Genomic DNA, 72,089 nt, shown 5'->3' with positions numbered 1-72,089 from the left:
CAACACTCCCGGTATCAGGGATAGGGCACTGTGTGCAGGAAGATCACAACACTTCCAGTATGAGGGATAGGGTACTGCATGCAGGAAGATCACAACACTCCCGGTATCAGGGTTAGGGCACTGTGTGCAGGAAGATCACAACACTCCCAGTATCAGGGATATGGCCTGGGGATCAAGGCCGGGGAGTCCAGGTTAATGTGTTTTGCAATTAATTCTATTATGGGAGAGGCATCCGAGTCGAGGAGTCCTGGAAGGGCGTAAACTAAGAGGATTTGGAGTTGGGTTGTTTTGAAGAGGTCTATCTCCAGCTTTGAATCCGATTTTACTGGGAGTTGGGAGACTCTCAGTTCTTTTTTGGTCCCTAGAAGTAGGCCCCCTCCTCTTTTCTTTAGTCGCGGGAGGGAAAAGAAGTCATACATCTGGGTAGGGAGTTGATTTATTAGGGCTATATCTGTTGGTTTAAGCCAAGTTTCCGTTATGGCGCAGATGTCCGGTTTGGCGTCCAGAAGATAGTCATTGAGGATCAGAGTTTTCTTAGTGATGCATTGTGCGTTGAAAAGAGTTAGGGAGAATAAAGAGAGACCTAGGAGTTGGGTGAATGGGGTGATCAGGATCGGGATGAGGGTTTTGGTAGAGCGTGAATGGTATTGCATTGTTGCTTTATCTGAGTTGTGGAAGCTGCGATGAAGAATAGGGATTGGGAGTCCAGGTAGCATAGTGGTCTAGTTGTGCGATAGAGGATGGGATGAATACTGTGTGGCGCTGGATGAATGCTGGATGAGACTGGAAGAATGCTGGAAGAGGCTGGATGAGACTGGATAAAAGCTGGATGAGAATGGAAGAAGGCTGGATGAGACTGGATAAAAGCTGGATGAGTGGAAGGATGCTGGATGAGACTGGATAAAAGCTGGATGAGACTGGAAGGATGCTGGATGAGACTGGAAGAATGCTGGAAGAGGCTGGATGAGACTGGATAAAAGCTGGATGAGACTGGAAGAATGCTGGATGAGACTGGAAGGATGCTGGATGAGACTGGATAAAAGCTGGATGAGACTGGAAGAATGCTGGATGAGACTGGAAGGATGCTGGATGAGACTGGAGGTGGCAATAGGTATGATGGCTGTGACTCACGTGTATCAGAGCTGCGGCAAGGCAGACTATTGGGAAAGGGCCTTAGTCCTGATTCCTTGGGCTCACAAAGGGGGCGCACTAAGGGGCAGGCCCCTTAGGTTGCGCTCCTTCGGGCGCGCGACGCCTGGCTCGCGACGCCGGTGGTAGGCGCGGTAATTTAAAGCCCTTCACTGATCCCTCTGATAGGTCTAGAGCCTTTCAGGGGTGTGGTCGACTCACCGCGCTGGATTGGCAGCTTTTTTGAACTTTTTTTCTGCTTGCTTTCTTTCCTTCTTTCTATCCTCTTGTTTCTTGCTTTGCTTGCGTCTCGTTGCTGCAGTCCGCCTCCTCTGCACGGCTCGCTGTTGTATGAGTGGGCTCCGGCCCCGATTGGGCCACGTGAGCCCCGGCTGAGGAGGAGAAGGACGGCGACTGCTGCCGGATCGGGCGGGCGTGAAGAGGATTAATCATATTATATTAATTATATATTAATATTATATTAATCATAATAGTAAAATCATACTAATAAAATAATTTCAAAACAGCTGATGAATAGAATATCCAATAATTAAAGACTCATGCAAATTTTGAAAGCTTTACCAAACACTAATAAAATATTTCAAACAGCAGACACATCACATACTACCCAATAATTAAAATGGTAGTCAATCAAGAAAAATGAACTTAAAAGCCACCTTTCCTTACTCTCTCCAGCAGTTCTCCTACTCCTTTCCCTTGCAGGCCACACCAGAAGCAGCAGTAGCTGCTGAAGCTGTCCTCATGGTCCTCTTTCTTAGGGACCACAACCAGTCTCTTCTGTCTCTCACACACACACACCAGCCAAACCTTCAGGACCAGTTTCTGTCTCTTGCACACCAATCATCTCCCCAACCAGTCTCTCTCTCTCTCTCACACACACACACACACACACATCAGTCATCTCCCTGATCAGTCTTTCTCACACAAACACACGTCACCTCTCTGGCCAGTCTCTCTCATCACACAATGCTCTCGCTTTCTCTTACTTACACACAGGCTTTCAATCACACACATGCTCTCTCTATTTCACTTACCCACAACTTTCAATCACACACATGTTCTATCTCACTTATAAACAGGCTCAATCACACACATGCCCTCTCTCACAGCCACAAGCCAGCCAAAAACATGCTCCATCTCTCTCTCGCACACACCCATTGACACACACAAGCACCCTCCCTGACTCACATATACACCACACACACATACAGAAGCACCCTCCCTACCTCACATACATGAAGCACCTTCCCTGTCTCACATACAGAAGCACCATTCCTTTCTCACATACACACTACATACACACACACACAGAAGCACCATTCCTTTCTCACATACAAACCACATACACACACACCCAGAAGCACCATTCCTTTCTCACATACACATACACAGAAGCACCCTTCCGATCTCAAATACATATACACACAAAGGCCCCCAGCTGAACAGCTTGTCTCCGGCGGCGGCTAGCAGCGCCAATCTTCTTTTCTTCGGCCTTGCCAGCCTGCTCTCCACGGCGGCTGGCTGCGCCAGTCTTCATTTCTCCGGCGGTGGCTGGCAGCACCGATCTTCTTTTCTTCGGCCCTGCCGGCCTGCTCTCCAGCGGTGGCTGGTTGTGCCGGTCTTCATTTCTCCGGCGGTGGCTGGCTGCGCCCATCTTCTTTTCTTCGGCCCCGCCGGCCTGGTCTCGGGCGGTGGCTGGCTGCGCCAATCTTATTTTCTTCAGCCCCGCCGGCCTGGTCTCGGGCGGCGGCTGGCTGCACCAGTCTTCATTTCTTTGGCGGCAGCTGGCTGCGCCAATCTTCTTTTCCTCAGCCCCGCCGGAGGCTGGCGGCAGCTGGCTGCACCTGTCTTCATTTCTTCGGCCTGGTGCCCTCAAATGTGAGCAGGAGCAGAGGAGGCCATGTGATCAGCTAGTCCGGCCCACCGGGGGAAGCCTGATCCCCCGATAGGCCAATCCGCCCCTGGTGGATACTCTCACATGGCCTTTTATTTCAAACGGGCACTAAAACACCGCGAACCAAAAGAATGAAACTAATGATATGTTGCATTTGTGCGTTTCGTGGATCCACAAATGCAATGAAAAGGGACCTATTAGTTGTGGATTGCGCATTTGTTGGAAACAGATGCACATTAGAGATGTGAATCGTGTCCTCGATCGTCTTAACGATCGATTTCGGCTGGGAGGGGGAGGGAATCGTATTGTTGCCGTTTGGGGGGGTAAAATATCGTGAAAAATCGTGAAAAATCGTAAAAAATCGAAAAAAACGTAAAATCGCAAAACCGGCACATTAAAACCCCCTAAAACCCACCCCGACCCTTTAAATTAAATCCCCCACCCTCCCGAACCCCCCCCCAAATGACTTAAATAACCTGCGGGTCCAGCGGCGGTCCAGAACGGCAGCGGTCCGGAACGGGCTCCTGCTACTGAATCTTGTTGTCTTCGGCCGGCGCCATTTTCCAAAATGGCGCCGAAAAATGGCGGCGGCCATAGACGAACACGATTGGACGGCAGGAGGTCCTTCTGGACCCCCGCTGGACTTTTGGCAAGTCTTGTGGGGGTCAGGAGGCCCCCCCCAAGCTGGCCAAAAGTTCCTGGAGGTCCAGCGGGGGTCAGGGAGCGATTTCCCGCCGCGAATCGTTTTCGTACGGAAAATGGCGCCGGCAGGAGATCGACTGCAGGAGGTCGTTCAGCGAGGGTTCCGGCGCCTCGCTGAACGACCTCCTGCAGTCGATCTCCTGCCGGCGCCATTTTCCGTACGAAAACGATTCGCGGCGGGAAATCGCTCCCTGACCCCCGCTGGACCTCCAGGAACTTTTGGCCAGCTTGGGGGGGGCCTCCTGACCCCCACAAGACTTGCCAAAAGTCCAGCGGGGGTCCGGAAGGACCTCCTGCCGTCCAATCGTGTTCGTCTATGGCCGCTGCCATTTTTCGGCGCCATTTTGGAAAATGGCGCCGGCCGAAGACAACAAGATTCAGTAGCAGGAGCCCGTTCCGGATCGCTGCCGTTCCGGACCGCCGCTGGACCCGCAGGTTATTTAAGTCATTTGGGGGGGGTTCGGGAGGGTGGGGGATTTAATTTAAAGGGTCGGGGGTGGGTTTTAGGGGGTTTTAGTGTGCCGGCTCACGATTCTAACGATTTATAACGATAAATCGTTAGAATCTCTATTGTATTGTGTTCCATAACAGTTTAAGACGATATTAAAATTATCGGACGATAATTTTAATCGTCCTAAAACGATTCACATCCCTAATGCACATCCCTAATGTGCATACTAACAGCTTTGTGCGTAAATGTTAAAGTAACAAAAGGGGCATTTTAAGGGTGTTCTGGGATGGGAATTGTGCAAAAGATGCTATTTTGTAAGCAGTATACATATGTACATTACCAAAGTCTGAATACTTTCACACCTGCTAATTGGCTGTCACAATTGAAATTACATGTCTGTTGTCTGTAGTTTTTGGGTGGGAGATCTGGTTTAACTGATGTGAGTTCAGGGTGAAATGATGGAGGGTCAGATGAACTGGTGAAGGTTTGGGTGAACTGGTGGTGGTATCAGTGAATGGGTGATTCCAAGTATGTGCATAAGTATATATTTTCACAAGCAGAGTACATGGAGCACTTTCTAAAACACCAGCCTCTGAGTATGTGACAGTTACTACATGCTTATGTTACCAATATTATGCATGTGAAATATGTGTCTATACTTTTATGAAATAGGTAGGGAAAGAATGCATTTCCCTGCATAACAAACGTGTGCACATTATAACATACTTGCATACTTTTGGGGCAGAGAATATTCACTATTTTATGAAGTGCCATACCTTTACATATGATGACTCACACAAGTGTATGCTGACTTATGCAGATTGTTGAAAACTGGGCTCCCTTTGAACATATTGTTGTACAGGTGATTAGTGAGACCTCATTGGAATATCGCATCTGGTTCTGGAGGCAAATACTTTCAGAAGAACACAGACAAAGTGAAATCAGTCTAGAGAATGTCTACCAAAACGGCCACGGTCTGTGCCAGAAGTCCTATGACATGAGACTTCAAGATCTAAAAATGTGCACCATAGAAGAGAAGCCTGACATGAGAATTATGACAGAGAAATTCAAATACCTGAAGGGTATTAATAATTATGCACATGGAGCAAAACTTCTTAAATGTGGTAAAAGCTCTAGAACAAGGGGAATGATATGAGGGTCTGAGAAGGCAGACTTAGTAGCAATATCAGAATTTTCTTTTTTCACAAAAAGTATGGTGAATACATTGAATGGTCTTCTAGAGTGGGTGATGGAGGCTAGAATGGTAACGGACTTCAAGAAGGTTTGGAACAAGCACAGAAGCTCCTTAGTCGAAAAAAAGTGAAGAGATAGTAGAAGAATTAATTAACAGGTGTGTTTTTGTCTTGCAGACTGCAAATAAAGTAATAACTAGCAGTCCTAGTGGAAGAACAGATGCTCAAGCAGCCGGGTCTGTTTGGCAAGCTATGGGCTCTTTGAGTTGGCTAGATATGTGTAGCTGTTTTTTTTTTTTTGGTAGGGTGCTGTCCAGAAAGGCCAAGGGGAATTGGTGGATGTTTAGATTATTGTGAGGCCTTGAAATTGGAAATGGGAAATAAAAAGAGAGTTCTTGCATTCTCAGCTACCCAGGAGAGTGGACTACAATACAAGAAGATGATGAAAACTGCCTTGGCTAAGGAGTGATATCCTACAGAAACTCCATTGGCGATATGGACAGGAATAATTGGCAGACTAGATGGACCAGGTGATGTTTTTCTGCTTTCATCTACCATTTTACTATATATTAAATGTCAAACTGAGCACATGTAATCTAAAATAAAGTTAAGTTATTTTAGATTAAATGTAATTAAAAACAAAGGTTACAATGCATCATTGATGCAAGCAGATATAGAATTTCATGGGTCTGAACAGGAGATGTGACCATATTTCCATGATGGTAGCCAACAGATGATTTTTGCTTAATACACAGCCACGGGCCCTCTCCGGGTTCTCAAGAGGAAATCTGCTGTAAGCCATCACCATTTGTTGCAAATGTTGTGGCTTTTGTAAAATTCCTCTGTGGCTCATCACAGTGTCACCACAGCTGTTCATGGACCAGCAGCTTTCTGCAGCGATTTGCCTGCTCTCCATGACAAAACATGGTGCGAGAGATCCCTCTGATGCCTAAGTTTATGGCTTTTTCAAATTTTGCTGAAAAGTCACAGGCTTACTTGCAAACTGACATTCCTAATATTTCCCAGATCCTTACAGATTAAAAAAAAAAAAAAAAACCAAACACCTTGAAAAAAAAAAAGACAGGAGACAAATGGTAGGAAATAATCAGATTCCTGGGTGACTGTGAGAATCAAATAGACCGGAGTACATGTGGGCGCAGCAGGGTGACTGTGCCCACTCCGTGCAAGTCCTGATTGTTACTGATACAATTTCTGCAAGACAAAAATCCTGGGATTCCAGGGGCACATGCTAGTGAGCGTCTTTTTGTCTGAAGCAACATTCGGAAGGGTATCATCAGTGGGCACATTTCCAGGTCCCATTCAGTTACCGGAGAACAAGCTGCAGCTGGTTTTGACGCCTGGGTGTGCCAGTTTGATGGTGTATAATCATATTTGCATAAAGATAAAAAGGAAGGTGTTATGGCACACCACGAAAGCCTATGGTTTCCTCCATGAATTAAAGGTAATTTCAGACTAATTAGGTGTAATTTGTTAAGGAATCCTTCCCAGCAATGATGACTTTGATTTCGTAATTACCGGACAGCGCTTACTGGGGCCTGTGAAAGCAGGGCACGGTGCACCTGAGGGGGGATGTGCCTCGCACCAGGCAGAGCTAATGGTGCCACAGAAGGCAGGTGGTGCTTCGGCAGATTTCAGCCACGCACTTTTAACACCTGCAGCACATTAACTGCAGAAGCACTGCTAATGAAGGCCAGGTGTCTGCTCCATATTCTAAAGGAGGAACTGGCACGATGTTTGCTGTGTTGCTGCTTGCAGAGTCCCTCGCTCTGTCTAGCCCCCCGTAGATGAGCTCTGAGGGCTGCCCTAGCTTCTTTCCATCCTTTAACTGTGGAGAGGAAACTGAATAGTAAAGGACAATTCACAAGTTATTATTTTTTTTTTTCCTCTCTGCCTACTGCAAAAACCTCCTGCTTTTGCTAACAAGCTGCCTGTAAGGACCTTCATTTGAGGGTTTGTGCAATATATTCATAAACTATCTGCAAATTACAAGACAGAATGCCCGAGCAGAGCTCTGCTGTCAGTTTCTGTTGACAGGAGAATCAAATGAACCTTTAGTGTTTGGAATACTGGAGTTTACTACTGAGGAGGAAATGGGCACAAGGACCCTGGTGCAAGGTTCCTTTTAATTAAGGTTTCCATAGTGAGTTCTAATGATCTTTCCTGGGAAAAGAACATGCTTTAAACATGTTCCATTCTGGTATTTTTTTTTTTTTTTGTAATGTGAAGTTTACAGTTGTTCCTGCAATTTACCACACTTAAAAGAAAAGTCAATAATGGCTCTGAAAATGAAACGTGAAAGAGCTGGAGGCAATATGTCCTCAGCATGAGCTGGCTTAATTGTCTGATTTCTTACCCCACAACTCCTGGAACACTAAACTACCTCCAAATTAGCCATTTTATACACTGTGGGGGGAAGGGAGGGAGAACCAGAGATAGTCAAATTGCAAATTGTGTGATTCCAAACTTATCTTCAATTAACCGGGCACAGAACATATATATATTTTTTTAATTAAGGCATTGCAGATGCTATTGATATTAATCAGCCTTTCACCAGTCAACTCTCTCCGAGGAAGAGAAAGAGAACGTGAAAACTCTGTGAGGTCAGAGCACATTGTGATATCATTGAACATTTTGAAAGCTGTCCTGCCCTTGAATAATACCTATACCTATAGCCTAGTTTTAAAAAACAAAAATCACCATGTATGTCCGTTTCCCCTGTAAATAGGTGTCACCTAAGAAAGTCTGAACCACTGAACTATTCATCCATTTTCATTCAAATTTCTGCCACAGGTAGCAAAGCACCCAATGGCCACTGGCTGAAACTTTTCATGTGTCTTTCAATGCGAAACAAAATTTCCCATTGCAAAACAGGGCAGTTTAGTTCGGGGAGATCTGAGGACACTGTGATATCTTCAAGTATTTTGAAAGCTGCTCTGCTATTATTTCATTTCATTTCATTTATTAAAAAATTTATTAGCACCACCACTAAAGACTGTTTCTACAAGCTGCAATTCCTGAGAAAGCTGAAACCTCTTCTTCATTTCAATGATTTCCGGTTGGTTCTTCAAGCCATTATACTATCAAAAATCGACTATTGCAATTCGCTTCTCTTCGGCCTCCCAATCTCATCCTTCAAACCCCTCCAAATGTTACAAAACTCTGCAGCTAGAATCCTTACAAATTCGAATAAAAGAGATCACATCACCCCCATTCTCAAACTCCTCCATTGGCTTCCAATTAAGCAAAGGATTCTTTATAAAGTGCTCACAGTAATTCACAAATCAATTCACAATATATCCCCACTTCATTTAAGCACCCAACTACGTCATCACTCTTCAGCTAGACCCATCAGAGGAGCTTACAAAGGCACTCTACATGTTCCCTCAACAAAATCCTCGCTTCAGAAACGTACCATATCTACTGCTGGCCCTATTCAATGGAACGCGCTCCCGCCAGATATCCGTCTAGAGATCTGCCACTCCACATTCAAAAAGAAACTTAAAACCTGGCTCTTTAAACAAGCTTTTACAGGACCATAAGCACTTTTTTCCTCTATAACCAGCAAGAGTTTCTCATCATAGCATTCTCCAGGATCTATACTTCTACTTGACTCTGTATCCATTCTCTTGCCGCAGGTCTCACGTGACATCTACTGTTTTGCTTTTATGTTTTTGTTGTTTTTGTTTTTATTTATACTGCTCAATGAGATTTGTTAGCCAATTTGTTTACATCACAATGTTAATTTTGATCTAGTTTACCCTTTTCCAAGTTCCACAACCTTGTTCTATGTAATGCCTCTAGGCAAAAATTTATGTTCAGTTTCAATGTAAACCGATGTGATCTGTATTTCATACAGGAACACCGGTATATAAAAATCTAAAAATAAATAAATAAATTAAGATTTTATATTCTGCACATCGATAGTTCATGGCGGAGTACAATATTACACGAGTATCCCCCAACAAGAAGCTTTTGAGATTGTGCAATCAAAATTGAATGAGGTTTCCTCCCGTATTCCGTCACCTTTTATTTCATCTTTAGCAGCTATTGCTTTAAAGAATAATTTCTTTAAATTTGGAGACGAGATTTTTTTACAACGTAAAGGAGTTGCAATGGGAGCCACTATGGCCCCTGATATTGCGAATCTCTAGATGGGCGTTTTCGAAAACAAATTTCTTGTTACAAATCCATATATTAATCAGGTGAAATTCTGGCGCCGCTATATAGACGATATATTGATTGTTTGGGAGGGTGATGAAATTGATTTTGAAGCCTTTATGTTGTGGCTTAACAGTTGTGACACACATTTGAAGTTTACACACACTTTTTCTACATCATGCATTCCGTATCTTGATATTTCGATTTCATTGCAGCCTATGGGATTTTCTTTTTCAATTTACCGTAAACCCACAGATAAAAACACCTTGCTCCGTTATGACAGTTGTCATGCGGACCACTTAAAATCCAATTTGCCCTACGGGCAATTTTTGAGACTGCGGCGATTGTGCTCTAACCTTAGTGATTACAAACTTAAAGCGAAAACTTTGATGTTAAATTTCCAGCAGAGGGGTTACCCTTTAAATTTGCTAAAAAAAAGCTTACAAACACGCCCGGTGGGTTAACCGTGATCTTCTTTTCCTTCCTTCTAATACTCAGCAGGTTTCTAACAGAATTACTTGTGTATTCCCATTTTCGTCTCAGATATATAAAGTTCAAAACATTATAAAGAAGTACTGGCATGTTGTGAGTTTACATTCAGAGCTACATGAAGTTCCTAGGTTTGCCTTTAAATGTGGCAAAAACCTTAGAGACTTTATGGTACATTCGGACTTCACTGATGAAAAATTGTGTGAGAAATTGGATGACACAAAAACTGCAGGACATTTTCCCTGCAAAAATTGTAGCGTCTGCATTCAATCTTTTTCGGGCGAGTGTTTACCTATCTTCGGTAATGGAAAGTTTAGATTTAAATCCCACACGAATTGTCAATCCAAGGGCATAATTTATGGACTTTGGTGTCCATGTCCCCTACTTTATATTGGTAAGACCACCCGTAGTTTGAAAGTACGAATGATTGAGCATAAGAGCGCCATTGTGCGCCAGCGTGTTGAGGCACCGATAGTGCAACATTGTTTGCAATTTGATCATCCCTTTGAAGTTCTGCGATTCGCGGTTATTGAAAAACTAGTGCCGAGTAACAGAGGAGGTGACTTTGACAATTTTTTATTACATAGGGAACAATCATTCGTACTTTCAAACTACGGGTGGTCTTACCAATATAAAGTAGGGGACATGGACACCAAAGTCCATAAATTATGCCCTTGGATTGATTCGGTAGTCCCCAAGGGCTTAAATCGCGAGATTGATTGGTCTGTTTTCTAGTTTGTTTGCATGATGGGAGTTGTAGTTTTGTTAACATTCAGTGTGCATTTCCGGTGACGTATGTATGTTTGGCTTGATTTAAAAGCTCGTAGTTACACTTTATGGGTATAGACGCTGTGGCGCCATTTTTTGAACGTGTTGAAAGAGACAGCTGCTTTGTCCGAGTAAGTCTTTCCTTGCTATTAGTGAGGTTCGTTTTCATAAATTGCTATGGGCATTATCTCCCCTGATGCTTGTGAGTTTGTAAACATTGATTTTATCTTGTTTTTAAAGGTTGAAGAACACTTGCTTGTGACTAAAACTTAACAGAATCCCCTGAAGAAGATTTTGTATCAATCTTTAAGTGTGACAATTTTGTTTCAAATTTCATGAGCCCTCTTGGGCCATATCAGCTCAAGCGGCTAAGTATTTGTTTCTTCAACATTTTGGATACTAGGTTTTATAGTGGTTTTGGGTAGTTTAAAATGTGGGAAATACAGTATTCTCTGAATACAACTCAAGATTTTCTTAGTGTTTCACAATAATAGTTTCTAAATTAAAAATTAAAAGTTAAAAATTTTCTTTGTTTAAATAAAATTTAGTAGTTATTTTGCAGCATGATGACAATAAATGATTACAAGTAATATACTGCTTCACTGACCGATTACAGCTTGCGGCCCATTGAGCGGCGAGAGGCTGCAGAGTGAGATCTTGAAGCAATCATTTATGATATTGTCATCTGTTGGCATATAAGTTGTTTTTGTTGCAATAATTTTCGTTATTATATTCATTATATTGGATTTGTATCCTTTTCCCTCTCTTTTGTTTGATTGTTTTTTGATTAATTGGAGAGGTGTTGCTTCTTTGTTGTGGAGTACAATATTGTACATTCCTGGTCAAAAACATGAAACGGGCAATAAAATTCAAGACAAAAAAACAATTTACAGTAATCATAAAATAATTAAACAGAAATTTAAGCAGCCCTATTTCATTGCACCATGAAAGCTAAAGTGAACAAGTAAGTTTTCGGTTCTTTCTTACAAGATTTTAAGGTGGGCGCTAGTAGTAATTGCCTTGATAAAGAATTCCATAAGCGAGGGGGCCTGCAACAGATATTGTTCTGTTTCTGATTATATCCAGTCTGACTATTTTAATTGTTGGAATTTCAAGTAGATTTTTAGTGAACATAATTGCCTGGATAGGTTGTATATTTGGAAGGTAGAGCTTAGTCAATCTGTTGAATTTTTGTAGATATTATTGTAGATGATTGTTAGAATTTTATATTGAACTCTCCAAGATACTGGTAACCAGTGTAGTACTGAAAGTACTGGTGAGATGTGGTCACATAGTTTCATTCCAGTAAGCAGTCTGGCGGGCGAATTTTGTACAATTTGAAGGGGAGGCCAAAGTGTAAAGAGTTAAGTCATTTACAGGATTTAACACGAGAGCTTGTAAAATGGATCTGAAGTCCTGAAGGTTCAGTAAAGGTTTCATGTGCCTTAGCTTAGCATATGTAATTTATAAAAGGAAGATTTAACCACTGATGAAATGTGATTTTTATAGCCTCATTGGGTAGCAATCCGCACCCGAGGATTCAGGTGCAATCGCAAGCAGTTTTCTAGATAGGAAGTGAACCATAATGGTATTATATCAGGAATGCCTATGGATTGTGTTGCGTATCCCAGCTGCGGCAGGCCTGCAACTGGCTCTACTCACTCCTGACGCCCAGGTCCCAGACCTGGCCCTTCCTCTTTGGCTGCGGTAGGCAGTTGCTTACGTGTTTGCGCTCCTGCTATGCTCCCAGGTTCCTCCGGCAGCTCCGCGGCCTCCTCCGGTCCCAATCAGGACTCCCCATGTGCATCAAGGGGAGACACCGCCACCACATAGTTCCAGTCCGTCTGCCTTAGGCACGAGCGTGCGCCTTCTCCAAATTTAAAGGGGCCAAGGCCGGAAAACCTTCCCACGGCCCTGGATGATGACGTCTCCGGGCCTTGCTACTTAAGGCAGGCTCCACCATCCTGTATTTGCCTTGGCAACAGGGTTCTACACTTCTAGTTATGTGCTTAGTTGCTGCTCATTCGTGTTCCTGTTCCTGTACCTGATCTGTTCCAGTCCTGTGTTCCTGTTCCAGACCTTGTGCTTCAGTTCCAGTTTCCTGTTCCTGACTCTCGCTTGTTCCTGATTATCCTTTGGACGGATTCTCTGGCTTGACCCTCGCTTGTTCCTACCATGCTTTGGATGTATTCTCTGGCTCTGACCCTTGCTTGTACCTGACCTTGTCTCCAGCTGCCTGTCCTGACTTCAGCTTTCACCTGACCTTGTCTCCAGCCACCTGCCCTGACTTCAGCTTGTACCTGACTTTGTCTCCAGTTACCTGTCCTGACTTCAGCTTGTACCTGACCTTGTCTCCAGCCACGTGCCCTGACTCCAGCTTGTACCTGACCTTGTCTCCAGCCGCCTGCCCTGACTTCAGCTTGTACATGATATTGTCCCCAGCTGCCTGCCCTGACTCCAGCTTGAACCTGACTTTGTCTCCAGTTGCCTGTCCTGACTTCAGCTTATACCTGACCTTGTCTCCAGCCGCCTGCCCTGACTTCAGCTTGTACCTGATATTGTCCCCAGCTGCCTGCCCTGACTCCAGCTTGTACCTTGGGAGTGAGTGCCGAGGTGGTGACCTGGATTGCAAATTGGTTGACGGACAGAAGACAATGTGTGATGGTAAATGGAACCTTCTCTGAAGAGAGAGTGGTTTTAAGTGGTGTACCGCAAGGATCGGTGTTGGGACCGGTCCTGTTCAATATCTTTGTGAGCGACATTGCGGACGGGATAGAAGGTAAGGTTTGTCTTTTTGCGGATGACACTAAGATCTGCAACAGAGTGGACACGCCGGAAGGAGTGGAGAGAATGAGACGGGATCTAAGGAAACTGGAAGAGTGGTCAAAGATATGGCAGCTGAGATTCAATGCCAAGAAGTGCAAAGTCATGCATATGGGGAGTGGAAATCCGAATGAACTGTATTCGATGGGGGGGGGGGGGGGGGGGGGGGGGGGGGGGGGGGGAAAGGCTGATGTGCATGGAGTAGGAGAGGGACCTTGGGGTGATGGTGTCTAATGATCTGAAGTCGGAGAAACAATGCGACAAGGCGATAGCTAAAGCCAGAAGAATGCTGGGCTGCATAGAGAGAGGAATATCGAGTAAGAAAAGGGAAGTGATTATTCCCTTGTACAGGTCCTTGGTGAGGCCTCACCTGGAGTACTGTGTTCAGTTCTGGAGACCATATCTTCAAAAAGACAAAGACAAGATGGAGGCGGTACAGAGAAGGGCGACCAGGAAGGTGGAGGATCTTCATCGGATGACGTACGAGGAGAGATTGAAGAATCTAAATATGTACACCATGGATGAAAGGAGGAGCAGAGGTGATATGATACAGACTTTCAGATACTTGAAAGGTGTTAATGATCAAAAGACAACGACAAACCTTTTCCGTAGGAAAAAAATCAGCAGAACCAGGGGTCACGATTTGAAGCTCCAGGAAGGAAGATTCAGAACCAATGTCAGGAAGTATTTCTTCACGGAGAGGGTGGTGGATGCCTGGAATGCCCTTCCGGAGGATGTGGTGAAGACCAGAACTGTGAAGGACTTCAAAGGGGCGTGGGATAAACACTGTGGATCCATAAAGTCAAGAGGCTGCCAATGAAGAGTGGGTGACTCGCCAGAATGATGGCTACTGCCTGGAGTCAATACCCTTATTAAATAAACATACACATGCTTACTGTGACTCCAACATCGCTCTAAGCTTCAACAGCAAGAGGAAATGTGGAAAAAAGGATTCGCACTCACAAAGAGGGGAGTAGCTGGCTTGTTACGGCGGTTACTACCCCAAATCAAATAAGCCTGATACTTCACTTTCAATGCATATACAGCATAGTTCTCTGATTCAACGGCAGGGGAGAAGAAAAACTGATACTTCACACATCCAGCAGAGCTCTCTGCTTCAACGGCAGGGGAGAAGAAAAGAGGGTTCGCACTCACAAAGCGGGGAGTAGCTGGCTTGTTACGGCGGTTACTACCCCAAACCAAATGTGCCTGATACTTCACTTTCGATGCACATCCAGCATGGCTCTCTGCTTCAACAGAATGGGAGAAGACTGATACTTCACACATATCCAGCATAGCTCCCTGCTTCAACGGCAGGGGAGAAGAAAAACAACCAATAAGGGCTGTATAACATAGTCTGGGTAAAACAAATAAGCATGGGTGTAGCTTGCTTATTGCGGCGGCTACTACCCCTAACTAATCAAGCTAGATATTTCACTTGGATGCAGCTCCATCACTGCTCTCTACATTAAAGGTGGGGGTGGAAGGGAAATAGAACCAAGAGCTAAGAGAAACAGATAAGTATGAGAGAAAAAATGTGTGAAGCTTGCTGGGCAGACTGGATGGGCCATTTGGTCTTCTTCTGCCGTCATTTCTATGTTTCTATGTTTCTATGTTTCTATGTCTCCAGTTGCCTGTCCTGACTTCAGCTTGTACCTGACCTTGTCTCCAGCCACGAGCCCTGACTCCAGCTTGTACCTGACCTTGTCTCCAGCCGCCTGCCATGACTTCAGCTTGTACCTGATATTGTCCCCAGCTGCCTGCCCTGACTCCAGCTTGAACCTGACTTTGCGCCAGCTGACTACTTGGACTTGGCCTTTCTTAGGCTTTGGCCTATTTACAAGCCCGGACTTAATGTGTCCCTGACTCCTAGACTGTTTCAGCCTGTCCAGGCTTCTGGATCCAGGCCCTGTCTTGAGCCCAGCTTCATTGGACCCTGTGTCTCTGTTACTTCCTGGCTCCCTGCCTTGAGCACTCTCCACGGGATCAACCACTCTGAGGCCTGCCTAAGACCAGCCGGCCCCGAACCCAAGGGCTCAACCTGCGGGGAACGAGGGCTGGTATTGGCAAAGCTCCAGTTGGCCTCTGCTTCCCATTCTGCTCCACCTCCCGACGGTGGGGACCCGTGGGGGCTTCCCCACAGGTAGCGTCAACTCCACCTCAAGCTAAGGGTCCACCTCCGCAACAGATTGTAATCTAGTTAGTAAAACAGAATTCCTTCTGTTTGAAATGCTTCAGATATGTCAAGTAATACCATGATATAATCTGTGTTTTGATCAAAGCCACCGAGTATAGTATCATATAATGAAAGAAAGTGTTTCATTGCTATATCATTTGACAACATTCAAATTCAACTCAAAGACAACGTTAAAGACAACGTTAAAGACCTGGGTTTCTGGCTAGATAATGAGCTAAATTTTAAAAAACACATCACAACAAAAACAAGAGAAGGCTTCTACAAAATTCAAATACTCAAACACCTAAAACCGCTGCTTCATCCCCAGGATTTCAGAACCGTTCTTCAAGCCCTCATCTTCTCCAGTTTGGACTACTGCAACTCCTTTCTGATAGGCCTTCCTAATTCAACCTTAAGACCACTGCAGTTACTCCAAAATGCAGCTGCCAGAGTCCTGTCTGGTAAAAGAAAATCCGACCATATATCCCCAGTACTCTACAACTTACAATGGCTACCAGTTAAAAAAAGAATAGAGTACAAAGTCCTCACAATCCTACACAAATCAATTCACAAAGCTGGCTACACTGCCCTGGACAATATTATACATCTACATAAATCATCACGTACAACATGATCTACATATAAAGTTCAGCTGGATGTCCCTTCATTACCACAAGCCAAACTATCCTCCACTAGAAACAGAGCCATCTCTATCGTCGGCCCAAAATTATGGAACTCACTACCTCAACACCTCAATTCACAAGAAAACTTTAAATCTTTTAAAAAAGATCTTAAAGATTGGCTACTCTCACAGTCTTACAATGGCTGCTCACCCAATGACAACTGAACATAAATCTTTTTCATATCCACCTTCACGTTCCTTTTTATGCCAGCAATCCCCTCCTTCTGACATTCGTCCTGTCTCGCAGAAACCTTTTTTCTCATTAACGGTTTCAACCGTCAACTTCAAGTGTTGCATACTCTCATATCTATTGTTCAATGTTTTTATTGACTTTTATTAAGTTAATGTTCTGATTCAATCTCTGTCACACTGTTATGAATTTAAATGTAACTGGTTTGTTATAATGTAAACCAGAGTGAAGGCTATGTCAGCTGTACCTCGGTATATAAACAAATGCTAAATAAATAAATGCTAAATAAATATCCTTTTCAAAAACCATGTTGATGGGGATCAAGTATATTATGAAATCACTAAACCCTGGATTCATCATTCTGTTACAGAAAGCCTGTGAGGGAGTCAGTTGGACCGTTAGATGATCGAGGGGTTAAAGGAGCACTTAGAGAAGATAAGGCCATCGCGGAAAAGATTAAATGATTTATTTGCTTCGGTGTTTACTGAAGAGGATGTTGGGGAGGTACCCATAATGGAGAAGGTTTTCATGGGTAATGATTCAGATGGACTGAATCAAATCACGGTGCACCTAGAAGATGTGGTAGGCCTGATTGACAAACTGAAGAGTAGTAAATCACCCAGACCGAATGGTATACACCCCAGAGTTCTGAAGGAACTAAAAAATGAAATTTCAGACCTATTAGTTAAAATTTATAACTTATCATTAAAATCATCCATTGTACCTGAAGACTGGAGGATAGCAAATGTAACCCCAATATTTAAAAAGGGCTCCAGGGGGCGATCCGGGAAACTACAGACCGGTTAGCCTGACTTCAGTGCCAGGAAAAATAGTGGAAAGTGTTCTAAACATCAAAATCACAGAACATATAGAAAGACATGTTTAATGGAATAAAGTCAGCATGGCTTTACCCAGGGCAAGTCTTGCCTCACAAATCTGCTTCACTTTTTTGAAGGAGTTAATAAACATGTGGATAAAGGTGAACCGGTAGATATAGTATACTTGGATTTTCAGAAGGCGTTTGACAAAGTTCCTCATGAGAGGCTTCTCGGAAAAGTAAAAAGTCATGGGATAGGTGGCGATGTCCTTTCATGGATTGCAAACTGGCTAAAAGACAGGAAACAGAGAGTAGGATTAAATGGACAGTGGAAGGGAGTGGACAGTGGAGTGCCTCAGGGATCTGTATTGGGACCCTTACTTTTCAATATATTTATAAATGATCTGGAAAGAAATACGACGAGTGAGATAATCAAATTTGCAGATGACACAAAATTGTTCAGAGTAGTTAAATCACAAGCAGATTGTGATAAATTGCAGGAAGACCTTGTGAGACTGGAAAATTGGGCATCCAAATGGCAGATGAAATTTAATGTGGATAAGTGCAAGGTGATGCATATAGGGAAAAATAACCCATGCTAAAATTACACAATGTTGGGTTCCATATTAGGTGCTACAACCCAAGAAAGAGATCTAAGTGTCATAGTGGATAACACATTGAAATCGTCGGTTCAGTGTGCTGCGGCAGTCAAAAAAGCAAACAGAATGTTGGGTATTATTAGAAAGGGAATGGTGAATAAAACGGAAAATGTCATAATGCCTCTGTATCGCTCCATGGTGAGACCGCACCTCGAATACTGTGTACAATTCTGGTTGCCACATCTCAAAAAAGATATAATTGCGATGGAGAAGGTACAGAGAAGGGCTACCAAAATGGTAAGGGGAATGGAACAGTTCCCCTATGAGGAAAGACTAAAGAGGTTAGGACTTTCCAGCTTGGAGAAGAGACGACTGAGGGGAGATATGATAGAGGTGTTTAAAATCATGAGAGGTCTAGAACGGGTAGATGTGAATCGGTTATTTACTCTTTCGGATAGTAGAAAGACTAGGGGGCACTCCATGAAGTTAGCATGGGGCACATTTAAAACTAATCGGAGAAAGTTCTTTTTTACTCAACGCACAATTAAACTCTGGAATTTGTTGCCAGAGGATGTGGTTAGTGCAGTTAGTATAGCTGTGTTTAGCCTTCGCTTGTTTGCTAGCTTGTTGAGTTAGCAAGGATTGGATTCGTCCGGTCTAAGCTACTCTGCCACTTCCTGCTGCCGCTGGAAGCTCTACCTTACCCTTCAGGATATTCTCTAACCTGGGAACCTGCTCTTCGGGGACCCTCTGCTTTCCTTTCAGGTGCCTTACTGGCATCCGTTACTTGCTCCTTGAGGGCCTGCTCTCCCTGCATCGTGCCTGTTACCATCTACTTCAACCTGATGGAATCGCCAACCTTACAGCTACCATCTAGTCAGTGAGTAATCTCATTCTCAGTCTATCTCACCCACAGCTTTGCCGTGCTGAGAAACCTACACTGGTATCTCCCTTTACCAACTTGGTGAGACGGGTCCCCTCTGCCGAGGGCCCCTGGACTGCTACCTCTAGATCACCTCACTACTGCCACCTCTGGTGGTATACTACAAACTGTATAATAAAAGATCTAACTCTGTGTTTGTGTGTCCCGAGTCTAGCCCAGTACTGTGGCTCCCCACGGGGCTCTTCCCCATGGGCATGGTCATCTGCCACAGTACCCAAGAATCCACTCAAACACCTCGAAACCATAACAGATTGCTAACTCCATGAATTCAGCTCAGCTCACCGCATTGCAGGCCATTCCAGGCCTGGCCCAGCAAATCTCCGAACAGCAGAATGCTCTGGAGAATTTGACTGCTGCATTTAGCCAGCTGCATGCACAGATGAACTTACTAGAGATGTGAATCGGAACCAGAATCGGATCCGATTTCAGTTCCGATTCACATCTCTAGAACTTACCAACCACCACAGGTAAAGAAGTTACACCCGCCAGAAGTGACGGTCAAGACTATTGTACCTCTATCTGTTCCAACACGCTTCTCAGGGGAAGTATAGAAATGTAGAGGATTCATCAACCAATGTTGCATGCATTTTGCCCTGCAGGGTAATCATTTTCCTACAGCAAATGCCAAGGCCACCTACATCTTTTCTTATCTGGATGGAAGAGCGTTGGCTTGGGCCTCTTCGCTGTGGGAGAGCAATGACCCTTTTCTACATGACCTTGCCGGGTTCCTTGAACTGTTCAGGTCAGTTTTTGATGACACTGCCCGACATACTAATGCAGGATCTTGAGAACATAGTCTTTCCACGGAGGATGCCAATGATTCCAATACCTGTTGTTATTCTTGGACACAATTAGCCAGGCCAGGAATGGCCTGCAAGGCATGATACTTCGCTGAGTCCATGGCCTTGGCAACCTGTTGTGCTGGAGGTGGACCCTTGGCCTGGTGCAGGATTGGTATGGCCCTCTGGTCAAACCAAGAGAGCGCCTGCCACCAGGAGGCGGAATACACAAGGAGACAGAGGCTAGCTGGAACTTCACCAATAACAGTCCGGGGTTTCCGCAGGTTGAGCCCTTGGGTACCTGGACCGCCTGGGCTTAGGTGGGCCTCCGGTGGTCACCTGGAGAGGTATTGTAGAGGTGTGCCCACCACAAGCAACAGCCAAGCAAGGGTGCGTGGCTGTTGCACAGCGAGTGATCTAGACCAGAACTGGAAGCGCCGGAGACATCGGAAAGGCCACAGTTCAGAGAGGTCCTCCAGATGAGACAGGCAGCGCCTGCAGGCCCAGCCATGAGGAAGTTGTGGTTGTTATCCAAGTACGTAGGCCTGAAGGTCATCGGGAGTTGGAAGAGAGTGTCTGAGTGACTTGCAAGGCTCAAAGCCAGAATATCAGTCCAAGAGGCGCCAGCCAAAGCGGGGGTCAATACCAGAGTCAGTCCGTGCATAGTCGTGGCAAGTGAGGGTCAGTTTCAGGCGGCAGGCAGAAGAATGGTCAGGCAGGCAGTGGTCAGTTCCAGGTGGCAGACAGAAAAATGGTCAGGCAGGCAGTGGTCAGTTCCAGGTGGCAGGCAGAAGAATGGTCAGGCAGGCAGAGGTCAGTACCAAGAAGTCAGTCCGGATAGGTACTACCTGAGAAGGAGACGGAAGCAGGAGACACTGGAACAGGAGACGCTGGAACAGGAGACACTGGAACAAGAGACACTGGAACATGAAGGCAAACTTACTACACCAACTGTGTCGACCCGATTGCCAAGGCAGGGATCAGGGGTTTGAGCTCTGCCGTATATATGGAAGGCTGATGACATCATCGTGGTGCGCATCCCGAAGGTTTCCTGCGCTGGGACCTTTAAATATTGTGAGGTCAGCCGCGTACATGCCTAGGGGCGGGGCCGAGCCTGCCAAAGACGCGGAGCCCCGACGGGAACTCCGCTGTGAGGCCTGTAGCGATGGGGACACCGAGGGAGGCCGCAGTGAGCGACATGGAAGCCGGGGATTAGCGGCAGCAGGTAAGCCTGTGCTAGTGGATGGTAATGCCAGGTGAGCAGGCCCGGTCGCGGCACCCATGCGGCTGGGACACACAACAAAAACAAGTATATATTTCACACACTTTGTCTGCTGAATTACCAAAATGAGTCAGATAGGATGCTGACATTTGAATATATGAGGGAATATATTGTAAATTGTAGGTTGACTTAAAAGAACATTGTTTTGGGGGGTTTATGTAACTATTTATAATTATTTTAAACAATAAATCAAGAAATACTTGATTACGGAAAAAAAGTGTTATTATTTGTTTTCAAAGTTATAATAAGGCTGTGGCATGGTAACTTTGTGGTCAAGGCTTCTTTGAGTACTTTTACTTATAGTGCACATGAAATCACAGCATTATCTGCTTATTTTCAGCAGTAATCACAGTAACAATCACCATTCACATACAGAATTCACCTTAGCTGCCTTCTCCTGGAGACCTGGGCCTGGTCTGCTGATCCCAGCTAGGCTCTGCTTCTTAACCTCCTCAGCTGGGTCCCGCCCACAGAGCTCTCTGCCTCTGTGGGGAATTATGTGGACCAGGCATTTAACCTGGTCCCGCACAGATTAAGGAGGGGTAGCTATGCTACTCCTTCACCAGGGTGTGGTGGGAGGTTGGAGTGGGACAGAGAAAGAAGGAACATTAATTGTTTGCTTGTTACTAGATATCTATTAGTAAATGCTGTAATATGCAGCGAGTCTTAATTTCACCATATCACTTGGAAAAAAATATTATTCTCCTTGAGATAGATGCCAGATTTCCAAAACAGCTTATCAATAACAAAAAAAAAAAAAAAGGTACTCATGAAAAATATTATTTTCTATTTTCTATAGAAAAGCTGCAGTTAGGAGCAAAGCTGCTTCTATAACTCATTGCTGATGTCCTTGGGTTAGAGCCCTATGGTTTTCAAGTTCAGTCCTGAGTTTCTGCCTTACAAAGTAATGACTCAACTGTAGTGATATAAATCATTAGTTCACACAACAGAATGTTCCTGCGATATGGTTATATAAGTACGGCTTGGTGCAGAAGAAACAGAAGTTTAAATTGGAGAGACCCAGAGCAAGTAATCCCACTTGGTTTCCTAAACCTGAAAATTTGAAAATGCTCCCAGAATCTGGAAAAACTGAGACAAATAGTTTTATGTCTGCCTCAGATTGTTGACCTCAGATGCTTTCAGGGTAAAAACTGGAAGCTCAATGGTAAAACTTTGGTTATTTTGACTGGCAGTTATTTTTACCAATGGTGTTTTGTATTCCTTGGTTTATGTGGGACAATGATGAGTCATAATCTGATCCAAACTATGCAGTCATATACATAAAGTATATACACATAACTAAGATGTACTCAGTTATTCTGAACGCTTCCTTAGTCTTACCTCATATCTAATATATACAGGAATAAAGGACAGAATGCTATTTAGTCAGGCAAATTTCTGGATAGACTAGACACTGGAGACTTTTACAATTCAGTATAGAGAATATCTCTTGCCTTGAAATGGACCCTTTACAACAGAACCATTCATTTGCAGACTATATCCTTTAAGTTAAAATAATAATAAAAAATTGAAAGAGCTTTATAATGCATTTATAAAGCTTCAGAGGTTGCCAGTAATTGAATTGCAAGGCTTTTGCTCAACATCCAGATCTGGGATACAACATTTCAGATTCACATCACCGTTCTATTCCCTTGGACCCGAATGTCTCATGAGGCACCCTATAATTCACTTATGAGAAAGCAATCTTAACACATATGAGTCATTTGTTGCATGGAGTAAATATGTACATAGCAACCATTCATCTGCAGCTGTCTGCCCTCCAAGAATCCCTCTGAGAATGTCCTTACAGTTAAAAAATAAAAGGGAACATTGTCACACTAAGACTGCATTTTCAAGTGTAGTGTATCATGTTAAAAAATATAACTCAATGAACAACTTGTAAAAATATGTGCTTAGTTTGAGCATAATGTATATGGTATCTTTCACTGCAAAGAACAACAGAATGACCTCAGAAAAAATTCATGAGATTAATGCTCATGAAAAACTCTTTAAAGTCTATGATCTTGATGATTTTATCTTCTTTATCCATTTTTTCTTACCTGCCTTTCCAAATAAAGGAGTAAATTTACTAAGCCACAATAAGCAATTAATATGCCATAAACATGTAATAAACACTGTTTATCATGTGATAATCATTTATCGTGGTAATGCCCCTGGATTTTAAAGGAGGAAGCATTACATTTGTTGACCAGGTCTGTAATTTGGGGTTTTATTTTGATTGCAGTATAGATTATACCCGTCAACTGAAATCTGTACTATTGAAGGGGTATTTCAAGTTGAAATTATTATGACATATTGGTCCTTTTTCAGACCCTACTGATTTTCCAACACTGGTGCAGTCTTTAATCATGACTATTGTGGATTATTGTAACTCCCTGTATGTTAGGATGCCTAAAACTAAATTATGTGCCTTGCGGATCTTACAAAACTCGGCTGCCAGTTTGATTATAAAGACTCCAGTTCGAGAGCATATATTGCCTATATTGAAGCAATTGCATTGGCTGCTGGTAATGCAACAATTAAAGTTTAAAGTTTTAATTCTAGTATACAAAGCCCTTCGAAATGATACCCCCAAGTATTTGTCAGAGCTTTTCCATTGTTATGTCACTTCTAGAGTTCTGTGATCTTCTGGTTCTCATTTTCTCAAAGTCCCTGATTTTAAAGAGGCAGATCTGCAGTCTATCCATATTTGGTGCATCTCTTTGGAATTTGCTTCCTGAGAAATTAAGGCGTGAACAGTATTTTAAAACATTTAGAAAGCACTTATAAATTGATCTATTTTGTGAGGCTTTTCTTTCTTAAGATTGTAATAATTTTTATGTTTCTTTTATTGCTTATGACTATGTATATATTTTGTAATTGATTCCTGTTATTTTTATTGACTGTAATTCTCTTAGCATGATTGTTTCAATAAATAAAATAAATAAATATCATATAATATTTGCAATATCGTGTGATATTTGGCCTAAAAAATGCTCCCTATTTAGATGAGATGCTTTGCATACATAATTCACAATGTTATTTATGGCGAACACACTGAGTGGTTGAACACGTCGATACGTCTTCACGTACCACAGAGAGACTTGCGATTAGCTGACAAGGGCCTTCTCTCAATCCCCACCATCAAGTCAGCTAGATTATCCCACGTAAGGGAGCGTGTTATATCCATCGCAGGAACAAAAATTTGGAACTCTCTACCTACCTCATTGAGACTCACCACTGAAAAAAAGCAATTTAAAGCTGAACTGAAGACCTGGCTGTTTAAATGCGCCTTTGCAGAGCACGAAACGATTAATCAGCAATGCTAGAAATAAGCAGTACAGCATAAGCATGCTTTTGTTTTGAACCATCTTGATGAGCTACCTTTTTATTTTATTTTATTTTATCAGTATGTCATTTAGTTTAATAGATGTTTTAACTTTAGTGTTTTATGACTGTTTATCTTATTTATTTGATTTATGCTTTATGAGTTTGTATCTTTTCTTAACAGCTAATTTATTCCTTTACTTTATGTAGTTTTTAGCTGTTACTATTTTATGAATATTGTATTTCTGACCCTGTTTTATCTTGTGTAAACCGATGTGAAGGCTTGTCCGATGTATCGGTATATAAAACTTAATAAACCATCAAACAATCAAACATTTGCATGCATATTTTCAAATGCATCCAAAACAGCTCATCTGTAAGTAATCCTTTACAAACAAAATAACACAGCTTGCTACAGTCACATTATTTCCTGAAAAGTTAGTTACCACTTTAGGGTGGTAGCTAAATTTTCCCTGGAGGCACCTGGATATTAACGCACATCCCAATGCATCTGGCCTGCCTCTTAAAGGTAAATATACAATATATAGATCCACTTTATTATTTATAACAATACAAAACTTTGAGAAATACTTTTCAATGTAATATATAATTGACAATACCAAAATGTAAATATTATATCATACCATTTATATTTATAATTTTTTTGTATATATAAATACTGGTGCCTAGAACGTTGTCCAACAAACCCCTTATATTAAAATACCCAAATGCAAATCACTCATGTTGCGCGCCCGATCTGCGCCCGGCCCACACACGGGCCTGCTCACCTCTCTGGCTCCTCTGCAGGTCACGGGTCGGCCTCCCCAGTGGCAGCTGCAAGCTCCTCCAGGCCTCGGCATCCTGCGGCGGTCGCCTGGCCGTCTACTATGCACCAGGCCTCACGCCGGAGTTCGGCATTCTCAGTGGCGTTGGCCACGCCCCTAGATGCGCGCGTGCGGACCGCCCGGCCTCTTGTAGGGCCAGGGGTGGGTCCTAGCTCTGTGGTGTGCCCTGATTGAACGTACGATATAAGGAAGTCCCTGCCTGCACTTCCTTGCCTTGGCAATCGGGTCGGCACTGTAAGTATACTAGTTTGCCTTCGCGTTCACAGTCTTGTTCCAGTCTTGTTCCAGCGTCCCACTGTTCCAGCCTTGCTCCAGTGTCCTACTGTTCCAGCCTTGACCAGCATCCTTCTGTTCCAGCGTCCTTCTGTTCCTGCATCTGTCCATCCTGTCTCCCCAGATAGTACCCTCGGACTGGCTCTCTGGTACTGACCTCGGCCTGTTCCTTGACCATTCTGTTCGCTGCCTGGATCCTGACCTCTGCCTGCCTTGTGACCTCGTCTGACCTCTGGAACCTGACCCCTGCTTTGTTGACTACTCCTCGGATTATGACCCTGGCTGCCATTGACCATGTCTCCTGATTCTGGCTTTGTCCCTTGCCTTGTCATCGCCTACGCTCTACTGGCCTTCCTTGCTTCTCCAGACCTACAGTCTAGTGACCAACCATGCTTCCTTGCTGCTCGTGGGCATGCCTCTCTACTACCTCTTTGGGAGACCCTGCGAGGCCCACCTAAGTCCAAGAGGCCTGGGTCCCTATAGGCTCCACCTGGAGGGACTGTGGGCTTCCAGTGATGAAGCTCATCCTAGCCTCTGTCTCCTCCTGTGCTCCACCCCTGGGGGCAGGTGCTTCCTGGTCCCTACCAGGGAGCTGATCTCCACTGCTGCAGGACAAGGGTCCACCTCCAAGCGCAACAGGTTGCCAAGGCTATGGACTCGGCATAGTCTCCCACCTCCAGGGTCCTACCGGGTTTGACCACCACAGTCCAAGAACATTGCAGGGCTTTGGAATCACTAGCCTCTTCGGTGAAAATGCTTCATTCCCAGCTGCGAGATACAGCTCTGGACAATCCCGTGGGTCTGTAGGCCTCTATGCTACCCAAAGCATCGTTGGCACTCCCTGCACCTCCTCGATACAACAGGGACCCACGCTCCTGTTGTGGCTTCCTCAATCAGGCTTCATGCAATTTGCCCTGCAACCCTCCTTGTTCCTGAAGGAAACCACTAAAGTGACCTTCATCCTTTCCCGCGTAGAAGGGAAGGCTCTTGCATGGGCCTCTCCATTATGGGAACGCTCTGATCCCATGCTTTCCAAGCTTTCCGAGTTTGTTGCTCTCTTCAAGCAGACCTTCAGAGACCCAGGCCATGAAGCTGTAGCCAGCCATAATCTGCTCCACCTCCATCAAGGGTCACGGACCCTCTCTGAGTATACTGTGGAATTCAGGACCCTGGCTACTGAGCTTGGGTGGCAAGAAGATTGTCTGCAAGCCATGGACTCTCCAGCACTCTCAAAGATGAAATCTCCATCCGTGAGACTCCCAAGTCTCTAGAGAACCTGATTTCCCTCACCAGCGTCCTTCTGTTCCTGCATCTGTCCATCCTGTCTCCCCAGGTAGTACCCTTAGACTGTCTCTCTGGTACTGACCTCGGCCTGCTCCTTGACCATTCTGTTCGCTGCCTGGATCCTGACCTCTGCCTGCCTTGTGACCTCGTCTGACCTCTGGAACCTGACCCCTGCTTCGTTGACTACTCCTTGGACTGATCCTTGGATTCTGACTCCAGCTGCCATTGACCACGTCTCCTGATTCTGGCTTTGTGCTTTGCCTTGTCATTGCCTACGCTGTACTGGTCTTCCTTGCTTCTCCAGACCTACAGCCTAGTAACCGACCGTGCTCCCTTGTTGCTCGTGGGCATGCCTACCTCTCCAGGAGACCCTGCGAGGTCCACCTAAGTTTAAGTGGCCCGGGTCGCTAATTGCTCCACCCGGGGGGACCGCGGGCTTCCAGTGGTGAAGCTCATCCTCGCCTCTGTCTCATCCTGTGCTCCGCCCCCTGGGGGCTGGTGCTTCCTGGTCCCTACCAAGGAGCTGTTCTCCACTGCTCTGGAAAAAGGGTCCACCTCCAAGCGCAACAACTCATACATAGACAATCATTCACACTCATACTCACATGAAATAACTGTAAAAAAACAACTAAAATGTGATCTGTTCAAAATAAAAAAAAAACATGACTCTAAATGCTGGAGCCGGTGTGGCAGAAATTATTGGAAGAATATGACTTGTGATGCTTATGCATTGAATGGATTTAGTGATTTGCTTTTTTGTGGTTTGGTGAGAATTAATATTGGTGGTAAAATGGAATTTTGAAGAAACAAATATATATGTTTCATACTTTGCAGAAGAAGTCCATTGGAACGGTTTCCCTGAGGAAGCCCGTAAGTTAAAAACAAGGTTCCTTGTTGGGATGGTTATATACATGTTGATGTTTTGAAAGGTATATCAAGACTAATTGTATTTATTGTATTTATACAGTGGTGTTTGGAAGGTGAACATTAAGTAAACCGCATAGGGACTGTCAGTGTTTTGAAGACAGGGTATCAAGATAAGAACATAAGAACATGCCATACTGGGTCAGACAAAGGGTCCATCAAGCCCAGCAACTTGTTTCCAACAGTGGCCAATCCAGGACATAAGAATCTGGCAAGTACCCAAAAACTAAGTCTAATCCATGCTACTGTTGCCAGTAATAGCAGTGGCTATTTTCTAAGTCAACTTAATTAATATCAGTTAATAGACTTCTTTTCGAAGAACTTATCCAATCCTTTTTTAAACACAACTACACTAACTGCACTAACCACATCCTCTGGCAACAAATTCCAGAGTTTAATTGTGCATTGAGTGAAAAAGAACTTTCTCCAATTAGTTTTAAATGTGCCCCATGCTAACTTCATGGAGTGCCCCTTATGTGAAAGAGTAAATACTTGATTCACATTAACCTGTTCTAGACCTCTCATGATTTTAAACACCTCTATCATATCCCCCCTCAGCTGTCTATTCTCCAAGCTGAAAAGTCCTAACCTCTTTAGTCTTTCCTCATAGGGGAGCTGTTCCATTCCCTTTATCATTTTGGTCGCCCTTCTCTGTACCTTCTCCATCACAACTATATCTTTTTTGAGATGCGGCGACCAGAATTATACACAGTATTCGAGGTACCGTCTCACCATGGAGCGATACAGAGGCATTATGACATTTTCCGTTTTATTCACCATTCCCTTTCTAATAATTCCCAACATTCTGTTTGCTTTCTTGGCTGCCGCAGCACACTGAACCGACAATTTCAATGTGTTATCTACTATGATGCCCAGATCTCTTTCTTGGGTGGTAGCTCCTAATATGGAATCCAACATTGTGTAACTGTAGCATGAGTTATTTTTCCCTATATGCATCACCTTGCACTTATCCACATTAAATTTCATCTGCCATTTGGATGCCCAATTTTCCAGTCTCAGAATGTCTTCCTGCAATTCATCACAAACTACTCTGAACAATTTTGTATCATCTACAAATTTGATTACCTCAATTGCCGTATTTCTTTCCAGAATTATTATATATATATATATATATTGAAAAGTACAGGTCCCAATACAGATCCCTGAGGCACTCCACTGCCCACTCCCTTCCACTGAGAAAATTGTCCATTTAATCCTACTCTTTGTTTCCTGTCTTTTAACCAGTTTGTAATCCACAAAAGGACATCGCCACCTATCCCATGACTCTTTACTTTTCCTAGAAGCCTCTCATGAGGAACTTTGTCAAACGCCTTCTGAAAATCCAAATATACCACATCTACCGGTTCACCTTTTCCACATGTTTATTAGCTCCTTCAAAAAGTGAAGCAGATTTGTGAGGCAAGACTTGCCTTGGGTAAAGCCATGCTGACTTTGTTCCATTAAACCATGTCTTTCTATATGTTCTGTGATTTTGATATTTAGAACACTTTTCACTATTTTTCCTGGCACTGATAATCTGCACCTGCGTGGTTCATCACCATATAATCATGCTCATTTGGCCCTGTTCTTTTTATTTTTGAGCAGATCATATTTTAGTTGTTTTTTAAAGTTTTTTCATGTGAGTATGAATGTGATTGATTGTGTATATATGAGTGATTTGCATGTGGGTATTTTAATATAAGGTGTTTGTTAGACATTGTTCTAGGCACCAGTATTTATATATACAAAAACATATAAATATAAATGGTATGATGTAATATTTACATTTTGTTATTGTCAATTATATATTATATTGAATGGTATTTCTCAAAGTTTTGTATTGCTATAAATAATAAAGTGGATCTATATATTGTATATTTATCTTTATGAATATGTGACTGAACATTTACCTCTTGTATTGGTGGAATATGGTATTTGTATGACAAGAGGTCAAGAGTATTTCCTGTTTTTCTTGCCTCATAAAGGGCCATGTGGCCTGAAAACCTGGCATCCCAATGTGCCAATATTCCCCCAGGGGTCTGGGTAGACTACCACCCGTACCCCTGCCATCTGTAGAGCAGCCCCATAGGACAAAAGTTTAAAAATAGATCTAATAGTCATGTGGCAATGCCCCACTCTCCTTCTAAAACCCCTCCCTTTTGTCAAAAGTCGACCCCCAGATCCATACCTACCCAACCCCGAGTAGCAACCCCCCAGATCCTCCTTGGACTACTCCTAATATAGAGCATATTCCCTGGTAGTCTAGTAGACCCCCCTTGTCCTCTGAACTCCCAATTCCTTAAAGTTACCCTGGTAGTCCAGTGAGGGCTAGGAGCTCCCCCTAGGCTCTGGACCTGGGCATTGGGCATTTTTCAAAATGACATTGCCCAGCCTTTGCCACAAATCATGATAGGGGCAAAGGCAAGGTGGCACCATTTTGGAAAATGGCTGCCACCCTGGTCCAGAGCATAGGGGATACACCAGGCCCCTACTATGACTGCACCACCAATCCCCCTATGTTATAGAATGCCATGCCTAGAGATATACGATTAATAACATAGAAAATGTCTTTTAGAAAGCAAGTTAAGGCCTTTTATTTTAATGAAGAATACGTTGATTGATTAATGAGATGTTTAACTTCTGGTTGTTTGATGTTTTTATTGTGGATGTTTTTGTTAGTCCGCATCAATCAATTTGTGGAGATCACTGAATACAAAAGTTGTTAAACAAATAAATGCTGATTTGACAAGTAAGGCAGGTATTGGGTGGTGGTCAAGGGGCTCCAGACCTGCCTTACTTTTCAACTCCGGGTAACCAAAGATTAAAAAGCACTAGCGCCTTCTAGAGCTTCATTTACAAGCTTGTAGCACCTAGTGGCATTATATGAGGTTACTCCAGAGCTTAAAAAACATTTACCCTCTTTCTTTCGAGCTGGATTTATTACACTTTGATATTTAGTAGTTCCCAGCCACTTTTGGATTTTCAGTTTTTGTTTTTTACTTTTCAACTCAGCATTTTTTTGTGTAGGGGTCCGGGGGTGGGTGGGTGAGGGCTTGGGCAGTCTATTGAACCACCAGTGCCAATTTCATTTACAAAGAGGGTGTTGGGGATAGCTAGGCTGGGGAAAAGAGGTCTCAGCCTCTGGGGTCCAGGTTTTCTGTTTAGAGGTGGGATTCGGGGGTAAGGACAGGCCTGACACCTTTGGTACAAATTGCAGTTTTTACTTTTCTAACAATTATGGGCCTTCTGCAAGGGCAACAGGGCGATGAGACAGGGAGTTTAAGCAAACTCCCCAGGTGTTTTTACAGATCATGGCAGTTGGATGTTCTTAGGGCCGATCCATCCCTTTAAGGCTAGTTTGTGGGTGGCAGGTGCATCAGGACGTGCGTTTGTGTTCCAATGCACCCATGGGTAATTAGCTGTAACTCCTGATTTGTAGCCAAGTTATAGTCAAATAATGTGGCTGGTGAATTTTTCACCGAACTGCTTTATTTGATTATCATAGTTTTGGGTAGTAAAGAGCTCATTAGCATGCATTTGATTACTAATGGTGCTGGGCTTCAGATACCTCAAGGTATTTGAAATATTTCATGTTATCCCTGCGAAAACAATGTTTTGGCCATGCAAAAACGGTTTTTTGTTTTTTTTTATGTGCGGTAAATGGCCTAACACGGCTTGGGGAATGAGGCCTCAAGTGCATTGCCTTTTAAGTGCAGTTTTAGCTTGCTGTTCAGCCATTTCAGATCCATACATGAGATAAATAAATGTTAGATAAAAATTTTTAAGATATTTGAATAATGAATGTTGAAGACTCGATTGGAACCACTGCTAATTCAACCCCTTTTTGCCTCAGCTTGCATGTTGAAATAGTTAATGAGCAACCGCTAAAACATTCTGGCACAACTTTTAGTGCATAGACTTTTCGGTTTATGAATTCTTTGTAGTAATCCTGCCCTCACATCAGTAGTGGCTCATTAATATACTTAACAGTAAAGTGCTCCTAAGAGTGCAATATTAACATTTTTAAATTTTATTTTTTCACGTGGACTAGAAAGGCTATATGCAAAACGCTCACTTCTTTCACTTTAGCACCACTACCCAAAAAAATGTTAGCACCTTTCCCCCAATCTTTAACAGGTGGCAAAAGATTCATATATAAAATGGACTTTTGAAGAACTAATGCTACTCTTTATACTGAGAATTGCAGCACTTGGCTTTTAAAACAGTTTTGGCATGCCCTAATGATTAAAATCTACAACTTAGTAAGCATGATGACTCATAAAATTAGGAAGCTCTAGGCAGTCTTATTTTTCTTAGAGAATTCTCAGTGAAGGCAGCAAATAGATCCAGTTTCCAGGATATACACAATGAATGCTGATTAGATATATTTGCCTTTTATATAATTTCATTAGAAGGCTAATTTGCCTAGCTTGGCTACTCTGTAAACCAGACCTGTCTGTGGCTCTCAAAAAGCAAGACTGTGAGAACTAGGCATATGCAGGGTCAAAACATTTGTTTCGGTTTGTTCATCCATTTTGTAGGTCACAGTCATTCATTAGGTTTGTTTCAAATGAGAAACGTTTTTTATTTTTTTATTTTATTTCTTCATTCATTCATTTCATAGTCAATAGGGGAAGCAATGCAGGCTATTTTTTGTTTCCAAATTGGGATTTTCTAACGAAATTGGGAGTTTCTAACGAAATTGGGAGTTTCTAACGAAACTTGTGGGTAAACATCATCAAAAGGTTGAAGGCATGCCAACACATCAAAGTGATGTTAACATGGCACCAAAAGTACATGAAAAGCTCAAGAACTTGTTTTCTGTCATAGGTTTCGGTCTCTCTTGAATCTGCTGCTGCAAGGTGTCCAGAAACTGTAACACTTCTGCTTCCATTCCCTCTTGCTCATGGAAGCCCTCTAATCTTTCCTCCAGAATATTTACTATAGGGATGACTGCACCCAGGGTAGCATTTGTGGAATTCAGATCGTCTATTGCATCCGTAAAGGGCTTTAAGATTTCCCTCAGTTGCCTCATCATTACCAAATTGTTATATCCCAGAAGGTGATCCACACCTATCTCTGTTTCCAGAAACAGATCTTGAAAGGGTATCTGCTGCTCCACTAACCTCTGCAGCATCTTATAGATGGAAGTTCAATAGGTACCAACATCTTGAATCAGACATTTCTGATAGAGAGACTATGAGGTTTCTACCAGATGGCCTCAGTCCCCAGCCCTGTTTAGTCACTAGCATTATAGGATATGCCATTCAATATTGCACCTCCCCCAGAGGTTTTCAGGAATAAGCATTCTGTTAAGATATAGGGGGGAGGGGTTAGACCATGTGAAAGAGGCAGTGTAGTTTTGATTTCAAGAAGGAAAGGCGTGTTTCGGTGTGCTCTCCATACTTAGGCCTCAGCTTAGCAAAAGAAGGGAGAGAGACTGCCCAGCCAGTTCTTGGTGATAGGCTGGAGGGAAACAGAGGGATTTGGGTAATTCTTTTGTAAATTGAGAGCTAGGATGTTTTCTGTTTTGTAGGGATGTGCAGAAGGGACGGATTCGTCCGATTCGGTTTCGTATTTGTCGGGACCCAAATACATTGCATTCTTTTTCATAGGGGGAAACCCGATTCGTCCATTAGTTGAATTCAGTATTCGTTTTCCATTAAAGTTGGAAAAACAAAAAAAAAAAAAAATGGCCATCCATTGCTCCTACCATGTGACAGGGGCTGACCAATGGCACCAGTAGCCCCTGTGACATAGTAAGGGCAAAGGCTATCGGCGCCATTTTGAATACCGGCAGCCGATGGCCCGAGTGCAGGAGATCGCTCCAGGACCCCTTCTGGACCACCAGGGACTTTTGGCAAGTCTTGGGGGGTCAGGAGGGTGGGGGTTTTATTCGTTAATGATATGTTGCATTCGTGGGGTTTTGCCATGTTTCTGGAACCCACGAATGCAACAAATAGGGACCTATATGTTGCAGATTGCGCATTCGTTCAAAACAAATGCACATCCCTACTGTTTTGATCTCACCTTCTGGGAGGCTGAGAACCTCTCTCCAGAGGTGCAGAAAGGACCTGTACACCCCTTCGACCCATCAAGAGGAGCTTACATTGCCCAGCCAGTGAAACCCTTTTTGGTATTTTTCTATTTCATGGGAAGGAAGGTGTTTCTGCTGCCCTCTTCTTTGCCTAGTAAGAGAGATATTCTTTCGAAGAAGAGATTGAAGAGGAAGACACCTGGAGACCCCAATTGGAGTGTCCACCCTAGGATCCAGGATGCAGGCAGGTTTAGATTGGGAGTGCCCTTCTGGAATCAAGTACTGTTGGAAAAAGGGACATCCTCTCTGGTTAGGATACCCCCAGCAACTTGGGACAAACATTCATTCCACAGCATGGATGGATTACAAATTCCAAGTTTCAGTAAAAAGGGACACTTCCACGAAGAATACATTAGCTAAACTTGTATTACACCAAAGACAAAGAATCTGGATGTATTTTGACATTTTATTTATTCACTTTATTGATTTTCCTCCCAAAAAAATCAGTAAATATTATTTTGAATACACATCAAGTGAGTTCTTCATGTTTTGTGCACATATTTGTCCCAAAGAGCAAGGGTAACACACAGATTTCCAATGCCTAGGCAAAGAAGGTTATCCTTCCCTTCATTGAGAAGATTCCCCACTGGGAAACAAAATAGTTGTGGGAAAGGAATGAGGAGATAACCCACATAAAGCAATTATTTTATGGACATATATGCTATCCATGGAAAATGGGTTACACTAATGCATCCCAAATTCTTCCTGCTTCTCAAGGAGAAGATGGCCTCCCTTCATGCTTTGATGGAAATGCCCTGCTATTTTCCTGTACCTCTATCATTTCCTTCTAGAACAGTCTTTAGTCCCCAGATCCAGGGTATCCCTCATTACCAGCTGCAGCAAGTGTGTAAAGCAACAAATTCCATGAAAGTCCCCATCTTCTATTGCCTTTAATATAGTTGTACCACTACCTGCTGGAAGATTCCTGTCTTTCCAGTCTTGCTGCTAACCTTCCAGCATCTTTCTTATGGTTGATAGAATACTGCATGAGGTATGCAACAAAGCCCACCTGAATCCTGATGCTCCTACCCTGCTAGAACTGCTACCTGTTCCTACCTCAGCCCGGTCCCACCAGTGTGCCATCAGAGAGAGGTAAACATGCATAGCGTTCATGCTTGTACAGATATCACTGGTGAAATTCATGTTACTCCCACCTTAGTCAGGTATGCCTGTATGCAATTACAGCATGGTTATAAAGTGGGAGGGGGATGACTTTCCTGCAAGGGACTTTGTAATTGGGGGCTAATATATGCAGCATATTCTTAAAGTCCATATTCCCCTTTTCAACCTCTTTCCTTTGGCTTTTACTTTGACTGGCAGAAGGGGTCCCCAGACTAGTTCTGTTACCTTCCCCAATGCCAATGCTAGTCAGTCTGCTTCTGCAGGTGATGCGTCATGGCATCGTTTGTCAGATGATCCATTTGCTTTATTCAACTGATATCCTTACTATAGTGAATACACTGAGAAAAAGCAGGTTCTCCTTCACTTTAAAATGCATCTAGATCAGGGATGTCTTCAGTGATATAGTATCTACATCCATGGGGGCTGATGCAAGCATTAGAGCTAAAGTTGAAGATGAATGCTGTGGAAAAATACCATTGCAATCACTCTTCCTCACTAAATCAGTATCATCTATTTCCCCCATTACTGCACTGGAAGCAAAGATGCTACTGACTAATCTTCTCAAATTTTCTTCAAGTTCTGACTCAGAGAATCCCAGACAAGATTATTCCTCAGAATCAGTTGGTAAAAATACTGCATTTATTACCTCAGAAGAAGTAACCATAGAAGAATGTGCTTATGCTGCTGGTTTTGGGCATTGCACTTCTGCTGCCCCAGCCCTGCTAATGCCAACTATGGTTTGCTCTCCCAACTTTTCTGTCTTCCAAAACAAGAGGGAAAGAAATAGATAGCAGTGGCACATGTTCTCCAAATTTCAACTGCTTCTGCCTTGAGTTGTCAGTGCTTTCCAATCCTGACATTCTACAGCTAAAAAACTCTTTTCAGTTTTGGGGCAGGTCTAGTACCTTTTTTTATTACTGCTGTTACACTGGGATGGATATGCACCAGTTCCTCTACCCCTATTTATTTATTTATTTATTTATTTATTTATTTAACAGTTTTTAGATACTGATATTCATCAAAGATATGTCGGTGTACATTGAATAGAAACATTGCGCCAGAAGCATTTGACAAGAAACTCATTGGGTTAAAATGGGAATAAATATTAGTAAAACATTATATAAAATGTATAAGTTTGAAAAATTTACAGAATAGAAACAGAAATATATAAAAAAAATTTTTAAAGGTAACGGTACAGCAAGATATATACAGGATCATGATCAATGGTGAGCAAATATAACAGCGCAGTGTAATATGTACAAGATAAAGAACAACGGTATGCATTGAAGCTGAAGGAGATTTTGATAGAGTTTGCATTTGAGTGAAGAAAAACTAGTGTGCGGAGGTACAATGAAAGTTAGGAGGCTGGGGAGTAATATTAGGTGTAGGCCTGTGTGAATAGCCATGTTCTGAGTTTTCGTTTGAAAGTTTTTGTGCATATTTCTTGACGTATGTCAGTAGGCATTGCATTCCATAATGCAGGACCAGCTAGTGAGAGTGCTCGTGCTTTGGAGGATGCTAGGTTAATGAGTTTAGGAGAGGGAGTGTGAATAGAGGAGCGGTATTGGTTTCTAGTCGGTCTAGAGGAGGAGTGAAATTGGAGAGAGTCCTTAAACCAGTTCATGTCAGGGTTGTATAGTGCTTTATGAATGATGTTCTTTTAAAGCCGGTGTAATGTGTTCATTGCTGTGCGTGTTGGTGAGAATTCGGGGGGGGGGGGGGGGGGGGGGGGGGGGGGGGGGCAGTGTTTTGCAGAATTTGTAGCGGTTGGATGGCGTTTTTGGGTAGACCTAAAAGAAGCTGTCATTCCATCCCCTCTCTTTCCCTGACATAATGGAATTTGTTGAAGTGTACTGCCTATTGGAAGTTTTGATATTGCAAACAAATGTATTTATTGATAGTATAACTGTACCCCTACTCACAGTACCACTCACTGTATGGAGAATTATCTATCCCACACAAACAGAGACACAGATACAGTGTACCTTTCTACACAGCCTATATTTTTATTTTTTCTTTTATTTAACTGATTTTAGTCACATTTTTATAACAAACCCTATTTTAGATTAGCCAAGTGCTTTTAAATCTATGTTGTGAATGATTATGCTTGCTTGTATGTTATTTATGTAGTATGCTGTAAACCGATGTGATGTTACTGACAAACGTCAGTATATAAAAGCAAACAAATTAAATAAATAAATAAATAAATAAATAAATGTATGCTGTGCTGTGTGTGCAGTCAGTACTGACTGAGCCTTCACAGAGAAAACAGAACCAAAATTACTGGCAGCCTCTCTCTTCAGTCTGTAAGTGTGCTGTGCTGTGCTCACCTCACTGTCCAGAGACAAAAAAAACCCAAAACACTAGCATTGCTACAATCTCAACACTATATCCTACCCTGACCTGCCTCCAGGGAAGAAAACAATCAAAATCAGCATCTGTGCACTGCCTCTGTCTTTTGGCACAGTGAGTGAGACCACTGCAGCAGAGAGAAGATCAGAAGCAGCACTATACTAGTGCTAAAACTAAAAGTTTCTAAACTTTTTTTAAAAACTCTGTGAGAGCTTCTATAAATATGGCTTTCTCTGCCAACAGCTGGAGAGGAAATACAGATTGCTGCTTGCACATGCTCAGACTTTACAATGTTAGGAAAAATATCTAGAAATATGGAGAATGTGATACCTCATATAACATTTGAGCCTCTCAATATTTGTCAGAGATTGCTCACAACCAATGTGTCAAATATACACAACGTTAACCAGTGTACTAAAGGGTTGGTTTAACGCAATTGACCTTATTGTTGCGGTCTCTGCCGCTTCCCCTTCACTAGGACTGAACGGTGCCTACCTCCGCCGCTGGAAACGCTGCGTTCCGCGTGGCTGGGATCCCGGCGGCGTTGCCTGCTCCACGTGGCAGCCGCCATTGCTTGCCCATCTCTCCGCTGCCTCGCGCGCGCGCGCGAGGACACCCACTTTGTGTGCACAGCTCCCGGAAGTCTGGCCCCGCCTGCGCTGATGAGGTCACGCCCTAAGGCCGATATAACCGGCGCCTGAACTCCTTCTCTTTGCCTTGCAACGAGGTTCACTACTGCCTAGTAGTTCTGAGTTGCGCATCGTCTGTTCTTCGTTCCTGCCTTTGACCCTTGGACTGCTTTTGACTCGCTTCAGCCTGCCGCCTGCCTCTGACCTTGGTTCGTTCCCGACTTCGCTTCTGTCTGCTGCCTGCCTCCGACCCCGGCTTGTTCTCGACCTGGCTTCAGTCTACAGCTTGCTAGAGACTTCGTTCCAGTCCACAGCCTGCTACAGACTCCATTCCAGTCTACAGCCTGCTCCAGTTCTAACCTGCTACAGACTCCATTCCAGTCTACAGCCTGCTTCAGTCCCAACTTACTACAGACTCTGCTTCAGTATTCGGTTAGCTACAGTCACCGCTGCCGCCCGCTGTCCTGCCATCAGCTGGCCCTCGGCCTGTACAGCCGGTTCTCGGACTACCAAATACCTTTGGACTTCCTTACCACAACTCCGGCCATAGACCATTCCTGCCACTGGACATTCAGCCTACTCCCCAAGTCCCAAGATTCCAGGACCCTACGGGCTCCTCCTGGGGGGTTCCTGGTTCCCGGGTGAACACCGCCAGCCTGTGGCTCCGCCCCCGGCCTACCCTGTCATCCTAGGTGGGCCGGCCCAAGGGTCCACTACCTTGCCTGCAGTGTCAGACTGCAACACTTATTTATAATCATTTGTATCCACATTCTAGGTTTTGCATTTTTTTCATTTTTTCAATTTTGCATTTTTCTATTAATTGTTTATATAGACAGATCACTTATCATTGTGCGTAGCGTAAAGTGGTGACAGCTTTTTTCAAACACCAGTCTTAGTAAAGCTAAGATCATGCTATAGCGTTATGTTACAGGACAGACTTTAAAAATACACTGCAACAACATTGTACCCCTGAAGAAGCCCACGAAACACAGATCGTGTCGGGTCAGACTGGTGTTTGAAAAAAGCTGTCACCACTTTATGCTACACACAATGATAAGTGATCTGTCTTTATAAACAATTAATAGAAAAATGCAAAATTGAAAAAATGAAAAAAATGCAAAACCTAGAATGTGGATACCAATGATTATAAATAAGGTCAATTGCGTTAAACCAACCCTTTAGTACACTGGTTAACGTTGTGTATATTTGACACATTGGTTGTGAGCAATTTCTGACAAATATTGAGAGGCTCAAATGTTATATGAGGTATCACATTCTCCATATTTCTAAAAATTCGTCCTTGGTTCAGCTTATATCTATGATGTTGAATGAAGTATTTAGGAAAAATATCTAGGCATCATAGTGGATAATACTTTGAAATTGTCGGCTCAGTGTGCTGCAGCAGTCAAAAAAGCAAACAGAATGCCAGGAATTATTATGAAGGGAATTGTTAACAAAATGGAAAATGTCATAATGCCTCTGTATTGCTCCATGGTGAGACCGCACCTTGAATACTGTGGAGATCCTGGTTGCTGCATCTCAAAAAATATATAGTTGTAATGGAGAAGGTACAGAGAAGGGCAACCAAAATGATAAAGGGGATGGAACAGCTGCCCTATGAGGAAAGGCTAAAGAGGTTAGAGCTGTTCAGATTGGAGAAGAGATGGCTGGGGGGGGGGGGGGGGGGTATGATAAAGGTCTTTAAAATCATGAGAAGTCTTGAATGAGTAGATGTGAATCAGTTATTTACACTTTCGGATAATAGAAGGACTAGGGAGCACTCCATGAAGTTAGCAAGTAGCACATTTAAAACTAATCGAGAAAATTCTTTTTCACTCAATGCACAATTAAGCTCTGAAATTTGTTGCCAGAGGATGTGGTTAGTTCAGTTAGTGTAGCTGGGTTTACAAAAGGTTTGGATAAGTTCTTGGAGGGGAAGTCCATTAACTGCTATTAATCAAGTTGACTTAGGGAATGGCCTCTGCTATTACTGGCATCAGTAGCATGAGATCTTCTTGATATTTGGGTACTTGCTGGGTTCTTGTGACCTGGTTTAGCCTCTGTTGGAAACAGGATGGTGGGCTTGATGGACCCTTGGTCTGACCCAGCATGGCAAGTTCTTATGTTCTTATGTCACTTGATTCAGATCAAAGATGCTGCACCTTGATTTTTCCTCTGGCTGGTTTTCCTACCAACCTGCCCTCCCTCAACTCTGACAGGACTATAAGGTAAACCCAGGCAGGAGTTGGTTGCTATAGTTACCATTTGAGGTTTTTGTTTTTTTTTGCTCAGCGGTACACAGCCATAGAATTCAGTGGATCATAGACTTATATTGGAAACAAATAATTGAAATTAATTGTTTGTTTCTCATACACCAGGGGTGGTTGATTTAATAACAGGAAGAAGGACACTAAGGAAATCTACCAAAATGGAGATTATGATAAAATGATTAGGAAAAAACTGAAAGGAATAATTACAAAGGTGAAGAGTTTACATCAGGCATGGTCTTTGTTTAAAAATAACATCTTGGAAGCCTAGATCAAATGTATTCCATCACATTAAAAAAGGTGGGTGTTAAGGGAGCACTGGGTAGCGGTCCCATTTCCGGAGAGGTAGTGTACCCTTGGGCCACGATGCAACTGGAGAGGAGCTTCGGGGAAGCACTGAGGCAGGCAAAATGTGTCCCAGCACGGGCAGACTAGAGATAAAGGGCCCTGGCCTCTGCTGAACCTGAGTGCATCAGAGAGACCCAGAAACACAATGTTGGTCTCTGAAGTAGCCCTTTGGCACTCGATAGCCCTTTCGGACCTGCTGTATGGAAAGGCAGATGCGACAGGACGGACAGAGGCTAAGGGCAGAAACAAATAGACTCATGGTACTTGACGGACTCAGACATAGACACAGGTTGCTTGAAGATTCAGAAGTTCAGAAGGAGTTCAGAATTAAGAAGAATACTGAAGAAGTACTGCTATGCCACGCGCCCTACACAGCCAGTCAAGGCAGGTCGCGGACCACGTTGACGACGAAGCAGACTCCAGACTCAGACACAGACTCAGGTTGCTTAGAGTTCAGGATTACGGTGAGTGCTCTCTCAGAATACCGTTGTGCCTCACCGCGCAGCCTACACAGCCACTGAAGGCAGGTCGCGGACCACTCAGATGGCGAAGCAGACTCCAGGTAAAGCAATGAACTTCGAATCCGAACATGACGAAGATTCAGGTGAGGCCTGCACCGAGGCACGCCCTCCACAGCCAGTCAAGGTAAGGCATAGCCATGCTGGAGTGGAGCAGGTTCAGGCAGAGTCTTGGGCATGGACTCTACAGAAGCAGACACAAGGAACTCTGGGGACCAGGTCAGGTTAAGGATTCAGAACAGAACCTCAGATCCAAGGCTCGGAACAAGGAACTCGGAGTGGCGTGCTCGTAGAAAGGAGCTTGGAGTTACAACTCGGAGCAAAGAACTCAGAGCTAGGAACCTGAAGCTTGAAACATTAAAAGCAAGGGTCTACTGTAGACTTGAGCTGCCGAGAAGAGCATCTGGGTATAAACTTCAGGAACATCAGGGCATCTTGACGTAGACACAGGATCAGATGAGAGACCATGACGAAGACTCAGGATCAGACGAGAGACCATGATGAAGACACAGGATCCCAGAAAGAACACAGTGCCTAGGAGGAGCTGAGATGAAGAGAAGTCCAGGAGCAGACTAACTCCTTGCAAAGGCAACGAAGAAGTGAAGAGAGGCCCTTCTTATAGGGATGAAGAGAAACTCCCACGATGACATCATCAAGAGGACCACAGGACTGGCCCTTTAAATCCTGAAGAGAAGTGCAGCCCCATGCCTAAGGAGGCAGGACCAGAGGCAGCAGCCATGCTGTGCAGGAGAAAGCAGTAGGCCCGAGGTGTCAGAGGTGCCTCCTGCCATGCAGGAGGAAGACTGGAGGCAGAGACTCCCCGCGCAGGGGAGGAGATGACGTCAGCGGCCTCCTGGCCACGAAGAGGAGCTCCAGGGTGATGGCGGCAGTTCCAGGCCGCAGAGTGGCAGCCTCGGCAGCCTCCAGGCTGCGAGATGGAGAAGCGATGGCGGCAGGCCTGCCACAGAACACGGTGGTGGCTCCTGCCGCATGAATACAGTGTTGGCGGCCTCTGGGCCGCATGGAGACCCGGACAGCGGAGGCTCCCTGCTGCGAACGGAGGCAGTGATGGTGGCGGCCTCCAGTCCGCGAGGGGAATGAGGGTGGTCACTGGACCGTGGAGGGGTGAGAGGCTGCTTGTGGGTTTATCCCACAAGCAGAATCGTAACAGTAGGAAAAGGCCAAATGACTGCCGGCATGGTTAAAAGGCTATTCTAGCCAAAAGAGCATTTTTAAAAAATGGAAAAGGGATCCATATGAAAAAAAACAGGTTTCCTGCCATGGATGGAATCTTTTTGCCCTTTTATGATACCTTAGGCTATTCATGCCACTTTTCGTGCCACCTTGCCACAGTTTTGGTGCACTGGAGTTCTCCTTCACTTTCTGATGATGTCTATCCTTCCATTTCATTAGAATTGATTAGAAAGTCCCAATTTTGAACCTCAAAATAGGTTGTATTGCTCCTCACGCTGACTTTAATGGAAAACAACAACAACAAAAAAACCCCAGCGAGAATAAACAATTTTTGTTGTTTGAAATAAACCAAATGAACAGAGCTGCAGAGGAGCAAAGAAGCAGCAAGAGTGGCAAAACACCAAGGCTTCAAAAGGGGACACCAACTGTGGCATAAACTCCCAAAGCAGCTTGAGAGGAGCAAAGTGGCACCAAGAGTGGTAGGGAATATCCTAAGGCACCATGAAGGGGGAACAAATCAGCAAAGGTGGCAGAAATAAACCCTAGACACTGATAAGAGACAAAACAGCATAAAAAGTGTCATGAAGACCCCAAAACACCATAAGAAGTGCAATGCAGTCACCCACAATGGCAAGAACACCCCAAGGTGTAGAGTCTGAGGTGTGGCAGCAAAACAGAGTGGTAGACAGATCCCCAAGGTGTAGCACAAGTGGGATAACAACAACAAGACTCTCAAGGTGGTACATCAGAAGAACAGCAACAAGGTAGAATTGCAGTAGGACTCCCACAATGTAGTGTCAGGAATAGAGCAACGCTACAGAGTGGCTGCAAGACCCCTCAAGATATAGAGTCTAGGGATTGGTAACAAGGTCAAGTGTTTGCAAGACCCCCAAGGTGCTACACCAGTGGTGTCGCAGCAAGGAAGAGTGGCAGGAAGACCCCTAAGGTGAGGAGTCTGGGGTATAGCAATAAGGCTGAGTGGCGGTGATACCCCCAAGTTGGTATACTAGGGGTATGGCAGCAAGGCACAGTGGAATTAAGACCCCTATGGTGTAGAGACTGGGGGGGGGGGGGTAGATTTTCAAAGGGTTCCGCGCGTAGGTTATGCTCGTAACCCCCGAAAACCTACCCCAAACCCCCCCTGCATGTGCCGAACCTATCTTGCATAGGCTCCTGGCGCGCGCAAAGCCCCGGGATGTGCATAAGTCCCGGGGCTTTCCTGGGGGGGGGAGGGGCTGTGTCGGGGAGGCATGTCGCGGTCGGCGCGTCATTATTTATATTACCGCTCATATTTATGTACCGTCACATTCATTCAAATAGGCTTATTTATTTACTCTGCTACACTATTACTTTAATTGTATGAAATGTAAATATTGCATTGTTTAACCTCTCCCCTCTTCCAGTTCCAAGTTAATTTTCCCTGTTTTATTGTAACTTTCTCACACCTTTTAATTGATTCTCTGTATTTAAAGTTCACAGTTGTATTGGAAATATTTATTACGTTACGCTATACTTTACACACCTTGTTATTTGCAAACCGGGTTGATGTGATGCCTATCATGAAACTCGGTATAACAAAAATAATAAATAAATAAATAAAAATAAATAATCGGGGGCATGTCGGGGGGGGGGGGGGTGTCGGGGGGGGGGGGGGGGGCGTGTCACAGCCAGCGCATCATTGGGGGCATTTCGGGGGCCTCCAGACCAGCCCCCGGACCAGACTATGGCGCAGAGGTGGCTGGCCCGGCGCACAAGTTACGCCTGCCTCGGGCTGGCGTAACTTGTGCAACAAAGGTAGGGGGGGGGGTTTAGATAAGGCCGGGGGGGGGGGGGGTTAGGGAGGGGAAGGGAGGGGAAGGTGCGGGGGGTGGAAGGAAAGTTCCCTCCGAGGCCGCTCCGATTTCGGAGCGGCCTCGGAGGGAACGGAGGCAGGCTGCCGATTTTGGGCAGACTTGTGCGCGCCTACACCGGATTTTAACAGATACGCGTGGCTACGCGTAGCAAGACCCCTAAAGTGTATCATCAGGAGCAGGGTAGCTTCACCTTGCTTGGTCCTTCATCCTATTTACTTGCCCTTTTCTCCTATCTCGGCTCTGTCCTAGCTATAACTTCATTCAGGAATTTCTTTGTTCCTATACTTACCAGTCTCACTGCAGCCCTTTTCCATGAGCCATGGACTTCAATGGGAAACAAACAAATGAAATGAAAATGTTCATTTAATTCATGGACATGCTCCATTCATTTTGAGGATGCACGAATGAAATGAAAGTGGTCTCATTCATTGCATTTTACTCATTTGTTCCAAACGAATGCATATCCCTAGTTTACATCTATCAGGCCATGGTTTGCTAGGAGAGTTAATATGGAGAGTTAAGCTTCCCGGATGGGGAAAGACTGGATGTATTGTTTGAGAATGGATTGGTTCTCCTTGATGTGCCGTGCTGATCACATGAGAGTAACAGAAAAGATAAAAATTGCAATGAAAATGAGAGAAAATCTTCCATGCTTGTTTTTCTCTTGCACGTGAACCTTCCATAACCTCTGCAGAGCAGTCTTTCTTAAAAATGTAAAATAATTGAACAATTATGATTTCGGATTTATTTTACTCATTTTATTTTTGCCCTTTGAGTTGCGACATTCTCTGAAGTAGAGGTATGTGAGTGGTTTGGAGCATATTTCAGTTGACAGTATGATGACTGAAGTGCAGGTATTTTTTTGTCTCTTTTGTTCTTAGTTTCAGCTGACATCTCAGTAGGCGCTTGCTCAGTGTGCTTTCTCCATCCAATACAGATGTTGAGGACATCAGGAAAGTGAATCCAAATATTGCAAAGAAGCTCATAATATGTTAGGCAATCTGAGCTTACCCTGTTTATCTGAGATAAAAAGGTCTTTGAGCCACATTTTTTCCATAAATCATAATTATTTGTCTATGCCAAAAATGCTGATTATCTTTTATCTAAAAAATATGTTTCCAAGTCCCAGATTTGAGTGAATTAAGCCCCATAATATTGACAGTACTGATGATAGTAAACAGAGTGACAAGAATTGAGCTTCTTGAATTTGTATTACTGTCTTTATCTTCTGGGGAAAACACGAGAGCACTGAACTATAGACTCAATAACCACCTTTAGTCAGGCAAGTCAGGTACTTCCCTTAGTTAAGATGCTTTACATAAGAGGGTTTACATAAGGACAGTATGAAATACCAGGAAAGCGAGTTTCCAAGAAAGCCCCGATCTACATTGGCAAGTTGCCAAATTGAATCTAAAGACACTTAACTACATGAATGATGAGGAAAGTCAAAGAGCATGAGACATGATGATGAATGCAGAACCACAGTGCTGACTCTGTGTGTTTGTTTCTCTCTTTGTCTACCTGCCTGTCTGCCTCTTTCCTGTAAAACTTGAGAAATAAGGTTTCATTCGTTTAGAAAGTGATTGGACTTTTTTAGAAAGTGTAGTGTTAATCATGCCAGCACAAGATATAAAGTTCTGTATGGAAATGAAAGTACATAGAGTTTAGGTGGTAAAGCAGTGCTTAAATCCTCCACTTCAATGGGCAGTGTTAATTGTCAGCATTATAGGTGACAGCCTTCCTTTCTAAATCTGGTATGAGGGCAATGTGGGGTTCAAATTTTGAATAGGCTGCACTGTTTGCAGTGTATGTGGGCAGTTCTATCCTGTGTTCACTGAAGTCAATTTTTTGAAGGGAAACTATTCAGATAATTTCTCTTAATTTTGGGAACATATATTCTCAAATAGCAAGGCAATTTGATGGCTTATTGTTGTGCTTGGAATATGTTGTCATGGTGTTTCAGTGATGGTGATATGTACTTCTGATGGCAATTTGCCCCTTTCAATAAAAAGTATTTTGCAAAAAAAAAAAAAAAAAGAATAAGCACAAAGTACACATACACATGCTCACCATCTATGTGTGAGCAGCTGAGCAGGATCCTAAATGCCACTTAGGGTAAGGGGGAGAACCTGGCGGGTAGAGGGTTTTAGGCAGGGAGCTATTAGTTTTCAGCATTTGAGCATGCATGTGTGTGCGTGTGGTGGGTCAGGGTTACACAGGGGAAGTGGAGTTTGCTACCAGGAGGGGTATGTATTGGGTGTGGATAGTGTCTTCTGGGGAGGGGGAAAAGGGTATATGCTAGGAAGGAGGGGAATCTGCTTTGAGGTATTGTCTGAAAAAAGGGGGGGGGAAGGGTAATTCTTTAGAGGGGTTCAACAGTTGGCACACTTGAGGCTAACTGCCCCATTATGGATCAAGAACTGAGTGACCAGTAAATGTACGTTACCATCCCTGGTAACATAACGTGCATCACTGCTTCAGCTAACAAGTGTAATTCTCATCAAGGCTCACGTTAAAGTGATGGGGAATACACTTAGTACTGGGACTAAGTCCTGAATTCAATCTATTAGTCCCAAATATAGGTCTTCTGATGAGAAGGAGGATAAACCTCCAAGGCCTTGAGCACTATGGCTATATTTTCCTGTGGGCCAACATAAAACTTTACTGAAAAAAAAAAGGTTCAGACATGAACAATATGGCACTTGGTACCAGTCTCTCAGATAGTATGCACAGCACAACTGAAATTAGTAACTCTATGAATCTCTGGTCCCTTAATCTCTCACTCAGAGTGCCTGTTTTCTCCTTGGATGGATTTGGAAGATGCCCTGAGTGTTCTGAATAGGGTCTTCTTACTCCCATGAACTACCTGGGATCCACTGCTCGCTCTGGAACTCCAATTTCCTCTTCTCCTTCTCTCCTGTATCTTGTGGGTGCCTTCTTAGCTGTTTGCTGTTAAAAAGCACCAGCAGGATGACTCAGTTTCTCCTCTTTCACTGGTTGAACAATGTACCACTGCGATTGTTCAGAACTGATTATGCACCAGATTGTCTGACCCTGGGTGCCTCAGTACACTGTATGTTTGACACCTTTGATGCCTTAAACTTGTCAAGTGAGGAACCATTGGTTAAAGGAGATATTCAATTGTTACTGAATTACAAAGAAAAAGCCTGAATTTTTAAATTAAAATTAATGGAGCTCTATGATATGAATTAGGAGTTAGAGTGGCACACATTACTTTAAAAAAAGGTTCTTGATTTCAGTATATAATATTTTGGGTGCCTTTCATTCAAATGCAATGTGATTGCCTTACAGTGAGACCTTTTCAAGGCCTACGTAAGACAGGAACAGCATTCACTGAGAGGGTAACTTTAAAACAAGCTCGCGGGCGCCCATACATGCGTGAATGGGCACATGAGTGGACATATGCTGGAATTTTAAATCATGCATGCAGTTACGCATGTAAGACTAAAAATATGCCTAGCACGCATATGTGTGCTCCTAATTTTAAGCCATTACTCAAGCAAATGTACTTCATATACATTCCTTAGCACTTTGTTGGCTTTATTGCGCACAAACTCACATTGCAGGCCTACAGGACCTACGGGGCCGAGCTTACTGCCCCCTCTCCAAAACGGCACTGTTCAATGTTTAATAAAAAAAATATTAGGACCGAAAATCCTCCCCCCCCCCCAACCAGGTTCCCCCACCCAATGCCCACCCCAAACCTTTCCCTTCTATACCCTCCCCCCACTCCGTACCTTTATTTGTTGAGAGTTCTCCTAGATCGCAGTGGCCTCCTACCATGACGCGGTCTCGGCCCTTCTGTATTGTCATTCCACTAGCCTTGCAACGGCAGAAGCACCATGGTAGGAGAGAACTAATTACCAATAAAGGTATGGGGCGCTGGCATAGACGGGAAAGGGTTGGGGGGGATCTGGAGACAGCAAAATGTGCTTAAAAAAATAAAAGGAAGCACGAGTCGAGGGTGGGGGGGGGCACTTCTGGCCCTAATTGTTTTGTAAACAGTATATTGGCTTTTGAATATTGACCTCACTACGTATATTACATAAGAACATAAAAATTGCCATACTGGGTCAGACCATGGGTCCATCAAGCCCAGTATCCTGTTTCCAACAGTGGCCAATCCTAGTCACAAATACCTGGCAGAATCCCAAATAGTAGATAGATCCCATACTGCTAATGACTTGGTTTTCCCTGGTTAATAATGGTTTATAACGGTTTATGGACTTTTCCTCTAAGAACTTGTCCATACCTTTTTTAATCCCAGCTATGCTAACTACCTTTACCACATCCTCCACCAATAAATTCCAGAGCTTAACTGTGCCTTGAGTGAAAAAATATTTTCTACAAATTGTTTTAAGTGTGCTACTTACCAACTTCATGGAGTGTCCCCTAGTTTTCTTAATTTTTGAAAGAGTAAACAACCAATTTACATTTACCCTTTCTATTTCACTCTTGATTTTATATGCCTTTATCATATCCCCCCTCAGCTGTTTCTTCTTCAAGCTGAACATCCCTATCCTCTTTAGTCTTTCCTCATAGGGGAGCTGTTCCATCCCCTTTATCATTTTGGTCGCCCTTCTTTGTATCTTCTCCAGTTCAGCTATATCTTTTTTGAGAAGCGGAGAGCAGAGTATTTCAAAGTAATGTTGACATGATGCCTAGATCGTTTTCCTGGGTGGTAACTCTTAATATGGAGCCTAACATTGTGTAACTACAGTTTGGATTACTTTTCTCTATGGGAATCTCTTTGTACCTATCCACATTAAATTTCATCTGCCATATGGATGCCCAGTCTTCCAGTCTCGCAAGGTCCTCCTGCAATTTCTCACAGTCTGCTAGTGATTTAATAATTTGGAGAACAATATTCAATAAGCTATTTAGTAGACACATTATCTGGATAAAGTTATTTATTTATTTGAAATTTCTTTTATACCATTTATAAAAATACAACCATGTTAGGTAGTTTACAATGAACATACACAATATATAAACAAGACAGCCATTTACAAGTAAATTCATATTAAGTAATTAATAAACTACATTTAAAGTAAATAAAACAATTGCAAATAATAAACCAAGAATTAAATAACTAATTATATTAAAATAAAATTAGAAATCATGAATAAGCCAGCTTAAAATAATGAGATTTTAGCTTCTTCTTAAATAATTTGCAATCTATTGTGGTAATTAAATCCAGAGCGCAGGTCCTGATTCAGAAAAAGCTCGATAGTGAACTGATTGAAGATGATGAAAGGGCACTACCAGAAAAAATTTACATTTAAAAGTGAATTTTAAAAGCCCGACACATGCATTAATTAGGGGATGTGCGGAGATGTCGGGCTCGCGCACACCGAACACATTTTAAAAGCTGCTGAGATATTTCCCGGAGTGCGCACATCTCGGAAGCTTTTAAAAAGGTTTGAGTCATGGGTGTGGTCTGAGCGGGGCAAGGGTATTTTGGGGAGTGAACCTGAGATGTGCGCATAAATACTTACGTGATCCGGTGTGCGCTGAGGCCCCCTGCCGCGTAACTTTACTTCTATGAATGATGTGTAAGTTAAAAAACAAAGAAAATAGATCTGCAGGGTTTTAAGGCTCAGAGATAAATGGGGGGAGTGAAGGTTATTAAACTAGTGGGGTATGGAGCACTTATCTCTTAACTGGGCAAACTGGGGATGAACTTGTAAAACTCGGAATAGTGTCGGCGTGTGCCCCTTTTAAAATCCCCTGATTTATGCAGTAGAAGCGGCATTTGAGCGCACATGCGCACGCCCACTTAAAATCTGGTGCATGTGTTCACAACCAGGCTATTTTATACTGTGCATGCATATCTGTGCACAAGTTATAAAATAGCAGTGTTCCTGGGTGCAGGAACATGTATGCTGGCGCGCCAGTTTGAAAGTTACTGTCATACAGATTTTAAAAGTGTTGCTCGTGCAAAAGCTTCCCCATGCATGTGGGGCTAGAGATGTGAATCAGAACCGGAATCTGATCGGTTCCGGTTCCGATTCAAAATCTTAAAATTTTTATCGTCTGGCTCGATTTTTTTTTTATCGGCTACGCCCGATCTGATAACAAAAAAGATCTTTAAAGATGGCGCCGGCGATCCAGTGCTCCTACCATGTGACAGGGGCCGGCCAGTGGCACGGATACCCTGTCACATGGTAAGGGCAAAGGGCCATCGGCACCATTTTTATTGGCAGCCGATGGCCCGAGAGTGGGAGATCGCTCCCCGTGCCCCCACTGGACCACCAGGTAATTTTAAAAGGTTTTGGGGGGGTTGGGAGGGTGGGGGAGGCTAAGGGGGTCAATTTAAAGGGTCGGGTGGGGTTTTCTTTTATCGGGCCATCGGCGCCATTTTTTTAGTGGCAGCCAAAATGGCGCCGATGGCCCGAGAGCGGGAGATCACGCCGGGACCCCCCCCCACTGGACCACCAGGTAATTTAAAACATTTTGGGGGGGTTCGGGAGGGTGGGGGATTCATTTTAAAAGGTCGGGGTGGGTTTTAGGGGTTGTTTTGGTGTGCCGGTTTTCCCGCCCTCCCCCTCCCCCTCCCCCGATTTACGATTTTTCATGATAAATCGGGGGAATTTCTATTGTATTGCGACTCTAACGATTTTTGACGATTTAAAAAAATATCTGATGATTTTTTTAAATCGTCAAAAAACGATTCACATCCCTATGTGGGGCCACGCGTGAACAATTTGAATTTTAAGAAGCCGGGTAGTATGCATGTCAAGAATAAGGAGGTTGAAAAGATGTGCAGCATGGGTGTTCTGGGGTGAGGCCCAGACTTATGCATGTAACCCCTTGAATTTAGGCGGGAAAGGGGGGGGGGGAGAGAGAGAGACTGTTAGAGAGACAATCTGACACTCTATATATATCCCACTGTAAGAGGGGCACTTTCAACTCAGGTGGGCTTTGGGTGAGGGGGGTGTTACATTGGTCTGCCTGGACACTTGTAACACTGCTGCCCCCTCCCCCCAAAACCCACCCTGAGTTGAAAGTGCCCCTCTTACAGTGGGAGAAATAGAGAGTGTCAGATTGTCTCTCTCTCTCTCACACACGTAAAGGTTCTACACCTAGGCGTGATAGGGATATTTTAAATGACATGCATGTACTTGCACGCACAACACAAAATTAAGTATATTTTTGCTTGCATGCCCAATATGCGTGTTTATGTGCACATGCATGCTCCTTTTAAAATTTATCTCATAGAGCGTAAATTGTGACATATTTTATTAGGCGCTTTGAAAGATATGAAGGTTTTTCTTCCTGAAGTGCTTTTAAACTCTGTAATACCATTTGTATTGAACCGGCAGGGCTTCAGGTGAACGAGTGCAGCCTTTGGAGTATGGGCTTGATATGATCTGGAGCGGGGCATGCTATAATCAGTCGAGCCGCAGCGTTTTGTAATAGCTATAAGGCTTGCAATTTATCTCTCGTTAGGCCAACATATAAGGAATTGTAGTAGTTAATGGCAGATGGAATGAACGCTTGGACTACTGATTTAAATTCCTCAGTCTGCAGTATGTATTTCAATGACCATTCTAAGTTTAAAAAAGGATGATTTTATCACTGCTGCAAGCTGCGGTTTAAGCGACAGAGAGGAATCAATAACCCCTAAATCCCTTATAGTGTTGATAAATGTGAGTGGGGCCTCATTCACAGTTAGACTGAACAACTGAGCAGGACAAAGAAAACTGCTTAACCAAAAGGCTTCTATCATGGTAAAATTTAGATTCAAATGATTTTTAACCAACTGTTATAGTTACAAACATTTTAACAACAGATTAAGAGAAACTGGGAAAAACAACTGAATGCCATCTGCATCTATTTTAAATTTGATCCCAAAGGATAATAACCTGCATAAAGGGAACGAATATAAATTAAATAGCAGGGATGACAAAGCAGATCCTTGTAGATCTCCTGTAATTATGACAAAGCAGATCCTTGTGAAACTCCTGTAATGGATTTCCGAGCTGATCTTTTATACCTTATTTAACTTTAAAGCTCATTGAGATAGGTACAATTCAAAACATTTAAGAATATCTGCTGGTTTAAAGTTATCCGGTCAAAGTTAACCAGATAACCTGTCCCATAGGTTCCGCAGGATAAACATCTCACTTGCTTAAAGTTATCCCGTGACTTTTAGTGGATAACTAAACTTCAAAACTCACTGGCTAGCTTGTTATCATGGCTGGTTAGGCCTAAAGTTATCCATCAATTGTAATACCTTGAAATTCAGCACATTGCCGTAACTTAATAGCCAATGGTTCAATAGACAAAACAAATAAAACAGGAGACGGGGACATCCTTCTCGGGTCCCTTGCTGAAACTGAAAAGGAGCAGTAGGTTCTCCATTAATCAAAATGCTGGTGGCAGGCTGATTATATAAACATCGTATATAATATGAAAAAGAACCCTGCAACCCAAATTTCTCTACCACCGAGAACAGATAATCCCACCCAGCCTTGTCAGAGGCCTTTTCAGCATTTATACTTACTATGTAAGCCTGTTCCACAGAGCATTTAACTTTATGCATGTCTACTGAAACTTTACAAATATTGACAGTAGCCTGCCTCCTCATAACAAATCCGACTTGATCTATATGTACCAATTTAGGAAGAAAAATGTTCTGCCTTTCTGCCAATGATTTAGCCAGTAATTTACAATCCTGATTAATAAGCGAGACGGGACAATAAGAAGCAGGGTCAGATGGGTCCTTACCTGGTTTCAACAGTCCAGTTATTAAAGCTAAATTGGGTATAACTTCCCTCACTGTAATAACGTTGAAAAATTAGGAACTAAGGCAGAGGAAATGTCCTGCTTTAGACGTTTATAAAATTCAGTAACATACCCATCAGGACCAGGTGATTTGAATGTCCTAAGAGATGTAATTAATCTTTCCACTTCTCCAGAATTAATGGGTGCAGTAAGTCTTATAAGTCTGCTTCATTTAACCTTGGCAGAGTAACATCTGAAAAAAAAATTATCCCTTTTAATGAACTGGGAAAAGAGTAGCTAGTATTTTTAACTTGTTCTTTTCCTTTATGCCTGTTACCAGCCTCATACTTCACATCTAAAATATGCGTGCTGTTTGGCTGTTTTCACCGAGCGTGCAAATAAATGTCCTGCCTTATTGCCATATTTGTATAGTTTAGCCTGATAATATATAATAAAGAAACTTGCATTTTTTCTAGCAATAAAAGATTTATATCCAAACATGCCTGAAGTGTTTTCTGTATGTCTATTGTTCTTTTCTGAACATGGGAAGGCAGCCTTTGGGTCTATTAATGCCTTGGTTACTGACTGTCATTTCACTGTAAACAATTTTTCTTTTTGATAGTATGAAATTATATCTCTTCTAAATACAACTTTTGCTGTTTCCCAAAAAATCCTAGCATCTACTTTTTCATCCCAGTTATGTGGCTTATAAACTTTCTATCTGGTCTGTAAGTATTCTTTAAAGTCATAATCCTTAAACCTTATAGGATTCAATTTCCATGAGAATGGCTGTTTTCATCTAGTCTCCTAGCTGCACTAAAATATCAGTAGGTGAATGATAAGAAATAGGATTAACCCCTATTCCAGCAGTTTCCACATCTGCATATAGCCTTCTAGATATAAGAAAATAATCAATTCTGGAATATGATTTGTGCATATTTGAGAAAATGTATAATCTAAATTGTCAGGATGTAATTGCCTCCAAATATCAACTAGATCTAATTCTTGCATTGAAAACACCACCCCTTTTTTCATTTTGGGAACTCTAAGGGGCGGATTTTCAGAGCCCTGCTCGCGTAAATCCGCCCAAAACCGGGCGGATTTACGCGAGCAGGGCCCTGCGCGCCGGGAAGCCTATTTTACATAGGCCTCCCGGCGCGCGCAGAGCCCCGGGACTCGCGTAAGTCCCGGGGTTCTCGGAGGGGGGCGTGTCGGGGGCGTGTCGGGGGGCGGGCCCGGTCGTCGCGGCGTTCCGGGGGCGTGTCGGCAGCGTTTTGGGGGCGGGTACGGGGCGTGGCTACGGCCCGGGGGCGTGGCCGCGCCCTCCGTACCCGCCCCCAGGTCGCGGCCCGGCGCGCAGCAGGCCCGCTGGCGCGCGGGGATTTACGTCTCCCTCCGGGAGGCGTAAATCCCCCGACAAAGGTAAGGGGGGGGTGTAGACAGGGCCGGGTGGGTGGGTTAGGTAGGGGAAGGGAGGGTAAGGTGAAGGGAGGGCAAAGGAAAGTTCCCTCCTAGGCCGCTCCGATTTCGGAGCGGCCTTGGAGGGAACGGGGGGAGGCAGCGTGGCTCAGCGCGCGCAGGCTATACAAAATCGATAGCCTTGCGCGCGCCGATCCAGGATTTTAGTGGATACGCGCGGCTCCGCGCGTATCTACTAAAATCCAGCGTACTTTTGCTTGAGTCTGATGCGCAAGCAAAAGTAGGCTGATCGCGCTTCTTTTAAAATCTACCCCTCAGTGTATGTACAGGTGACACATCTAATGTTGGGGGTATATTAAAGTTGCCACTGAATATTATGAAATAACTGTCAAACTGCATCGCAATAAAAAAAGAATTCTCATACTGATTTGGGCCATATAATTTCACAAAAAATTATTTCTTCCCATTGAGAATCCCTGCTAGCCATAAAAAATGTCCTTATGGATCTCTAATTACTTTTTCTCATTGAAAAGGTAACTTTATGTATGAGAATTGGCAACTCCTCTTATTCTAAGGGGTAGATTTTAAAAGAAGCGCGATCAGCCTACTTTTGCTTGCGCATCAGACTCAAGCAAAAGTACGCTGGATTTTAGTAGATACGCGCGGAGCCGCGCGTATCCACTAAAATCCTGGATCGGCGCGCGCAAGGCTATCGATTTTGTATAGCCTGCGCGCGCCGAGCCGCGCTGCCTCCCCCCGTTCCCTCCAAGGCCGCTCCGAAATCGGAGCGGCCTCGGAGGGAACTTTCCTTTGCCCTCCCCTCACCTTACCCTCCCTTCCCCTACCTAACCCACCCACCCGGCCCTGTCTACACCCCCCCCTTACCTTTGTCGGGGGATTTACGCCTCCCGGAGGGAGACGTAAATCCCCGCGCGCCAGCGGGCCTGCTGCGCGCCGGGCCGCGACCTGGGGGCGGGTACGGAGGGTGCGGCCACGCCCCGGGGCCATAGCCACGCCCCCGTACCCGCCCCCAAAACGCTGCCGACACGCCCCCGGAACGCCGCGACGACCGGGCCCGCCCCCGACACGCCCCCGACACGCCCCCCCTCCGAGAACCCCGGGACTTACGCGAGTCCCGGGGCTCTGCGCGCACCGGGAGGCCTATGTAAAATAGGCTTCCCGGCGCGCAGGGCCCTGCTCGCGTAAATCCGCCCGGTTTTGGGCGGATTTACGCGAGCAGGGCTCTGAAAATCCGCCCCTAAGTGAATAAGATGCATATTCACATGTACCAACCCAGAAGGTTTTTAACTTCTTATGTTCAATATCATCCAAGTGGGTCTCCTCTGTAGAAAAGCTATTTGTGTATTTAATTTTTTCAAATGTAATAGAATCTTTTTTTCTTTTAATAGGGGAATGTATCCCATTAAAATTCCATGATCTAAAGGTAACATTCAAATCATCATTATTGTTTTGGTTAAAGATTTTGACAAAACTCTTAACCTTCATTTAACGTCCCCACCCCCCAGCCTAGGTAGGGTGCCACCAAATATATAGAACCATGGCAGAGAATTTTCCACAGCTGTATTTTAGTTAGAAACATATAGAGTAGTAAGGTCCATTTTCTCAACCATTCAATTCAATCATCCCTGACAATCATACCAAACATTCCAGACATATACCACATGCATTCTTCCCACTCAGTTTCCCCCTCCCCCAATCTCCTTCCCTTGTTTCCCCTTCAAAATTATGTATGTAACCCCCATCCTTGATGGAACTAAATAGAACAGGGTATATACTTTCAGACCCACTTCACTCAAAGGTAAAAGTTAAATAAATAAATAACTGTCAGCAGTCCTTCCGATAAAATGTGTAGCCTCATGAATGCTAAAGACATACAAATGAAGGCAAAACAATGTCTCCATGCCAAAAGTACTCATTAGGATCAAACTAAAATCTGAAAGCCTCTTCCAGGCATATTTGTATCCAAATTGTAGGATCGTAAAACATTCTAAAGACATCCTCCATGTTCGAATCAGCTCCAAAAGTAAACTGCAGGCCCTGGTAGGCAAAATGATCAAACCAAACCAAAAGGAAGGTAGCAATTCACAACTTCTGTGAAAAGAAGATCCCCAACACAAAGAAAAGAGGCTGTTCACATAAATGCCACTACCAAGCATTCATGAATTTCCATTTGCAAAGTAAATAAAAAAAATTGTAAAACTAAGCACATACAACCCGCACATTCAGCGGTGCCATGTATATCTCTGGAAAAATTACTTGCTGCGTCACAGCTTCAATCGATACAGGTAAGAGGTAAGGGCATATTACAAAAGTCAAGAAACATCTATAATATTTATTTATTTATTTATTTATTTAGGATTTTTATATACCGACATTCTCGATACAAATATCAAATCAAGTCGGTTTCCATAGAACAAAACTGTCGCTGTTAAGGTGTTACATTAAACAGGCGTTACATAAAACAGGGTTTCTGAACATAAGAACATAAATATTAAATATTAAATAGACAACAATAACTCGTCAAAATCCAAGTATCCATGTCGCCCTTCACTTCCTCGGCCATGGTAAACAACTTGCTCTCTGCATTATAATAAATGTGCAAGGGGGGAAGGATATTGCAAAGTAAATCTTATACCTTTCTGGTTCAACTCAGTATAGTATTGTGTAATCTATTTTCTCTTTGCCACAACTTGAGCAGAAAAATCCAGAAATAATAGCAGTTTCTTCCCCTTGTATTCTAAAGTTTTAAGTGATTAATAAACTTGTAACAGCTTTGCCTTATCAGCATAATTCAGCAGACATACAAACACCAACTTTGCTTTTTGTTGATTTTCAAGCAAAGACCCTATCTGATGAATTCTCTCATAAAGCAAGGGCAGTTGTTTTAATGGGAGACCCAATTTTTCCGGTAGCAAAATCTCACAGATATTTTCGAGTTCTGGATTATTAATAGACTCCAGTAATCCAAAAATCTGAATATTATTGCGATGACTCCTATTCTCTTGATCATCGATTCATTCCTCTAGCTTATCTTTGTGTTTTTGTAACTGCAGCAATTTTTCATTCAGGCCCACTATTTCAATTTCCTGGCCTTCTAGTTTTTGCTCAGTGAGAGTAATTCATTGGTTATAAGTGATCACCGTACCCCACTATTCCTCAGTCATTGAATGTATATTAGTTAATTTATCTTCCAGAACCTCAGTAACACAGCGGGTAAGGTACTTAGCCACATCCTCAGAGACTATCAGAAATGGCTGGTCTTTATCTTTTTCAATAGCTGTCTCCACTGGTTTCAGTTTTACAAGCATTGCTTTCCTTGTTTTCTTTGGCATATCTTCCCCCTATTTTCTACAACAAAATTATCCATATCCTGCTACTCATGCACTGGAGAGCTATGGAAGTTCAACTTTCACAGAAAAGTTAGTCAGATTCAGAAATTTAGAGAATTAAAGTAGCGTGGGACATGGAGCTCAAGGAAACACGTCTTCCCTGTTAGCCAGTCATTGTGTGACCATTTTGAAATTTGTATATGAAATTTGTATTTGAAATTTGTATATGAATTAAATTATATAATGGTATTCTAATCATCAGCTGTCATGAAATATGTATTTTTATTAGTATAGTTTTATTATTATAATAATTTTATGTTTCTTGATTTTATTGTTTATGAGGAATGGTGATGTTTCTGTTTTTCCACTAATATACTACATAGAGAGTGTGACTTTTGACAGTTTCTAATACAGTTTTTGTCTGAGTGTTTATCTCTGTACTTTATGGACACTTTATTCTGTATTTGGTAAGGATCTGTCTATGTTCTGGTGTGTAGAGATCTATAGCAGCTTGGCATGTTCTATTTTCTTAATAGGAGGTGTATTGGTGTTTTAGGGCCTGGTGTAATATTTGTAGTGTTGGATTTTCATGGATAGGGTTCTTACAGTTTAAGCACTGGCATGTAGTGCCGTTTTGGTTTGGGATGTTTACTATATTGCAATTGAAGTTCATTTTATTCATGGCTTTCTGAGGGACAAGCCCAAACACAATGTACTTTACTATAGGCCTATTACCATATGGGCTCCAAGTGTCTTTTTTTCAGGGTTTCCACACTGTCACCAGAGCAGCGCATGTAAATATAATATTTATGTTGTTGTAAGTGATACTTTGACATCAGAAAACTATACTTTGAATGTCTTTTTTCATATAAAATCAATTATAAATGCATAATTTTTAATTGTGTGTGATGAGAGCTGGGAGGATGGGCTGTAAGATTCATCAAGCAACTAATACCCTTTCACTAGCCCTGAGACAGTATGCTGTGCACAGACCCTTGCCATTCACTTATCTCCCACCTTCCCAGGATGCAAATTCTGGGGAGGGTTGGGATTTCCCAGCTTCCATGAAATATTATCACTGATAATCTCCTCTGGGTACTCTGACTTCTGCCTACCCACTTCTGCAGCATTTCAAATCTTTGAAAGGGCCAAACTCCAAGGGGACCCTCTCTCCCCTTCCTAGGGTCATCTCAGTGATTTGACATGTGCCATGTTTTTGGGAGGGGAGGGGGCAACACCATCTCATCCCTCACTTCAGGCAGCAGATTGTCTTGAGCCGCCCCTGTTTATGAGAAATGGTGCTGTTTGTTTTTTCCATTGTTACACTGCATACAGAATCTAGATTATGATTTCCAATTCAGTTTTGACTACAGGCTTCTGTTTATAGTTTATGGGGTCTTTCTGTGTTCAGTATATCTGACTGAGGTAAGATATTCTGCTAACATATAGATTATGTGAAGAGATATATAGCAGCCTGGCTTGTTCTGTTTTCCTAATAGGAAGTGCATTGATGTTTTAGGGCCTTGTGTAATATTTGTGTTGCACTTCCCGGCCACGTTGGTGCCGCGACTGGGCCTGCTTACCTGGCGCGACCTCTCAATCCCAGCGCTGCTTGTCTGAGGCCTCCAAGAGCATCCCCAGGCCCATCGGGGCCTTCTGCCTCGCAGAGCTCTTCACGCCGGGGATCAGCGTCCTCCTCAGCGTCGGGCCCGCCCTCTAGCGTGTGCGCACAGAGCTTTTCTAACTTTAAAGGGCCAAGCGTGGGAAACTCACGGGCAGCACCCGATTCTGACGTCACCTGAACCTGGTATATAATGCAGTGCTCAGCTCCTAGCTCATTGCTTTGGCAATTGGGTCGTTCAGCAGGAACGACCCGATTCTAGCAGGAATCGGGTCGTTCCTGCTGAACAGGAATATCATACCTTCCTGTTCAGCTGCTCTTTGGGACCCACTCCCGGTCGACCACACTTGGGACCACCGTTCCGTCTGGTGGCCGTTTCCGCGGTGGCCGGGGCCCAGGTCCAGCGGGTACCTCGTTCGAGTCATACACTCCCTTGTTCCTTACTTTGCCTGTTTCAGTGTCTCCTGTTCCAGCATCTCCTGTTCCAGCGTCTCCTGTTCCTTCGTCTCTCCTGGTAGTACCCTTCAGACTGATCTTTGCCTGTTCTCGACTATGTCTGACTGCTGCCTGGAACCAACCTCTGCCTGTCCACTGAACATGTCTGACCGCTGCCTAGAACCGACCTCTGCCTGTCCACTGACCACGTCTGATTGCTGCCTGGAACCGACCTCTGCCTATCTACTGACCACGTTTGACTGCTGCCTGAAACTTGTCCTTTGCCTGACCTGACTACTCCCGGACTCACTATAGGTACTGACCCCTGCTTGGCTAACCATTCTGAACTGTTACTCTGGCCTTGATCCTCGCTGTCCACTCGGACACTCCATTCTGGCCTCTTGCGACCTCTGGACATTCTTGCTTGGACATTGACCATGCACCCTTGTTCGTGGTGGGCATTCCCCTAAACTTCCTGTCTAGGAGACCTTGCAAGGCCCACCTAAGACCAGGCGTCCCGGGTACCCAAGGGCTCAACCTGCGGAAACCCCGGGTTGCTATTGGCAAAGCTTCAGCTAGCCTCTGTCTTCTCCTGTGCTCCGCCTCCTGGTGGCAGGTGCTTTGTGGGTCCAACCAGAGGGCCGTACCAATCCTGCACCAGGCCAAGGGTCCACCTCCAGTGCAACAGGTTGCCAAGGCCATGAACTCAGCGGAGTCTCCTGCCTTGCAGAACAACCCTGGTCTAACTGCTCATATCCGAGAACAACAGCGAACCATGGAAGCATTAGCTTCATTTATTTTATTTATTTATTTCAAATTTTTATATACCGGCATTCGAGACAGCAGTCACATCATGCTGGTTCACATAAAACAGGGGTGCATAGAAAACATAACTATAACAAAGGTGCTGAAAAGGCAGTTACATATAACAGGGTGATAAGAACTTGGATGAGAAGGAAGAGAAAGGATAGGTTATTAAATTACATATGTAAAACAATAGAATGGATAACCAAGGTGTAGTTGGAGATTAGTAGACTATGTTGGCGTCCGGGAAGGCTTGTAAGAATATCCAGGTCATCTGTGGAGAGACTACGGTCTCAACTTGAGGATTCCGTTATGGCCAATTCAGGTGGTCTGGCTCAAACCCTGCTCCCATGGGCATCATTGGCCCTCCCAGCTCCATCCCGTTTCAATGGGGATCCGCGCCTCTGCCGAGGCTTCATCAACCAATGTTTTATGCAATTTGCACTGCAGCCTTCACTGTTTCCGAATGAAATAACCAAGATTACGTTCATCCTCTCATGCCTTGAGGGGAAAGCCCTGGCACGGGCTTCCCCACTTTGGGAGCATTCCGATGTCATCCTCCGCCATCTCTCTAAGTTCATTGTCATTTTCAAGTGGACCTTCGAGGATCCCGGCCGACAGGTGGTTGTGGGCCAGCAACTTCTCCACCTCCGTCAAGGCTTGCATTCGCTCACCGAATTCATGGTAGAATTCAGAACACTGGCCACAGAACTGGAGTGACAAGAGGACTGCCTACGGGCACTCTACCTAGAGGGCCTGTCTCCTGCCCTTAAGGATGAGCTGGCTGCTTGTGATATTCCCACATCTCTAGAGGACCTGATTTCCCTGGTTGGCATGATTGACCATCGCCTACAACAATGGCATCAGGAGGTAAAGGTCTGCCAGCCTTCTGCCTTCTGCCCAGCTCGTGCAGCAAGTCCCCAACTGAAGGCCTTATCGGCACCTCCTCCATCGTCTGATGAACCTATGCAAATCAATCGCGGGCGTTTGTCCCCTAAGGAGCACCTCCGATGTAAGAAGCAAGGCCTTTGCCTTTATTGTGGTGGCTCCGGACACCTCCTGCAATCCTACCCCATACGTCCAGGAAACTGCAGATCCTGAGCTGGTGGGGGTCCTGAGCTTGGGCGCTACTGTTACTGGCCCCCAATTATTATGCCTTTGTCTCTCCTTAGGGAATCACGCTCCTTTGCCACTACCGCACTCGTGGATACTTGGGCGAGTGGCAATTTTATTCTGGACAATCATCACACTACTCTCCACATTGCATCAATCCAGGGAGAGCACCACTCCAGATGCATTACTCATCGCACTGTGGCCTTCCGCCTCACCGTGGGAATCCTCCATGAAGAGGAAATCTCTCTTTACATCTTGAAGCATTCCACATATCTGGTAATTCTAGGACTTCCTTGGCTCCAGGTACATGCACCTCACTTCGACTGGCCATCCCTGCTGCTAACTCAGTGGGGACCCCAGGGCGAGGACCACTGTCTGCAACAGGGTCCCCAGGGGTTACCATTCTGAACACTACAACCCTTACCGGGTTACCTGCTCCAATTTCTGACTTCAAAGATGTGGTCTCCAAATAAAATGCTGACATCCTGCCTCCACTCCGAGAATTCAATTGCCCCATTGAGCTCCTACCGGGTACCATGCCTCCCAAGGGCAGAAATTACCCCCTCTTGCTTCCGGAAATCCAAGCAATGTTGGAGTACATTAAAGAAAGTCTGAATAAAGGTTTCATAAGACCACACGATTCTCCGGCAGGAGCCGGATTCTTCTTCGTGAAGAAGAAAGATGGCAGTTTACATCCTTGCATAGACTACCATGGGCTAAATGCCATAACTCGCAAGAATCATTACCCTCTGCAACTCATTAGCGAGCTATTTGATCGCCTACAAGGAGCTCAGATATTTAAGAAGTTAGATCTCTGAGGGGCATACAACATTGTACGACTCCAACCAGAGGATATCTGGAAGACTGCCTTCAATACAAGGGACAGCCACTACGAGTATGTAGTAATGCCTTTCGGACTTTATAATGCCCCTGTGGTCTTTCAGCGTTTGATGAATGAGATCTTCTGGGACCTACTATACTCATTTGTCATGGTATATCTGGATGATATACTGATTTTTTCCAAAGAACTGAAGTCCCACCGTTCACATGTCCAAACAGTCCTCCAACGCCTTAGAGACAATCATCTCTACGCAAAATTAGAGAAGTGTATTTTCGAGCAGACCTGCCTTCCATTCCTGGGCAACAAAACAGGATTAGCAGCCAGATGTCCAAATAGTATCCTTTATTGGGTAGTAACACGAGTAAAATGAACAATGTTTTGTCGCCCTCACGGCTTTATTAGACAGCCTTCCTTGCTGTTTCTTCAGTCCTTCCATTCCTGGGCTACATCATCTCCAATCGTGGTTTCATCATGGACTCTGAGAAACTCCAAGGTATTCGAGATTGGCCCCAGCCAGTAGGCCTCCGCGCCTTACAAAGATTTCTTGGCTTTACAAATTACTATAGAAACTTCATCACTAACTACTCCACACCAGCTGCTCCTCTCACGGCCATGACTAGGAAAGGAATTAACCGGCAGGGGGCAAGATGGCCGCCTGATAGGTCATGGAGGAAAGAGGCTCTGGTTGACATATCCTTATAATTTTTTACATTTTTGAAAAACAATGCCCCATACCAAAAGGAAGGGCTGAGTTAAGGGAGCCTTGTCTGGCTTACCCAACATAGACCCTTCTCAGCGTCAAATTGAGGGTTTGTTCCCTGAAGGAGTACCTCAAATGCCGGAGGGGTTGGTCGCTGAGAGGACTGTTGAGGAGTGAACGCAGTCCCCTCTAACCATGGAAGTGATGACTCTTAGCCCCGGCGAGCTGATTAAGCCAGCATAGCCTGCACAGCCTGTGGCGCTCCCGGTAACAACAAAGACCAAAAGCGAATTCCATCCGGCTTGCGAAGAAATGGTCCAGCAGGAGACTGAGTCCAAGAGCGGGGAGGAGTGGAACCCCACAAAGAGGTCTGGTTCCCTCGGGGAGGAGAGTCAGATGAGACCCGTGGAGATGATCACAACGGGTATGGAGTTGCCTGGAGCCTCTGGAGAGGTGAGAGAGGAACAGTCAGACCCTGCATCTGTAAGTATTACGTTTGGTCAACCTCAGCAAATTTCTTTACAAAATCTTTGGTCTGCCTTGAAGACAATTGAAGCCACATTAAAAACTTTAACAGTTACAACTTTAGAAACCAAGAATCAGACTATGTTAAATAATTCGTTGATTACTACTTTCAATTCTAAGATAGAAGGTCATGAGCAAAGAATTATACAAATTGAAAATGTTCAAAAGAATACCATAAAGTCTGATCTGGTTATTGAGAAGAAAATGGAGAAAGTTGAAAATACTTTGAAGATACTGAATTTGAGAGTTATAAACTTTCCTGTTATCAGAACCACGTCACCACTCAATTTGTTTAAACCTTACATGAAACAAGTTTTGAAAATTCTGGATACTCATTTGCCTGTTTGTACAAAGATTTATTATTTGCCTCAAAGAAATGTTCTGGGAGAAGAAGAGCATTGGAATACATTGGATATCTCGGAGTTACTTGAACTTTCAATAGATTCTGAAATTCGGGAAAGAAAATCCATGTTGGTTTCATTTGCCTTCATTACCGACCGAAACAATGTTTTGAAATTATTTCTTAGAAATAGGTTAGCCAAATTCTATGGCGTACAAATATGGATTTATCCCGATATAGTAAAAAGTACACAAGATCGTAGGAAACAATTTCTTACTATGAGGGAGAGGGTACTAAGTATAAGGGCCCGTTTTGTACTGAAATATCTAAATAAATGTTGTGTTAGATTTATGAATAATAATTATGTGTTTTTCGAACAGGAACAGCTCAGAGATTTCCTGAATGGCCATTCACATAGTACTCCAAGAGATGAATTGGCATGAAGGAAGTAATGGTGCTCCTTCCTATTAGTTACTTATTAATTTAAGCTATTACTTTAAATTTCGCTCATATTTTCCTTTGCCCCCATGTTTCTTATATTTAAGTACGTAGGTTCTGAAATATCTAATATATGTCTTGAATATTATAATGTGGGAAAGTTTATATGTTTGGAAATATGTACTGTGTTCTAAATTGTGAAATGCATGTAAAAGTTTTGAAAATTCTGAAAATTAAAAAATTAAAAAAAAAAAAAAAGGAAAGGAAGTAACCTCCAAGTATGGAGCCCAAAGGTTCAATCTGCTTTCCATGCCTTGAAAGAGGCCTTCTGCACCGGTCCATATCTGCGTTATCCAGACCCTAACCGCCCCTTCATTGTCGAAGTTGACACATCCGCCATTGGAGCAGGGGGCGGTCCTGAGCCAGTATTCCTCCAAGGGGATCTTAGTACCCTGCTCCTTCTACTCACACAAGTTTTCTGCCATGGAGCAAAACTATGCGATTGGGGACCGTGAACTCTTAGCTGTGAAATTGACCCTTCAGGAATGGCGCCCCTGGTTAGAAGGAGCACAGCATACATTTATGATATTCACAGACCACAAGAACCTCGAACACTTAAAGGAAGCCCAGCTACTGAATCCCAGACAGACCCACTGGGTGCTGTTCTTTGAGCACTTTAACTTTGAACTCCACTACCGTCCAGCAGCAAAGAACCTTTGTGCGGATGCACTCTCTCGCTCCCTCGAGCCAGAAGATACGCCCGAAACTCCTAGGCAAATCATTGGCCCAGCTTGCATATCCCTCGCAGTTACCACCACGGTACCAGCTGGGAAGACAGTAGTTCCACGCCATCTTCGGGAGTGCGTGCTCCGCTGGGCCCACGACTCGAAGTTGGCTGGCCATCCTGGCTGGGCTCGGACCCTCAAGATGTTAAGAAGATACTATTGGTGGCCTAGTATGGTAAAAGACTCCCGCAATTATGTAGACTCCTGCCCCATCTGCACACAGGAAAAACCCCTGACTAGCCATTCATGGGGACTCCTCCAACCTCTTCCAGCTCCCACTGAACCCTGGTCAAGCATCTCTACTGACTTCATCACTGATCTGCTTCCATCAAAGGGCAACACGTTCATCTGGGTTATGATTGCCCGCTTTTAAAAAATGGCCCATTTCGTCCCACTACAGAGTCTCCCCTCGGCTCCTGAACTAGCTAAACTCTTCCTAAAGAATGTCTTCCGCCTACATGGATTACCCAGAGAAATTGTTTCTGATTGTGGGCCGCAATTCACTGCCAAGTATTGGAAGTCCCTTTGTAAAAAGTTTGATATTACCCTGAATCTGACATTGGCCTACCACCCTCAAGAGAATGGCCAAGCCGAGAGGACAAACCGCTCCTTAAAGACATTCCTACGATCTTACATCAGTGATCAGCAGGATAACTGGGCCAACCTCTTGCCATGGGCCGAGATATCACACAATACCCACGTCGCCTCCGCCACTGACGTCTCACCCTTCTCAGTGGTATTTGGTCACCAGCCATGCCTGCCTCTACCAGTGCTGCTTTCCGTGCCCTCACCTGCAGCTCAGCCTACGGCACAAACAATACGATGTCTATGGAATCAGGTCAAGGAAAGACTGGGTCAGGCAGCCGAGAGAGCCAAATGCTTCATGGATGTTCATTGTTGCACCGCATTCCTGTTCCGGCCCAGCCAGAAGGTCTGGCTAAGTACGAAACACATCAGACTATGTCCTCCTTCACAGCGATTGACTCCCAGATTCATCAGACCATTCCCGATCAACTGACTCATAGGAGCGGTTACATACCAGCTGCAACTTCCCGCTTCCATGGGAATTCACAAGACGTTCCACGTGTCTCTATTAAGGCCATTAGTCTTATCCTGGCCTTCTCGAAGGTCTCCTGCACCTACACAACTGGCTGCTGAACCTGAGGTCATCCTCCAAGTAAAAGAGGTCCTGGATATCCGGCGCCGTAGAGGCCATTGGGAGTACCTCCTGTCATGGGAGGGCTTTGGGCTGGAGGAGAACTCCTAGGAGCCCTTCCACCACATCTACGACAAGGATCTCCTCGCTGAGTTCCACCAGACCATCTACTAGCTCCTCTCTCAATCCCAGTGCTGCTTGTCCGTGGCCCCCAAGACTGTCATCAGGCCCATCAGGGCCTTCTGCCTCGCAGCGCTCCTCACGCCGGGGCTCGGTGTCCTCCTCGGCATCAGCCCCACCCCCTAGCGCGCACACGGAGCTCTTCTAACTTTAAAGGGCCAAGTGCGGGAAATTCATGGGCAGCACCCAATTCTGATGTCATCTGAATCCAGTATATAATGCAGAGCTCAGCCCCTAGTTCATTGCCTTGGCAATCGGGTCATTCCCTGCCAAGGACTCGGCTCATACCTTCCTGTTCAGTTGCTCGTCAGGACCCACTCCCAGTCGACTGCACCTGGGACCACCGTTCCATACGGTGGACGTTTCCGCGGTGGCCGGGGGCCAGGTCCGGCGGGCACCTCATATGGGTCGTACACTCCGTTGTTCCTTAGTTTGCCTGTTTTAGCGTCTCCTGTTCCAGCATCTCCTGTTCTAACGTCTCTCCTGGTAGTACCCTTCGGACTGATTTCACGGTACTGACCTTTGCCTGTTCTCATCTACATCTGATCGCTGCCTGGAACCTACCTCTGCCTGTCCACTGACCATGTCTGATCGCTGCCTGGAACTTGACCTTTGCCTGACCTGACTACTCCCAGACTGACTACAGGTACTGACCCTACTTTGGCTGACCCTTCTGAACTGTTACTCTGGCCTTGATCCTCGCTATCCACTCGGACACTCTATTCTGGCCTCCTGCAACTGCTGCTGTGCAGTGCCCTGAAGTGTTGTATGGAAGAGTTCTCCTGCCCTGCTATTGTATCGAGAGTCCCACTTGCCAGGGACTTTCCAAGGAACTAAGCAAGCCCTTGCCCTCCTTCACCTGCTTCAGAGACAGAGGCCATATCCAGTACTGTCACTCCCTTCATGGTTCAGAGATCAGGGCTCTTCAAAGTGGTGAGAAGGATTAATTCCTGGGTTATTGTCTATGGGGTAGCAAGTTAGGAGTGTTTTAAAGTATGTGCAAGTTGCAGCCAAGGTGTTATATTTCTTCTTATTTATTCATATCTGATAAGCTAATTATCAGAAGTGAATTATATGCTGTGGATTTGTTACAAGTTTCTTGCCTAGCATAAGATGTTATTTTGTTCTAAGTGGGTAAATCTGAAATGTCTGAAAATAAATCCGTCTGATTCTGAGACAAACAGGTGTCCTTTCCTGGGCCATTTTATTGCATACAAGGGAGATTGTATACTTCGGTAGCACTGCCCCCTCAGAGACAAGGAGAAACCAGAGGGAAGAATAAAGTAGGCTGTCCCCACAGACTGCAGAATACCTTTATCTTGCCTACAGAAAGAGAGAGAGGACCATGTATTTGAGGGTGGGGAAAGGGTGGCTGGAAATCAGGATAAGGTAGGATGAATGGGGATGAAGAATGGAGGGGAGAGTACAGGAGAAAGAGGACAGAAAGCAGAAGGAATGGGGAAAGACAAGCAGACAGAGAAAGAATAGGAAAAAAGCAGAAGAGTGCAGAAAGAGAGAAGAGAGAGAGAAGGAAGGAATGGATTTAAGTATCCAAACTGAAGGAAAGAGACAAAAAAGTGATAGAGAACTAGAGAAGGTAAGAAAAAAAAGACGGAGAGAGAGAAAGAAGCAAAAAGGGTACAAAGCAAAAACCAGAGAATTAGGAAAGGGAGACCACTGAGCCAGAAAAATCAAGGCAGAGATACCAAGGTTGGAAACTATTTATTATCTGATAAAGTATATTAATAACTCATCAGTGCAAAATATCCTGGGACCCAGTTTAAAGTCTCTCACCTGTACATGTCTCCCATACAGTTTGCAAGATAGCTGGATTGGTTGGCTGATTTGAATTTTTATGGTGCATAATTATTTCTCCTATATACAGGACATATATGGCAGCCCAGAGGCTTTTGTATTGAGTTGGAAATATTTTATAGGAACAGAATTTAAAGAACGTGTTGAGGTATATTTTGATAGTAGATTACTAGTATTTTCCATGAGGACAATCCACTAAAAAACAATCTCAACCTCCCCCTTCCCCTTTGAATTATTTATGCTCAGCTGGCACTATGGAGAATAAGTGTCCCAGGTTTGCTCACGAGAAATCTATTCTTTAACCTCATCACACTTGTAAGCAATGTTCAGACATTCAAAATTACTGTCAAGAAAAATGAAGCCCACTAAGTGCTCCATTAGACTTTATGGAAGGAGATAGAGGGACAGGGCAAAAGTGGGCATTATTTGTACAGGGCAGGAAAATTGGTAGCACCAGTCCTGTGTAGCATTTTAAACAGGGCAGAAGCAATTCCCTATCACGCCTTCATGAGTCCTGATTTTCAAAATGGTTCTGCCAGCCTTGAGATTGGCACAAAAATATACCCCCCCCCCCCCAATGAAACATAATTCAGATGAGAACCTCCCTCTAACAAAATGAAACAAAACAAAATGACATTTTCTGGCCTGAATATCCGTAATGTATCTACTTTTTAGTGAGGTATTGCTCCACTGGTGTGAGATGAACAGGTGAGACATGGCCACCTCCTGTCTTCTTTGGATAGACAGCCCTTTACACTCTCTTCTTGGATGCCCCTTTTAATGTCCTGATATTGATGTTTAATGTGATTTATTGTTCTGTGGATAACTCTGTTATGTTTTGTAAGGTTTTGGGTGGACCCTTGGACACTGTGGCAGCTGACCACGTTCACGGGGGGAAGTCCCGTGAGGGGCCACAGGTCAGGCTCAGCTCTGGACACACAAACACAGATTATATCTTTTATTAGACAGTTTATGAAGCCACCAGAGGTGGCGGTAGTGAGTAGAAGATGGAGCCCGGCTGGGCTAGTATTCCTCAGGGCACTGGAACAGCGGCTTCTCCGGTAGCAGTGCTGTAGGAAAAAGAACTGAGAAAATGAGTACACTGAGATATTCACAGAGTCCCCAGTATGGAGAAGTCCTGAGATAGGAAGAGCTGGTCCTTGAGGAACGAGTACCAGATCCCTGGGCACAGAGACTCGTTGGCAAGTACTCAAGCAGCAGTTCTCCGTGGAAGATGGCACTGGTACTGGAACGGAGGCAGGCCCTCAAGGAGCGAGTACCTGGTTCCAGGGAAACAGCTCTGAGGAGTAGATGGTAGTACAACTCACAGATGGTGTCTGTAGCGAATTCTTCCAAGTAGAAGAGGAGATGGACACAGGCAGTGAATCAGGGAACATGGGCCCTCGAGGAGCGAGTACCGGTTCCTGATAGTGACCTGAAAGAAGCAGAGAGGCCCCCGAGGAGCGGGTACCTCGTTAACAGCAAAGAGTTGGAGGCAGAGTAGCTGGGTACGGAGAGAAAACCCTATCCATAGGAATACCCTTGCTAACTCAAAGGCTAACAATAAACAACAGGCTTAAATATCCAGGCAGCTTGATGTCATCACAGGGGGACACCCCTGAAGTTTGTGCCATAGAGGAAATAAGAATGAGGGCCGTGTGGTGCACGTGCCCTAAGGTACCTGAGGAGCATGGCGGGAGGCAGCGCCCAAGCCGGTCCGGGGACACTGGAGAGGACGGCGGGCAGATGCTGCAGCAGCCAGACGTCCACAGGGAGCAGGAGGAGTTGCAGAAAAAGAAAGGTAGGCGGAGTGAAGCCATCAGGCTGCAACAGTTCCGATTCTGGGTTCTGGGTTTGGGAACTATCGGGAAATTTTTTGCGTGTGGTCCGATTGGTTTTTTTTTATTGGCTGCGCCCGAGCCGATAAACAAAAAACCCACCCCGACCCTTTAAAACACATCCTATAGCTTCCCCCACCCTCCCAACCCCCCCCCCCCCCACACGTTTTTAAAAGTACGTGGTGGTCCAGTGGGGGTCCCAAGAGCGATCTCCCACTCTTGGGCCGTCAGCTGCAACTAATCAAAATGGCCCCGATGGCCCTTTGCCCTTACCATGTGACAGGGGCTATCGGTGCCATTGGCCGGCCCCTGTCACATGGAAGGAGCAATGGATGGCTCGCGCCATTTTTAAAGATGGCTTATCTATGAGCAAAATGGGGTAGATTTTCAAAGGGGTACGCGCGTAAGATACGCGCCTACCCTCCAAAAACCTACCCCAAACCCCCCCTGCGTGCACCGAGCCTATTTTGCATAGGCTCGGCGGCGCGCGCAAGCCCCGGGACGCGCGTAAGTCCCGGGGCTTGCAAAAAGGGGCGGTCGGGGGCGTGGTCAGGGGGCACGGTTAGGGATCGGGGCGTGTCCGTGGGCATGTGGGCGGTCTGGGGGCGTGGCCGAGTACCCCGACACAGCTGCCTGTGTCAGGGCCTGCTGCGCCGGCGCATGTAAGTTACTACTGCCCGGAGGCAGTAGTAACTTCTCCGATAAAGGTAGGGGGGGTCTAGATAGGGCCGGGGGGGGGTTAGGTAGGGGAAGGGAAGGGAACGTGCGGGGGTAGAAAGAAAGTTCCCTCCGAGGCCGCTCCGATTTCGGAGCGGCCTCAGAGGGAACGGGCAGCGTGCACAGGGCTCGGCGCGCGCAAGTTGCACAAATGTGCACCCCCTTGCGCGCGCCAACCCTGGATTTTATAAGATATGCACGGCTAAATTTCATCACAACCCCAAAATGCTCTTCTCAATAGTGCAGAGTCTCTCAAAAACAACTCTAAAAGCCACTTGCACTACATACAATAGTGATGATTTTGCTGAATTCTTCAATAACAAAATATCAAACTTAATACAATCAAACCTCATTGATAACACCCAAACCATTTCTCTGAAAACAAAAGTAAAATCAAAATGGTCTCTTTTTGATACCTCTTCCACTATCCAAATCCAATCAATTATCAAAAAAATGAACCCAGCCAACCACCCTCTAGATAGCATCCATATTACAAGCCTAAAGAATATTGAATCTACTATTACAAAAATAATTACAAAGATTATCAACCTATCTCTTACTGAAGGTACCTATCCAAATTGTCTTAAATCAGCTATAATAAAACCTATTCTAAAAAAGAACAATCTTGACCCAAATGACCTATCAAATTACCGTCCAATTTCAAACTTCATAGCCAAAATAATCGAAAAAGTTGTTCATTCACAACTTGATGAATACCTTGAATCAAACAATATCTTATCTCCAAACCAATATGGTTTTAGAAAAAATCTCAATACTCCTTCTTTCTTTAAATGATACTATTCTAAGAGGCTTCGATAATGGAAAACAATACTTACTTGTACTACTTGACCTCTCTGCAGCATTCGATACAATAAATCATCAAATACTAGGGAAGTGAATCGTTTTAGGACGATTAAAATTATCGTCCGATAATTTTAATATCGTCTTAAACCCTTATGGAACACAATACAATAGAGATTCTAACGATTTATCGTTATAAATCGTTAGAATCGTGAGCCGGCACACTAAAACCCCCTAAAACCCACCCCGACCCTTTAAATTAAATCCCCCACCCTCCCGAACCCCCCCCCCAAATGACTTAAATAACCTGC

This window comes from Rhinatrema bivittatum, chromosome 1, assembly GCF_901001135.1.
Source record: "Rhinatrema bivittatum chromosome 1, aRhiBiv1.1, whole genome shotgun sequence".
Lineage (NCBI taxonomy): Eukaryota > Metazoa > Chordata > Amphibia > Gymnophiona > Rhinatrematidae > Rhinatrema > Rhinatrema bivittatum.
This window is presented reverse-complemented; position numbering follows the sequence as displayed.